Raw genomic sequence first — 63,622 nt, forward strand, 5'->3', positions numbered from 1 at the left:
GAATCAGGGTGGAGAGAGCCTTGTACTGGCAGCTGCTACCGTGCCACACTTCCCAGTCCAAAAGGAAGAATACCCAACTCCTGCTCACTCCACACCACAGCCTGGCACAAGATCAGGGCAAAGATCAGTCTAGCTATGCAGAGACAGACCAGGGCACCTGGGGTGTGATCTGGGTGGAAACACAGAGACCATTGTCAGCACATGCACTGGGGCACCAAGCCTGGCTGGGCAGACATTGTCAGCGCACACACTGGGTGATGCCATGAGAATGCACAAACGCTAAGCACTGACTCTCAGGCAGACTGGCCCTAGGCAGGAGTGCACAGTGGTTTATGTCCTAGCATAAGTGCTCCAACCCCACCCACTCCACACCACAGATTAGCATTAGACACACCACAGATTAGCACTAGATCTGGGGCAGACAGGCCCTTGGAGAAGTCTTCCACAGAGGCAGCCCAGATCTCAGATGAAACACAGCCACTTTGGTTCCTGCGGCCACAATGCCCCAACCCCCAGTCCCAGCCTACTCCACACCACAGCCCTTCACTAAATGTGGGATGAACATAACAGAGAAAGGGATGGAACCTTGGGATGCTTCTGAGTGGAACCATGGACACCTGCATGGGTGACCCATAGGTTAGCTGTGACCACACAGGCCTCACTTACTTCAGCAGTTACAAACTTTGGGGCAGGTGACACACTCGAGGGTAACAGAGCCTGATGAAACACAACCCTCAAGGCTTCTATTCCTACTGGGAAATGGACCCTGCCCCCAGTAGGGCAGTGACAGCCATGAACAAAGAGAAAGAACCACCTCATATCCAGCACAGGCTCTAGGCACTGAAACACCAACCACACCCCCTATCAAGGGGATAACAGCCAGCACACTCAGAGGAAAGACGTGGCTGGTATCCATACCAAAACCAGCCCTTGCACCAAAAATACTGGACACACACAGTCTACACAGGGATGCTCCCACATAAAAATTCCCCTTCAAGATTACAGTAGACAACTGTTTCTCCTAAATTCATAGAGATAAAGTTAAGTAAAATAAAAAGGCAGAGGAATTATTCCCAATTAAAAGAACAAGAGGGGCTTCCCTGGTGGCGCAGTGGTTGAGAGTCCGCCTGCTGATGCAGGGGACGCGGGTTCGTGCCCCGGTCCGGGAGGATACCGCATGCCGCGGAGCAGCTGGGCCCGTGAGCCATGGCTGCTGAGCCTGCACGTCCGGAGCCTGTGCTCTGCAACGGGAGAGGCCACAACAGTGAGAGGCCCGCGTACTGCAAAAAAAAAAAAAGAAGAGAAATCCCCTGAAAGAACAAATAATGAAATAGACCTCAGTTTACTAGAACCCAATTAAAAAGGAGGTATTAAAAATACTAAAGGAATTAAGAAAGATTATCATTAGAAATGCATATCATTGTAACAAGAAACTATAAAAATGAACCAACCAAAATTAGATAATTCAGTTGCTGAGATAAATACCAATCTAGAAGCAATGAATAACATACTAAATGACACAGAAGAACAAATAAGTGATCTGGATGATAGAATAATGGAAATCACTCAGCTAGACCAGCAGACAGAAAGACAAAAGAAAAAAAAAGCAATATATGAGATCTGTGGGATAATACAACACATGTCAACTGACGCATAATACGGGTTCCAGAAGGAGAAGAGAAAGAAGGGAATCAAAAATGTATTTGATGAAATTATGGCTGAAAACTTCCCAAGTGTAAAAAAGAACACGGATATCCAGGGACAGGAAGTACAGAAGATCCCAAACAAGATGAACCCAAACAGACCCACACCAAGACATATCAGAACTAAAATGGCAAAATTTAAAGATAAAAAGAGGATTCTAAAGGCATCAAGAGAAAAACAAAGAGTAGGTCACAAGGGAACGCCTATAACACTATCAGCTGATTTCACTGCAGAAACTTTGCAGGCCAGAAGGGAGTCGAACGATAAATTCAAATTCCTGAAAGGGAAAACCCTACAACTTTGGATACTCTACCCAACAAGATTATCATTTAGAATAGAAGAATAGATAAAGAATTCCTCAGACAAGCAAAAACTAAAAGAATTCAGCAACATTAAACCTAGCCTAAAGAAATATTTAAGGGTTTTCTCCAAATAGAAAAGAAACAAGGGGCTTCCCTGGTGGTACAATGGTTAAGAATCCTCCTGGCAAGGCAGGCGACATGGGTTCGAGCCCTGTACCGGAAGATCCCAAATTCCACAGAGCAACTAAGCCCATGTGCTACAAATACTGAGCCTGCACTCTAGAGCCCGTGAGCCACAACTACTGAGCCTGTGTGCCACAACTAATGAAGCCTGCATGCTTAGAGCCCATGCTCTGCAACGAGAGGCCACCACAATGAGAAACCCATGCACTGCAACAATAGAAAGCCCACACGCAGCAATGAAGGCCCAACATAGCCAAAAATAAATAAATAAATAAATAAATATGTTAAAAAAAGAAAAGAAACAAGAATAGAGGAAAGGGGAAATCACAATAGGTAAGGCAAACATATGAAAGGAGTGAGGATTGCTTAAAAAACAATTAAAAAATCTGCAGAAGTGATGATAACTACAATTAACAGCAAAAGAATAAACATGATAGGACATAAAAATCACAAAATGTGGCAGAGGGGTAAATAAAAAGGTACATCTTTTAGAATGTGTTTGAAGTTGAACAACTATCAGTTTAAAGCAAATATATATAGTATGGGTCAACATACTTGAACTCCATGGTAACCACAAATCAAAACCAGACAATATATTCACAAAAAACAAAAGGAAAGGAACTCAAGTATACTACAAAGGAAAATCAATGAACCACAAAAGGAAAAACAAAAAGAAGAAATGAACAAAAAGAACTACAAAGATGACTGGAAAACAAAGTTTAAAATGGCAATAAGTATATACCAATAAATAATTACTTTAAATGTTGATGGACTAAATGCTCTGATCAAAAGACATAGAGTGGCAGACTGAAAAAAGAAAGACCCTACAATATGCTGCTTACAAGAGACTCACTTCACAGTGAAAGACACACACAGAGTGAAAATAAGGGGATGAGAAAATGTATTTCATGCAAGTGGAAATGACAGGTAACTGGGGATAGAAATACTCATATCAGACAAAATAGACTTTAAAACAAAGTCCATAAGGAAAGACAAAGAAAGACATTATATAATGATAAAGGGAAGAATAGTATGTTACACTCATTAACATATGCACCCAATAGAGGAGCACCTAAATACTAAAACAATAATAACAGAGATAAAGGGACAAATGGACAATAATACAATGATAGTAGGAGACTTTAACAATCTACTGACACCAATGGACAGATCTTCCAGAAATTAAATCAATAATGCAATGGAGGTCCTAAATGACACAATAGACCAGTTGGCCTTAACTGATATCTACAGGACACTACATCCAAATACATATTCTTTTCAAGCACACAAGAAAAATTCTCTAGGACGGACCACATACGAGGTCACAAAACACGCCTCACAAATTCAGGAGGATAGAAATTACAACAAGCATGTTTTCTGACCATAATGATATGAAACTAGAAGTCAACTGCAAAAAGTAGTATGGGGAAATAACAAACATAAGGAAACTAAACAACATACTACTAAAAAATCCAACAGGTCAACAATGAAATCAAAGAGAAATCAGAAAATACCTCAAGACAAATGACAATGAGAATACAACATTACACAATCTATGGGATGCAGAAAAGCAGTTCTGAGAGGGAAGTTCATAGTGATATAGGCCTTCCTCAAGAAACAAGAAAAATCCCAAACACAAAACCTAACCTACCACCTAAAAGAATTAGAAAAAGAAGAATAAACAACACCCAAAGTCAGCAGAAGGAAGGGAATAATAATGATAAGTGTGGAAATAAATAATATATATATATTAAAAACAATAAAAATGATCAATGAAACCAGGACATGGTTTTTTTTCAAAAGGTAAAGTCAACAAACCTCTAGCTAGGTTCACCAAGAAGAAAAGAGAGAGGACCCAAATAAACAAAGTAAGAAATGAAAGAGGAGAAATAACAACATATACCTCAGAAATACAAAAAAAAAATCATAAGAGAATACTATTGACAGTTATATGCCAACAAATTGGACAACCTAGAAGAAATGGACAAGGTTCTAGAAATATATAGCCTGCCAAAACTGAGTCAAGAAAAATCAGGTAATTTAAACAGGCCAATCACTAGAAGTGAAATAGATTCTGTAATAATAATAATAATAATAATAATAATAATAATAACTCCCTACAAACAAAATTCCAGGACTGGACAACTTCTCTGGGGAATTCTACCAAACATACAAAGAATTTAGACCTATCCTGCTCCAACTATTCCAGAAAATTGAAGAGGAGGGAACACTCCCAAATTTATTCTATGAAGCCACCATCACCCTGTTACCAAAACCAGACAAAGACACTAAAAAAACAAAAACAAAATAAAAAAGGAAAAGAAAAGAAAAAGAAAATTATAGGTCAATATCTTGATGATTATAGAGGCAGAAATTCTCAACAAAATATGAGCAAACTGAAGCCAACAAAACAAAAACGATCATACACTACAACCAAGTGGGATTCATCCCAGGTTCACAAGGATGGTTCAACATACACAAATCAATCAATGTGATACATCACATTAACAAAAGGAAAGACAAAAAATATATGATCATCTCAATAGATGCAGAAAAATATTTGACAAAATTCAACATCTATTCATGATTAAAAACTCACCAAAGTGGGTATAGAGGGAACATAATTCAACATAGTAAAATCCATTTATGACAAACCCACAGCCAACATAATACTCGAGTGAAAAACTGAAAGCCTTTCTGCTAAATTCAGGAAAAATACAAGGATGCCCACTCTCACCGCTTCTATTCAACACTTCTATTCAACTTCTACTGGAAGTCCTGGCCACAGAAATCAGACAAGAAAAAGAAATAAAATGAGTACAATTTGGAAGGGAAGAGGTAAAACTGTCACTATTTGCAGAGTACATGATACTCCATATAGAGAACCCTAAAGTGTCCACAGAACTATTATTAGAATAAATGAATTCAGCAAGGTAGAAGAATGCAAGATTAATATGCAGAAATCTGTTGCATTTCTTTACACTAACAATGAAATGTCAGAAAGAGACAGCCAAAAAAAAAAAATCCCACTTAAAATCATGTCCAAAAAAAAAAAATACTTATTACTCATTACTTAACTGCCTTTGGGGACACAATTGTCAATGAGACAGCCAGCCTGGCCCTCGGGGGGCTCACCACCTGGTGGGGGAGGCGGAAGTGGAGATCCAGTCATTGCCAAGGTGGTGAGCGCTGTGGGAAAGGACAGAGCATCACCTCACATGTACCAGTGGGTCCACAGTGGGCAGGGGGTGGCGAGGCCTCTCTGAGGAAGTTACTTCCCTGCCTTAACCAAGGCAGGGAAGTAACTATACACTGAAGAGTCTAAAACATTGATAAAGGAAATGAAGACCATTCGAAGAAATGGAAAGATATCCCATGCTCTTGGATGGGAAGAACTAATATTGTTAAAATGGCCATACTATCCAAAGCAATCTACAGATTTAATGTGATTCCTATCAAAATACCCATGATATTTTTCACAGAAATAGAACAAATAATCCTAAAATTTATTTGGAACAACAAAAGACGCAGAGTTGACAAAGCAATCCTGAGGAAAAAGAATAAAGCCGGAGGCATAATCCTCTGGACTTCAGACTATACTACACAGCTCTAGTAATCAAAGCAGTGTGATATTGGTACAATAAGGGATATATGGATCAATGGAACAGAATAGAGAGCCCAGAGATAAACCCACACACCTATGGTCAATTAATCTGTGACAAAAGAGGCAAGGATATACAACGGAGAAAAGACAGTCCCTTCAACAAGTGGTGTTGGGAAAGCTGGACAGCTACATGTAAATCAATGAAATTAGAACACTCCCTCACAGCATATATAAAAATAAACTCAAAATGGCTTAAAGACCTAAGTACAAGACATGATACCATAAAATTTCTAGAAGAGAATACAGGCATAAAATTCTCGAACATAAATAAATTGTAGCAATATTTTCTTAGATCAGTCTCCCAAGGCAAAAAAATAAAAGCAAAAGTAAACGAACTGGACTACATCAAACTTAAAAGCTTTCACACATCAACTGAATGAAAAGACAACCTACAGAATGGGAGAAATATTTGCAAATGTTGCAACCAACAAGGAGTTAATATGCAAAGTATACAGACAGGGCTTCCCTGGTGGCGCAGTGGTTGAGAGTCCACCTACTGATGCAGGGGACACGGGTTCGTGCCCCGGTCCGGGAAGATCCTACATGCCGCGGAGCGGCTGTGCCCATGAGCCATGGCTGCTGAGCCTGCACGTCCAGAGCCTGTGCTCCGCAACCGGAGAGGCCACAACAGTGAGAGGCCCGTGTACCGCAAAAAAAAAAAAATATATATATGTGTGTGTGTGTGTGTGTGTGTGTGTGTGTGTGTGTGTGTGTATATATATACACATGTGTATATATATATATATATACATACAGACAGCTCATACAACTAAATATCAAAAAAAAAAAAAACCCAAACAGTCCAATGAAAAAAATGGCAGAAGACCTAAATAGACATTTTTCCAAAGAAGACACACAGACGGGCAACATGAAAAGATGCTCATAATCGCTAATTATTAGAGAAATGTAAATCGAAATCACAATGGGTTATCACCTCACTCAGGTCAAAATGGCAATCATCAAAACGTCTACAAATATCAACTCCTGGAGAGCATGTGGAGAAAAGGGAACCCTCCTACACTGTTGGTGGGAATGTAAATTGGTACAGCCACTATGAAGAACAATGGAGGTTCCTTAAAAAACTAAATATAGAGCTACCATATAGCAGCCCCACTCCTGGGTAGATACCCAGAAAAGACAAAAACTCTAATTCAAAAAGATACATGCACCCCATGCCAAGACATGGAAACAACCCAAGTGCCCATCAACAGACAACTGGCTTAAGAAAATGTGATATATATATATATATATAAAATGGAATATTACTCAGCTATAAAGAATAATGAAATATTGCCATTTGTAGCAAAATGGGTGGACCTAGAGAATATTATACTTAGTGAAGTAAGTCAGATAGAAAAAGACAAATATTGTATGCTATCACTTACATGTGGAATATAAAATATAATACAAATGAACCTATATACAAAACAGAAACAGACTCACAGACATAGGAAAACAAACTGACATTTACCAAAGGGGAAGCGGGGAGTGATAAATTAGGAGTATGGGATTAACAGATACAAACTACTCTACATAGAATAGATAAGCAACAAAGATTTATTGTATACCACAGGGTACTATATTCAATATCTTGTAGTAACCTATAATGGAAAATAATCAGAAAAAAAATATAATATCTATATAAATGAATATTATATATATATATAAATGAATCACTTTGCTGTACACCTGAAACTAACACAATACTGTAAATCAAATATGCTTCAATTATATATATGACAATATATTTGAGATTTTCTGGACTCTTTATTCTATTCCATTGTCCTATATGCCAGTACTACACTGTTTTGATCATTGTAGATTTGTAGTTAATTTTCAAATCAGGATGTGTGAGTTCCAACTTTGTACTTTATTTTAAAACGGTTTTGATTATTCAGTGTTCCTTGAGATTCCTTATGAAGTTTAGGATGGATTATTCTATTACTGTAGAAAATGCTTGGAATTTTCATAGGGATTTCATTGAATCTGTAGATTGCTTTGTTAGTACTGACATCTTAATATTAAGATTTCCAATGTGAAAATGGGATGTCTTTCCATTTATATTTTCTTTAATGTTTTTCAATATTGTTTTGCTGTTTTCGGTGTTCACATGTTTTGCCTTTTTGGATAAATTTGTTTCTAAATACTTTTTCTTTTTGATGCTAATATAAACAGAATTGGTTTCTCAATTTCTTTTTAGTTATTACTCATTGTTAGTATATGGAAATGCAGCTGACCTTTTCTTAACCTCTTGATTATGATTGACTTAAAAATGCCGTATATGTCTGATGTATACAACTTGATCAGCTTGGAGATAAGTATACACCTGTGAAATCATCACCACAATCAAGGCCATAAAGTTATGCATCACCTCCTAAAGTTTCCTCTCACTCCATTCATTTATTAATTTTATTATTTATTTATTTGTTTACTTATATATTTATCATACTTTTTTTTTTTTGTGGTACGCAGGCCTCTCACTGCTGTGGCCTCTCCCATTGCAGAGCACAGGCTCTGGATGCGCAGGCTCAGCGGCCATGGCTCATGGGCCCAGCTGGTCCGCGGCATGTGGGATCTTCCCAGACCGGGGCATGAACCCGTGTCCCCTGCATCAGCAGGCGGACTCTCAACCACTGCGCCACCAGGGAAGCCCTGTCATACATATTTTTTTCTTCTGTGGTAAGAGCACTTAACGTAAGATCTACTTTCTTTGCAGATTAAGTATACCATATATTATTGTTAACTTAGGCCTTAAGTTGTGTAGCAGATCTCCAGAACCTACTCATTTTGTGTAACTGAAACTTTGTGCCTTTTCACCAACCAACACCTCTTTATTTTTCCCTCTTATCAGCCCCTGGTAACCAATATTCTATGCTCTGGTTCTGAGTTTGATTATTTTAAATTCCTTATAAAAGTAGGATAATGTAATATTTGTCTTTTTATTTGTTTTTTTTTTTTGGCTGCGTCGTGTTTTAGTTGTGGCACGTGGGATCTTTGTTGTGGCATGCTGGATCTTTCGTCTTGGCACATGGGCTTCTCTCTAGTTGTGGTATGCGGGCTTTAGAGAGCGTGGGCTCAGTAGCTGTGGCACACAGAGTCCAGAGTACACAGGCTCAGTAGTTGCAGTGCGCGGGCCTAGTTGCACCCGTGGCATGTGGGATCTTAGTTCCCTGACCAGGGATCAAACCTGCTTCCCCTGTGTTGGAAGGTGGGTTCTTAACCACTGGACCACCAGGGAAGTCCCAGGATTTGTCTTTCTGTGTCTGGTCATTTCACTTAGCATAATGTCCTCCAGTTACATCCAGGTTGTTCCAAATGGCAGGATTTGCTGCTTTTTAAAGGCTAATATTCTGTATTTATATACCACATTTTCTTTGCCCATTCATCTATTGACAGTCATTTAGGCTGTGTCCATATCCTGATTATTGTGAATAATGTTGTAATGAATATGGGAGTTCAGATATGTCTTTGAGACTCTGACTTCAATACTTTTGGATATATACCCAGAAGTGGGATTACTGGATCATAAGGTATTTCTATGTTTAGCTTTTTGAAGAAACTCCATAGGTTTTCCATAGTGGCTGCAAAAATTTACATACCCAGCCACAGTGTACAAGGCATCCCATTTCTCAACATCCTCACCAACATCCTCACCATCCTTGTTATCTTTTATTTTTAATTTTTTTTGGTAATAGCCATTCTAACAGGTGTGAAGTGATATCTCAGTTTTTAATTTATTTGCATTTCCCTGATGAACACCTTCTCATATGCCTGTTTGTATAACGGAAGACATTTGTTTGTCTTCTGGGAAACATCTATTCAGGTTCTTTGCCCAATTTTTAACAGTTCCTTCTATATTTTGGGTATTAACCTCTTATCAGATATGTCTTTTGCAAATATTTCTTCCATTCCATAGTTTCCCTTTACATTTTGTTATTTCTTTCTTTTGCTGTGCAGTAGCTTTATAGTTTGATATAATTCTGCTTGTCTATTTTTGCTTTTGTTGCCTGAGCTCTTGGTGTCATATCCAATAAATCATAGCAAAGTCCAATATTTTGCTTTTTTCATGTTTTATTCTAAGAGTTTTATGTATAAAGGTTTCATGTTTATGTCTTCAATGCATTTTGAGTTGATTTTTCTATATGGTGTGAGACAATGATCTAACTTCATTCTTTTGCATGTGTATATCCAGTTTTCCCATCACTGTTTATTGAAGAAACTATCCTTTCCCAATTTTGTATTATTTATTTATTTATTTTTTGGCTGCACCACCTGGCTTGTGGGATCTTAGTTCTCCAACCAGGGATTGAACCTTGACCCTCGGCAATGAGAGCACAGAGTCCTGACCACTGGACTGACAGGGAATTCCCAGTATTCTTGATACACTGTAGATGTGTGGACTTATTTCTGAGCTCTCTACTATGTTCCATTGTTTTATTGCCAGTACCATAGCTTTGCAATATATTTTCACATCAGGAAGTGTAATGCCTCCCGCTTTGTTCTTCTTGTGTAAAATTGCTTTGGACATGCAGGGTCTTTTATGGTTCCAAGTGAATTCTAGGATTATTTTTTCTATTTCTGTAAAGAATGCCATTGGGATTTTGATAGGGATTACATTGAAACTATAGATCACTTTGGGTAGTATGGATATTTTAACAATATTCTTTCAATCCATGAACATGGGATGTCCTTCCATTTATTTGTGTCTTTAATTTCTTTCATCAGTGTTTTATAGTTTTTAGTGTGCAAGTCTTTCATCTCCTTGATTAAGCTTATTCCTAAGTATTTTATTCTTTTTGATGCTATCATAGACGAGATTTTTTTTTTTTTACTTTCCTTTTTGGATAGGTTTTTATTTGTGTATTGAAATGCAACTAATTTTTATTTATTATTTTTTTTGTGGTACGTGGGCCTCTCACTGCCGTGGCCTCTCCCATTGCGGAGCACAGGCTCCGGACGCGCAGGCTCAGCGGCCATGGCTCACAGGCACAGCCGCTCTGCGGCATGTGGGATCTTCCCGGACCGGGACACGAACCCGTGTCCCCTGCATTGGCAGGCAGACTCTCATCCACTGCGCCACCAGGGAAGCCCTGCAACTGATTTTTATGTTGACTTTCGTATCCTGCAAATTTACTGAATTCATATATTGGTTCTAACAGTTTTGGGTGGAGTCTTTAGGATGTTCTACATAGAAAATCATGTCATCTTCAAACAGAGATAATTTTACTTCTTCCTTTCTGATTTGGATGCCTTTTTTCCCCTTCTTATTGCTTAATTGCTCTTTCTAGGACTTATAGCACTATGCTGAACAGAAGTGCCAAAAGAGAGCATTCTTTTTTTTGGTTGTTGTTGTTTGTTTCTGATTTTAGGGAAAAACTTTTAGGCTTTCATCATTGTTCTGGGTTTTTCATATATGACCTTTACCATACTGAAGAAGTTTCCTTCTATTCCTAGTTTTAGTATATTATGTTGTGAAAGATTGTCGAATTTTGTCAAATTTTTTTTTCTGCATTAATTCAGATGATCATGTGGTGTTTTTCCCTCATAATATTAATGTGATATATTACATTGATAGATTTTCATGTGTTGAAGCATCCTTGCATTCCAGGAATAAATCCACTTGGTTATGATGTATAATCCTTTTCTATGTTTCTGTGTTCTGTTTGCTAGTATTTTGTTGAGGATTTTTGTATCAATATTCATAAGGGATATTGATCTGTAGTTTTCTTATAGTTTCTTTGTCAGGCTTTAGTATCAGGGTTATATTGACCTCATAAAACCAGAGGTGCTCTTTAACATTTTGGAAGAGTTAGAGAAGTATTTGAGTTAGTTCTTCTTTAAATATTTGGTGAAATACACCAGTGAAGCCACCTGGTCCAGTTTTCTTTGTTGGGAGGTTTCTTGACTACCAACTCAGTGTCATTACTTGTTGTAGATTCATTCAGATTTTTTCTTTCTTCATTATTGAGTTATAGTTGATAGTGTGTTTCCAGGGAATTATTTTTTTTCATTTAGGTTATCCAGTTGCTTGGTGTACACCTGTTCTCTTAAAATTATTTTTGTTTCTGTAAAATCAGGAGTAATGTCCTCACATTTATTTCTGATTTTAGTAATTTGAGTCTTCCCTCCTTTTTTCTTAGTGAGTTGAGCAAAAGATTTGTTAATTTTGCTGATCTTTTCAAAGAATCAACTTTTTACTTCATTGATTTTTCTCTATTGTTTATCCTCTAGTCTATTTTTTCTCTGCTCTAAACTTTAATGTTTCCTTCATTTTGCTAGCTTTGAGTTTGGTTTGCCTTCATTTTGTTGTTGCTGCTGTTGTTCCTTAAGACATAGAGTTAGGTTATTAATTTGAGATCTTTCTTCGTCTTTAACATAGATGTTTACAGGTATAAAATTCTCTCTTAGCCTTGACTTTGCTGCATCACATAAGCTTTGATATATTGTGGTTTTATTTTTAGCAAGGTATATCGTAATTTCCCTTATGATTTATTCTTTAATCCACTGGATTTTTAAGAGTGCTAATTTCCACATATTTGTGAATTTTCCGGTTTTCCTTCTTTTTTGGTATCTAGTTTCATTCCACTGTGATCAGAAAAGTAACTTTGTAGTATCTTTAAAGATCTTTAAAGATGATTTAAGTCTCTTAAAATTTATTAAGACTTGTTTTTTGGCCTAACGTATGGTCTATTCCAAACAAGGTACCATGTGCACTTGAGGAGAATGTGTACTCTACTGTTATTGAGTGGAGTGGTCTGTATATGTCTGTGTGGACTGCCATAACAGTAAACAAAGTATGTTGCAGCCACCAAGCCATCAGCCCCTGCAGCCGTCCCAGACTGTGTACCCCGAGGAAATTCAGGATCGTTAAAAACAGGATACTGGCCTTAGATAGTTAGGGTGCATGTCAAAGGAATGATTTCAATGAGTCCGTAGTTTTGCATCTTGCCATACATAGAAAAGTGCTAAATTCATTAACTTGAGATGTCTGGATTTTCTTTAATTAACAGTAATCTTTTGATGTTCCAACTACCTGGTTTTTGTTGCAAAACTTCTATGAATCCTGGTTCCTCCCTTACCCTTTCAGAGCAGCCCTCAGAGCTATCTGAGAGGCTGTCTTCTGGGCTTAAGTCCTCAGAAAGTCCTAATAAAACATAATTGTCAGCTTTTAGGGTGTGCATTATTTTTCAGTTGACATCTGTTAGGTACAATTGACTTGCAGTATTGTTTAGGTTCTCTATTTTCTTATTGATCTTTTGTCTGGTTCTCCTATCTGCTATTGAAAATGATTATTGAAGTATTCAACTATTTTTGTGGAATGATTTTTCCCTTCAATTCTGTGAATGTTTTCTTCATTATATTTGGGGGCTCTTTTTGGTACATACATGTTTATAATTGTCTTGTTGGATTAACTTTTGTTTAATATATAATATCTTTCTTTATCTCTTGTAAATTTTTTAACTGAAGTCTATTTTGTCTGAATTAGTATAGCCTACCCAGCTTTCTTTTGGTTAATATTTACAGGGAATATGTTTCCATCCTTTCACTTTCAATCTCCTGTCTTTAGAGCTAAAGTGAGTCTCTTATAGACTGTATATATTTGGATCATTTTTCTATTCCATTCTGCCTATCTCTGCCTTTTGATCTGACAGTTTAATCTATTTACATTTAAAGTAACTACACTTAAGGAGGAACTTACTACTGTCACTTTGCTACTTAATAAAAAAGTCTTAACAGTATTTGTCTCTATTACTGCCTTCTTTTGTGTTCAGCTGATTTTTTTTTGTAATGACATGTTTTACTCTACTACTCCTATACATTTCTGTTTCCCCTTCATGTTATTAATATCACAAATTATACCTTTATACATTGTGTGTCCAATAATATAGATTTATAAGTATTTTAATGCATTTGTCCTTTAGGTCCTGTTGGAAATAAAAAAGTGGAGTTGCTACCAAAATTAAAGTAATGTTGCCTTTTATATTGCCCATGTATTTCTTTGTCAGATCTTTCCATCTTCATACTGCTGTGAGTTACTGTCTAGCATCCTTTCCTTTCAAACTGAAGGACTACCTTTACCATTTCTTACAGGTCAGGTAGTATACAAATAAGGTCTGCTCTGCTCCCTTCGGTTCAAGGTGACAGGAATGTGGGGACTGGGAAACAGGATGCTACCTTCTCAAGAACAAGACCACTGCCACACTGGGGACGGAGTGGGGCGATGGCAAGTGAAAATGCCACAAAACTTTGCTGTCATTTTTAGGATGGCTTTTTCTTGCTTGAATGTTTGCTTGGTTGCTGTACACCTTTAACTTTTGTAGAGACACTACAAAATTAGTTCAGACAGCTTCTGGTTGTTTTCTTCATGTTTCAGTGGGAAAAGGTGAGCTTGGAACTTCCTAGTCTGCCACTTTGCCAAAATACTGTTTTTTAACCTATCCAATTTGCAGTGATAAAGAAACTGTGAAATTTATTGAGACTTCTGGCAAACTGGCACTATCATCAGTGTTGGTGACCGTGCTGGGACAGCAGTCTCTATGTGTGTGTATATATACGTGTGTGTATACGTATACATGTATGTATATATGTAAGTATATGTATATATGTATATTAGTATATATGTGTTTGTGTATGTGTGTATAAGTACACAAACACATACAGAGATTATATATGTATCTGAAAAGACTTAAAATACTAGTATCATCTGACTCCTGGGAACTTAGCTTAAAGAAATACTCATGGATGTATATGGGGAGTTTTGGCTATAAGAATATTTACTGTCCACATTCTTTATAATAATGAAACACTGGCAGCAAAATTTTGTCTAATAGTAGGGGTTGGTTAAAACATATGATGGTCCACCATGCAGTGAAATGCTACATACCTAGTAAAACTCATATTGAGGAAGAATAATTTCATTGAATTAACACTATTCATTATTTCAAAACATGTTTCAAAACCAACAGCTTATTTTTAAAAAGTATCTGACCTCCCCCACTCCAATGGCAGTCATTACTGCCTTGAATCAGGCCATTTAGCAGTTGCCCACTCCCCAAACTCTTCCTTAACCCTGGTCCTCTTAGATTTATACCTACTTTGGGTCTCACAAACCCCCGTGGCTTTACTTATCAGTTCACATTTACAGAGCCTTATCTTCTGAACTCAAGGCAGCAATTCTGAGATTCCATTTTACTGAAGGAAAGAAGGATGTGATGGATTAGCGGGAGGTTAAGAGGCCATTTACTAGGCAATGTATTAATCACTCTACAAATATTAACTCATTCAATCCTCAGAAAGAGGAAGGGACCTATTATCCTCATTTTTCAACTGAGGAAACTACAGCCCTGGGAAGCTTCTATCTTGCCTGAGCTTCCAGAGCTGGTAATTGGTAAGAGTTCAGATTTCAACCCAGGTAGTCTGGCTCCAAAGCCAAGGCTTTCAGTCACAGCTTTACTGTCTCTTGTTCTTATTAGTAGTAAAAATAATAGAGATGATTATTAATAATATTTAATATAACACAGAAATGTGATCAACAGTGGTTTTCATTATCCAGAGCTTTTTAAGTGTTTTTACTTACAAGAGCTCACTTATCTCTGAAAACTCATTTTGCCGAGACAGGAACTGAGGCTCAAGTACCCATCGCTGATGCTGTGAAACCCACCGCAGGAATTACAGACTCATTATTATTGGTAAATAATATAATGTAAAGGATAATAAAAAGTGCCTCCACAGTGCTTAGGGCTTCACAGTGTGATTTGACACACCTTTTACAATGTGTAACCGGCTCTGAGAGGCCAGCAACGCGGGCAAGGCAGCACACCAAGTAAGATATAGCAAAGTTATCGTTTTGCTTACTAAATAACACCTCGTCCTCCAGAGCTAAAGAAAAGGCTTTTCTTAAGGAAATCAAACTCATATCGCAGGGAGGTGGTGACTTCACCTGGGTCCTGCAGCTGCTTCGTGGCCCCGGGGCAGTTTCTCGGCTGGTGCGGCACCGAAGGCGCCTCCCGGCGAGTCCTGGCCTGCGGGCACCTGGGCACCTGGGCAGGTGGGCGGGTCCGGGCTGTGGGTCGCGGACCGCTCCCGTCCCCGGTGCCAGCCCCGTGCCGCCCGCGCCCCCGCCGCCCCCAGGCCGCTACAGGCCGACCCCAGGCCCCCTCCCCGAGTCTCCACCGCCCCGCACGCTCGGAGCCGATACCCGGCCTCACTCTCCTCCGGCTCCGGGCCCACTCACACCCGTCTCCGGCTGACCCGGGGCCCTCCCCGCGCCCCCGCCGCCTGGAGCTGCCCGGGCGGGCGGCCGGCGGCCGGTGCGAGGCCCCTCCCCGGCGGAGTCGCTCAGCTCGGAGGAAGCGGAGGCGGCGGCAGCGCCGAGACCTCGCCGCGCTCATGGCGTCGCCCGGGTGAGTGCGGCGCTCGCGGCCGCGCCGGGGCGGGGGGCGGGTTGCGGGGTGGGGGCTGCGGGCCGCCACTGGCAGCCTTCCCCGGCCTGCGGCCCCGGACCCCCGCCCGCTCGCCCGCCCGCCAGGCCCCGCGGCCCTCTCCCGCCGACCTCGGGCAGAGGCGGCCCGGGCGGGGGCGGGCTGGGGGCGCGGGCTGAGGACCTCGGCTCCGGGGGCGGGCTCCGGGGCCCGGGGCGCGGAGGCCGTTGGTGGGGGGCGGGCGGAGCGGAAGGGCGTGCGGGAGCGGCAGCCCCCCACCTCCCAGCGGCGCCCCCGGCCTGGAGCCGCGGCGTCTGGTGCTCGCCCGGCGTCTGCCGCCCTGCCTTCCGCATCTGTTTTTTCCGCTTGCTCGCGTTGGAGTTGATGCTGGGTTCTCACCGCCGTCGGGATGCAGCCTGGATGTCCCCGAACGTCCGGAGCAGGGGCCGGGGCAGACCCTGCCTCGGCCTGGTCCAGGCCTCCAGCTTGGGCTGGGCCGCGGGCCCGGGTACAGTGGCTGCCCCTTTTCTGACATCACCTCCATTCCACTGCCTTGGTGTGAAAATGTTCTTTCTTTCAGGAAATGATGGTGACCCACTGAGTTTGTAATTTTTTAAAAAAATTCTTTTGCAAAATAAAACCTCAGCAATTCATTATGATTACTTTTTGTTTTGGTAATTTAGTCGTGAAAGCTGGGAATGACAAGAGTTAATGCAACAGCTACGCTTCACAGAGGAGGAAAATTAGTCTGAAGGTCATTGCTTTAGTTGGTAACAGGCTTCATTTGACTGCTGTCCACCATTCAGTGTGTCTCAGACCTAGTGGTTATGGTAGCAATTCGCTGTGCATCCTTGCACATCACAGAGGGCTTTTACTGGCGCATGGGGTGGGGTCGGGTGAATGGTGGGCTGAGAGGCAGAGAAGATGGATATCAGGCCCCTTACAGGTGAGGGAAGTTCACTGGAGTGAACTGGCTCAGTGCAGTGGGCCTTGATGGAGCAAGCTGGGTTTTGACTCCAGCCAAGTCATGGGCATTTCCCGTCTACCTGCTGTCTTTCTAGGTTTGGGGAGGAGCAGTCAGAAGTACCCAGTACTTTGAGCTTGTAATTAGAATAAAGAGCTCATCCCTCAGAAGGCCAGGCTGTCACCCAGAGGTTCAAGGTCCCACTGGGTTCCTGGCCTTCGTGTCAGGGAAGGGTGAGGCAGGGCGCACCGGAGGCAGTAGTGGGTGGCTGAGCCTGTGTGGGGCTGCCGTGAAGCCTTTAAAAAGTGATGGTGCATTGGGCATCCCAGCCCACTACATTAAGTCAGAGGCGGACTTAATGCTCGGCTGGTGTGCCCTTCTGTGGGCCAGTAGTCCCTAAACCGTGTCTCTGTGGAAGGTCATGTAAGTGCAGATTTGATATTTGCAGTCCCGACTATTTTTGAGGGATCTCATGAGTCTGCAGTTGGTACTTATTTCTGAGGGCTACCCATTGCAAAGCTGAGGTCACAGCGTTTTTAGTATACTTTATGTTGTTTCATGGAACAAACTGTATACTTATTATGGTATATACAAATTTGGGGACAGTCTACGTCTCCATATGTCTGTAGGCTTTGCTGGTAGACCAGAGTCTAGCCAGGGAGACTTGGTTTCCTAAGCTTCTTTGGCCTCTCCAAGTCAGCAGACATTCAGCCTAGAAGACTAGGTGCTGCAGGAACAAGTCCAGAGATTCAGGGCAGGGATGGGAGGGGAGCCGTGATTTCTGCTGGGCTGTTCACGGAGGAGCCTCCAAATCTGGTGTTCTTTTCTAAGTGACAATTTCCGTAAGAGAGTCGGGAAGGAAAGAAGAAATTCTGACAGTTTTTGAGGAGCTTACCAATGTGCTAGGCCTTATGGAAAAGAAAAGGACAAGAATGAAGGCATCAAAGGAAAAGATATATTTGAGATGACTCACAGCCCAGTGTGTTTGGAATTAAGGAGAGACAAGGCCAGAGATGCAGGCAGGGCCAGACTACAGGACCTGGCCTTTTGTGGGCTTACTGCCCACTGTTCACTGAAGGATATTTGTCATCAGGCTCTTGGGGAATCCATGTGACAGCAGTATGGAAGAGGCGGAGAGGACAGGGGAGATGGAGCTCATCAGCCTGCTACCGTCTACCCTCTTCTGCGGGCCTCCATTCCTTATGGCCCCCATCTCTTCTTTACTCTGCCTGCTTCTTCATTGTTGGGGTTTCCTTGGGTTCCGTAGCCCATCTCTGCTAATTCCTACCTAGCACACGTTCTCTGCATGATTGCATCCATTTCTGCAGCTTTAAATGTCCAAATCAGAGGTTCTTAACCTGAGGTACACGATTGGGTGGGCTTCCAGGGTCCTGCATTCCCTGAGGCCGTATGCAGCATTGGGGTCCGTGTGCATTTTCCGGGGACCAAGGTCTATAGTCTTCATCATCTGCAGCCTGTCTCAAAGGGCCTCCTAGCCATAGCAAGTTTACAGTCATCCATCCATACCCACCTAGAGGGATAGCAAACCTAGTTAACTGTGCAAAATATATATATATTTCAGATTGTTAATGGTAGATAATTTGAAAAACAAAAAAAGTATAAAACAGATAATAAAAATCAAGTGTAGTCTGACTTTCTGTAGACCACTACTTTAAACATTTTGGTGTCTTTTAAATTAGACCATTATTTTTATCAGAGAGACATCCTTACAGATACAACTAGAGTCCCCCCCGCTACCCCCCAACCTCCCTGCCTATCTTAGTTAGGCAGGTATCCCGACAGACATTTTCTATTGCATTTACATGTTATATTTATTCTTTGCTCTGTTTTTCCCCCCAATTTTTAAATTTATTATTTTACACATAACGTAAAATTTGCCACCTTAAACACTTATTTGCTCCTTTTTTACATAAATGGACTCATACTGTTCTGCAGCTTGCTTTATTCACCCAGCAATATGCTTTGAAATGCTTTTCATGTGAGAACAAAGAACAGATCTACCTAAAACTTGACATTTATATAATATTCTGGGTCATGGTTATGTTATTTAGTTAAGAATGTTTTCAGTTTTCTTTGTAAGATAATGCTGCACAATTGGTGTCTCCCTCTGGACACGCACAAGTGGTTTTCTGAAGTAAATACAAAGAATTGTGGTCAGAGGGCCAGCCCATTTTTTTAGCTGATACTACTAAAGTATGCTTATTAATGATTGTACCACCTTCCCCTTCCACCACCACATTTTAAGGGCTCTCTCCACCTCCCAACTTGTGATGACATCGGACTTTAAAAGTTTTGTCTGTCTGGTGGAATTATTGAGTCAAGAAATAGGAAGCTAATGGCATCTTTATTCACCCCATGTTCAAAGATTAGAAACTTCCTCCCTGACTCCTATATTCCTTCAGAAATAGTCAGTCCTCATTTCTTTGATCCGGTTGCGAACATCGAATTCTAACCATCCATATCCTTAAGTAAACTCTTACCTTCAGGTTTTTGTTTCAGAAAATGTGGTCATTGTAGCACTTAAGTAGTCTCCGCACTGGGCCAGGAGTGATGTAATGAGACCTGTCCTGGAGTCAATGTATGGGAGGCAAGGAGCCCCACCAAGCACCTCACCTGCCTTCCTGGCCACTCCCTCAGGATTCGTCTCCCTTGGAACTGAAAGCACTCCCATTAACATCCACTGGACATTTAAAAGTACCCCAGACTTAACTTCAACCTTTCGTCTTCCCTGTCCAGGAAGATTCTCTCCGAACACCAACATTTTGTGGGGAAGGAAAGGATCCTGGGCTTCCCCTTCTGGGAAGGGCTCAGCTTTCCCGCTGAAGCCTAGCCTGGTCCAAATGGGCCATAAGAGCTCCAAGCTCTTCACAGTGGGTGGAGGATGGGTCCTCTAGCCAGGCCAGGGGTGGGGAGGAAGAGGCCCACAGATCACACAGTGGGGAGGAGACACTGAGCAAGTCGGGCAAGGTATGTAACTGCTCCTGGGTGAGGTCCAGCCGGGAGCCCTTGGCCTCTGCTCAGGAGCTGCTGTGGCTTCCAGAGAACACACATGGCTTTGCCAGCGGGATGCAGACTCTGCTCTTCCCCAGTAGATCTGGGGTTGCCCAGTGAGCCAGCAGCCACCCCAGTGTGTCCCCACTGGAGAAAACGAGAGAACTGGGAGGGGTGTTGTAGCTGAACCATCCCTGGCTCTGCAGAGCAGCTCACCAAAACCCACTTACCTCCTTGTAGGTGGCAGATGTGCCCCTGCTTCATCAGACGGAGTGCCGTGTGGCGAACCTGGCCCCCAGCTCAAGGAGAGCCTCTTCTTATCCACAGCCAGGAGCCCCTGGCAGGGGCTTCCAGTCCAAGGGAATGTTCTTTTAAATTTAGATCCTGCCTACTTCCAAAGAGGGTATTGTTAGGCCCTGTTCTAAGTGCTTTTGCTTATAATATGTTACTGAAACTTCGCGACAATGCTATAGTAAGTACTGTTATTATCCGTATTGTATGGATGAGGAAATTGAGGCCCACGCAAGCAGTTTAAGTTAGAACTTGATGCAAAATGACCCCATTATGGATAGTCGGCTTAAATTTGGTTACTGAGGCACAACAAAAATGTTGGACTCAGTACTTTGTTCTGATCACCAAGCACATGCACTGTCTCTCTGGCACGATCGGGATGAAACTGAAGTAAGAATGTATTCACTTGGTTTGTTGTATTCACTTGGTTTGTCTGTATTAGCAGAGTGGTTGTACTTTCAATTATGCTTTTACGAAATATGGCTGAATATGGAATAACTTAGACGCGGTCTTTCTTTTAAAGAAGAATTCCCTCCGGGAGGCTATATATTCTGAGCGAGACCACCTGCATGTAGTTCAGAAGTGGTGGTTCTGTCCTAGATTCTCCGCGTTGTAACTTTTTATAAAATTGTTAGTTGTCTTACTTTTAAAAACAAGTAATATATGCATATGGTAAAAAGTTCAAAAGGTATAAAAGGAACATAAATGAAATCTCAGTCACCTTGCCCCCTGTTCCTGTCCAAGAAACTGGCATCCTCCTTAGAGAAGCATCCTCCCGGGAGGCAGGGCACAGTGTGGATTGGTGTCCTCCTCCTTGTTCTGTTTAAAACCCAGAATGCCTTTTGGAGATGTCTTTTGTTACTTTGTTTCTGTTTAGATTCTTGGTTCCTTCTCATGGATTTGTAGATCTTTGTACATTGAGAAAACTAACTTTCATTGTTTGTGTTACAAATGCTTTTCCTTTGTTATTTACCTTTTGACTGTATGAAGGCTTCCCTGCTCTGAGATCTTTGTTTTAAGTCTTTAATATTTCTTTCAGTGCATTTTTGTTTTCATTTTCTAATTTACTTCTTAGATCCAGGTAGTTTTCATTTTGGTGAAAGGAGTAGTAGGGATTTACCTTTATTTTTTCCATGTTGTTGTAATTGAATAATCACCAGATACTTAGAGCTGCCTGGATCAGGGACAAAATTCCCACCTGTATTTGGGCCTGTTTCTGGGCTCTTCTTTTACTGAACTCTGCCTATTTATGAACCAGTGCTACAGCCTTAACTTACTGTGGCTTGTACTATGTTTTACTGTCTTGCAGGTTTTGTCCGCCTTCATTCCTGTTCTTTTTCAGAATTTTCCTGATTATTATTGCACAAATATTTCTGAATAGAATCAGCTCCTCTGTTTTCAAACCTAAATTCACTTATTGGTTAATTTAGGGAGAATCGACTTTAAAATTATAGTGAAACTTTCTTTCCCCAAAGGATATGGCTTTTCATTTGTCCAAGTCTTTTATATTCTTTAGTATTTAGAAATTCTTTTCATATAGACGTTGCACATTTATATGTGTATTCTTAAAGTTTTTCTTGTTGTTACTCTAAATGGGAGTCTTCCTTTCACATCGCTAAACTTGTTTGTATATAAGAAGGCAATTGGGTTTTTTAAAAAAATGTTTTGTATGTCCCCAGCTTACTGAATTCTCTCATTGCTCACAGCAGTTTTCCAGTTGATCTCTTAGTTTTTCCACATCACCATTTCTTTCTGTTATCATGGATAAATATAGCAAGGTGCTTCTGCCTTTGTTGTGGGCAGACTGTGTGTCTGTAGGAAGGGAGCCAACAGTGGTCTTTTGGATACATTGTGGAGCGCTGCCTTCCCTAAGCGGCCCCAGCCCTTTGTGGCCCCTTTGCTGCTCAGCATCTCCACGGAGGTCGTCCATGGGTCTTGGGCCACAACACGAGCACTAGCTTGCTCAGGGTCCTGTCATGTGCATCCTCAGACTTCCTGTTCGAGACAGTGGCAGCTCTACTGAACCTGAGCGTTTGGAGGTTTCCTGGACTGTCTTTCTCACACACTCTGTCCAGTCCTTCACAGAGACTTTCAGAGCCCAGCCCTGTGTTGTCGCCTCTGGTGCCGCCACCCAGGTCTGATCTTTGTCATCTCTAATCTGTTCTCAACATCAAACAGGCATGTGACTTGCACGCAGCCCATCCTCCAGAATAAAAGCCAGAGTCTTTGCTATGGCCCAGAAAGTTCGGTCTTACCCGGCCTCTTCTACTGCCTGCGTCCCGCTCACTCCATAACAGCTGCACTGGCCTCCCCCCCGATCCCTGAGCCCCTCCAGGCCTGCGTGGCACCTGGGACGCTTTCCCCAGGCGGCCGCGTGGCTTACGCCCTCCTGTCCTACCAAGCCTGCCCTTGCATGTCCCCTTCTCTGGGAGGGCCACCCTGACCTAATTACAGCAGTCTGTGCCCCCATTCACCACATGCCCGGTACCCGGATCCTAGTCTACACTTTCTTTCTTTCTTCCAGAGCACTTAACACCTCCCAGTGTATCTTCTATTTAAAACTTTCAAAAATTGTTTCTTGTCAGTTCTCCCCCCACCTCACTGAACGTAAGCTAAGAGCAGAGACATTTATGTCCTTCGCCGATATGTCCCAAACTCCTAGGGAAGTTCCTAGCAGGAAATAAATGTGTGGATAAATCCAATAGAACACTGCCTTATATAAACTTGCTTCACATGTGTAAATCTCTCTGGGTCCCTATAGCAACCTGATTAGGTGTGCAGGACAGGGGTGGCCAGCTTTGTTTTAAAGATTAACATACCTGTATTTTGTAGAGTTCATGTAATGAGTGTTCATAGTTATCTCTCCAGCCTAACCCTAGTATAAACTCCTGGAGGACTGGGGCAGCATTTTAGAGCTGTTTCCTCTTGTATGGTGAATCTACATGGCACGAACCTGGGACCAAGACCTGTTGCTCATTACACTGATTCTCTCCTTGCAACACTCTTAGGTTGGGGTGTGGCAATGATTATTGCCCCAGGGTCCTGCTGGAGGGGCAGCAGCAGTAGGCAGGACACCTTTGCCTGACATGTGAGGGGTGTGTCCTTTCCCAGTGTGCTGCCTCTCCTGCCTTCAGGAACTTCTAGGTGCATAAAAGCAGGGCTGCAGTGGGTCCCTCTGCCACGCTCCCTGCATGTGCCAGCACATTTCAGGGACTAAACTGCCAGGCTTCACGGTGCTTGTCTATTACCTACGTTATAATAACTGACATCTATTTGTCCTCATGTGCTGTTGGATGGAAACTTTTCATGTATGTTTTCTCAGCCAGTCCCCACTGCTGCACAGTGAGTTTTAAACTTTTCAAAGTGTGTGGTCACCTTGCAGAGGTGGGATGGCCCCTAGTTTTGGCTTCGATATTGTGGATGAATTGTGTTCCCTCCAAAACATATGTTGAAGTCCTAACCCCTAGTACTTGTGAATGTGATCTTTTTTGGAAATAGGTTCTTTGCACATGTGATTACTTAATATGAGGTTGCATTTGCACTGGGTTAGGGTGGGCCCAAATCTAGTGACTGGTGCCCTTAAAAGAGGCAGAGAAGAGACATAAACATGGGACTTCCCTGGTGGTCCAGTGGTGAAGAATCTGCCTTCCAATTCAGGGGACGCAGGCTCGATCCCTGGTCAGGGAACTAAGATCCCACATCCCGCGGGGCAACTAAGCCTGCGTGCCACAACTACTGAGCCCATGTGCCTCAACTAGAGAGCCTGTGTGCTGCAAACTACAGAGCCCACACACTCTGAAGCCCATGCACCAAAACTAGAGAGAAGCTCACGCGCTGCAACAAAGAGCCTGCATGCCACAACAAAAAGATCCTGCATGCTGCAACAAAGATCCCGTGTGCCACAACAAAGACCCAATGCAGCCAAAAAAATAAATAAAAATATTTTCAAAAAGGGTGATATGTGGACACATACTGGGGAGAACCCATGTCAGGAGAGGCAGAAACTAATACAGCTGTCAAGAGCCACATATACATTGTCTTCATTTGGTAGGGATGCTATAACAAAGTACCACAAACTGGGAGTCTTAAAGAAAACAGAAATCTTTTTTTCACAGTTCTGGATGCCAGGTGTGTGAAACTAAGGTGTCAGCAGAGTTGGTTCCTTTTGGGGGCTCTGAGGGAGAGTCTATCCCAAGCCTCTCTCCTACACTTTGGTGGCTGCCAGCAATCCTCAGTGTTCCTTGGATTGTAGATGCATCATTCCAGTCTCCACTTCCATTGTCACATGCTTTTCTCCCTGTGTATCCAAATTTTCCTCTTATAAGAATACCATTCATTGCATTAGGGGCTCACCCTACCCCTGTATGACATGATCTTAATTTAACTAATTAGATCTGCAAAGACCTTATTCCAGATAAGGTCCCATTCATAGTAGGGAGTTAGGACCTGAACATATGTTATGGGGAAACACAGTTCAACCCACCAAGAGGGTTTGAAAAAGTTTATTACTAATTTAGTGAGGCTTTCTGGGTAGAGCAACTGGCCTCAGGTTTTGTTTTGTTTTCTGTTTGGGGTGTTGTAATGGGGTGAGGGTCCCTAGCTAACACCAAAGAAAGGAGCCCTCAGGCTCTCTTGTCTGCTGGCCCAGATGTGGGGCAGTTCAGGAAGTGGAAGATCTTGAAAGCTATTAGCATCAAACAGCAAAAATTGGGTCAAACTATTATCCAAAGTTATTAATAATATACTGTCAATTACATTATGGTAAGCAACTGCCCCATATTTAGTCTCCTTTTATTAAATTTTCTATGCCGTCTTGTTTTATTGGCACCACCCAACGAAGGAGCCAGGTTTGTTGCTAGGAATTAGCCCTGCTCGCAAGTTTTGGACAATTTATTCTTAGCCTTGAGGGGCACTGTCCAAGGAGTGCCCAACTCTGAGGTGGTAGCAGGCATCTCCCTTTCAGAGATGGGTCTCCTGAATCAGAATCTCCAGGTATTAATAGGAAAGCTCCTCAGGTAATTCTATTGTGCAATGGAAAAAGAGAATGAAGGACACAGAAAGTGTGCCTTGCCCTGTCTCCTAGGACTGACAGCCAGTGAGGCGGATGGCCTAGGGCTGTCAGGTTCTTGACTCTGCCTGCCAGACTTGAAGGGAGCCCTGTGCACAAACCAGGATGTCTGCTTCCTAACTTTGTGAGAAACAACTGTTACACACACTTGGCCCTCAGGGTGGCATTCAGATTGCTTCTTGCCCTGGAGAGAAGTCTGTGTGGGGAGGTGCCCCCAAAAGGGAAGTCGAGCTGTGATGCCACGGCACCGAGGCTACAGGCCTGGGCAGCATGGAGACCAGGAGTCCATGCCTGGGCCGGACCTCTGTGCTGGTGGCCCCCAGGCAGGGCCTGTGCTGGGTTCCACTTTTGGCTCTATGCCCTGGGGTCTTGAAAGGACCAACATGGGCCTCAGGAGAAGACCAAAATCTAAATAGCCCTTAATGAGGAAGTAAAACGGGGCGCAGAGAAAGTAGCCCTATATATCGATTAACACAATGAGCTACAGCAACATGAATAGGTCAGAAGTAGGAGGCGGGGTGGGGGAGGATTGGTTAACATATTGAGTAATTGTTCAAAAGAGCAAAGGCATTTTCTTGGTACTTTTCTGTATATTTGTCTTATCTTTGGAATCGGAAAAAGACATTCGCAGTTTTCAAAAACTGCTTTGTAGAAGGCCGCTCTGCTCACGTCTGGGCCCATTGGAAGCACTGCTTGTTTTCACTCCCTTGGTCTTGTCTGCCTGTAGAGGCAAGAGCAGGCTTGGCAAGACTTGGAGTTGGCAGATGGGCTGTTTTTTATGGTGTTTGTAATTACCAGCTATAATTATAAGTTACCTAAAACCTATCTGAGCCTTACAAATAATGAGCCAAAAGGGAACCAGAAGATTCATGTTCGGGTTCTGGCCCTGTGCTTCCTAGCTTGGTGATGCTGGGCCGCTTAGGCTGCCATAACAAAGGACCACAGACTGGGTAACTTAACATTTGTTTCTTGCAGTTCTGGAGGTTGGGAGTCCCAGATCACAGTGCAGGCAGATTCAGTTTCTCCTGAGGTGTCTCTTCCTGGCTTGTAGATGGCCACTGTCTCACTGTGTCCTCACCTGGCCTTTTTCTGTGCACCTGCAGAGAGAGAGCAAGCTCTTGGGGGTCTCCTCCTCTCATAGGACACCAATCGCATCAGATCAGGGCCTTACCTTTGTGACCTCATTCAACCTTAATTACTCCCTTAAAGGCCATATATGCAAAAGGGTTTCAACATAGGAATTTGAGGGGACACAATTCAGGCCATACAGGTATTGAAAGCAGAGTTGTAAATTAAAAAGCATTGCACAAAGGTGACATTCTATTGCTGTTCACTCTTGCAAGACTTGGCTCTGCTTCCAGTTTACAACACAGAGACTCAAATAGGTGTGAACTTTGTTGGCAAGAATCAAGAACAGATTTATATGTATATTTTCAGAAATTAGCACAAACTCAGGGTTGTCCCTGTGATAATTTCACTCTTGTTTTCTACTTTCTTGCATGGAAAATATAGGGTTGGAGTTAAGCTCCTCTCCTGGGAAATTCTGGCGAGTGTGTCCTGAGAGCCTGTGTGCAGTGGGAAGAGGCCGGGCAACGCCCTGGGTGTAACTACCTGTCCTCTGCCCTTGTCTTACCTGGGTCTCAGCACAGGGCTCCATGCCACCACCAGGCCGGGCCTGCTTCTTCCCCACTGGGAAACTATTTTTAACCAGTCATTTTTTCTTTTTTTAAAGTTACCTTTTTTTCTTATTACAAAAGCAATATATGTTCTTTGCAGAAAAATGAAGAGAAGACAATGAAAAGTCCCATTTTTATCAGCATCAGGGTCAAATTAAGTCAGAGAGTTGCCTAGTACTCTGCACTGATAAAGTGGCTAAAACAGCCATGAACACAGTGACCACTGAGGTTACTGGAGCTCCCTTCAGAGAGGGCTGAGGATGAGACCTTCCGGGAACATGCTGGAATAACAACCAAGCGTCCTGAAATCCTTCTTTCCTCTAGGAGGGTGGATTTGATTAACACAATACAGTTCTTTTGCTGATGAATTAAATGGAACTGGACTGCTTGTCTCTGAGGGGACCTGCCACAAACTAAAGTTTAAACCTGTACACTCTTGGAAGAACATTGGTTTGAAGGGGTGCCAGATTACCAAGTTTTCTTGGGGCACACACATATCTGATTCTGGCCCTGACCCAGACTAACAGCATTACTTTAATGGCTCATTTAGTTTTATTAAATCAATACATGCCTCTTCTATTTAAAAAATTCAAATAAGACAAAATAAACGGATATCATACTACCCAGAAATAACTAACCACTATTAATTTTAAAACATTTTATTTGGACATAATTTCTACTTAGAGATAAATTACAAAATTAAAAAGGCCCCTTATACAGAATCTCCTATTCTTAACATTTTAGCTCATTTACCATTCTCATTTATCATTCTTTCTCTCTTGCTGTCTCTCTCTATGCCTATGCATGTGTATACACACACACACATAAATACACACATATATAATTTTGTTCTTAACCATTAGAGAGTAACTTGCATATATCATCACCCTTTATCCCTAAATCCTTCAGTGTCTTATTTCCTAAGAACAGAGATATTCTCTCACATAACCACAGTACAGTTATCAACATCAGTAAACGTGACATTGACAGCACCTATATTTCAATTTAGTCAGTAGACCCCAAAATGTCTCCTTCTAGTCCAGGATCTAGTCTAGGGTTAGGTATTGCATTTTTTCTTGTCTCTTTAGCACCCTTAATCTGGAACATTTCCTCGATCTTTTTTCTTTTGTGACATTCATACTTTGAGATAATATTGTTCTCCCCCTCTAGCATAACATTTCATTTTGGGTTTGTCCTTATGATGAGATCAGGGTTCTACATTCTCAGCCAGAATGCTGTATAGGTGATGATGTGTCCTTCCTCAGGGTACCACAGCTGGGGGCACACATAGCCATCTGTCCCCATGGTCACTGGCTTTGATTACCCAGCCAAGTATAACTGCTAGGTTTTATTTTTCTCCTAGCACCTAATAAGCAATCTGTGAGGAAACATTTTGAGCCTGGGCAAGTATCTTGCTCCTTGTCAACATTTTCCTGCAAGAATTGGCATTCATTGGTGTTGCTAGCTTGAACCATTCTTGATTAGGATGATTCTGAAAGTGATGCTGTGCCAGCTGTAGCACCCTTCACATTAGCATTCTCTTATAAACAAGAGCCCTCATTCCGCCCCCCCCCCGTTTGTTTATCTATTTGTTATGTATACGGGCTCATTAATACCTGTTTTTCAATGGTGTTAAATTGATTACTGTATTTAATTATATTCATGCCCAAATTGACTCACACTTGGTAGTGGGAGCCCCTTCAAGCTGGCTCCTGTGTCCTGTGACATGCCCCGGCATTTTCTTTTTTTGAGCACTTCCTAGTTTTCTGAAATAAGATGCTCAGGCTCATCTTGTTCTTTTGCTGCTCCAGCCCTGGAATCTGTAATTTCTCCAAGAAGACCTGGTATCTGTTAGTATGGAATGATATTAAAGGGTGCTTGGTATGCTCACTAGTACTATAGTGTTTTTGCTTCGTGGCCCTTTCAGTGGACAGGGCTAGGAAATGTATGCACGTTTACACAAATGGATACACATGTATACAACGAGCATGCATATAGAAATCACGAGTACACACCAGTACCTCCAGTTCCAGTGTACCTCTGTGAATTCTTTTTCTAACTAACTCCATTCCTTATTTGTACACCCTTTCTTCAACAATGGAACCCTGACTTCTGATGAAATCAACACATTTACTCATTCCTATGATATACCTAAAATAGTTTATTCTTAAATAGACTGTACTTATCTAGCCTACTTAAATTAATTCAGGGGGCATCCCTGGTGGCGCAGTTGTTGAGAGTCCGCCTGCCGATGTGGGGAACACGGGTTCGTGCCCCGGTCCGGGAAGATCCCACATGCCGCGGAGCGGCTGGGCCCGGGAGCCGTGGCCGCTGAGCCTGCGCGTCCGGAGCCTGTGCTCCGCAACGGGAGAGGCCACGGCAGTGAGAGGCCCTCGTACCGCAAAAAAAAGAAAGAAAATAGTGTGGGCAGGGAGAAATGATCCTGACTTAATTTTGTTGTTGTTTTTTTTTGTTTGTTTTGCGGTACGCGGGCCTCTCACTGCCGTGGCCTCTCCCGTTGCGGAGCACAGGCTCCGGACGCGCAGGCTCAGCGGCCACGGCTCCCGGGCCCAGCCGCTCCGCGGCATGTGGGATCTTCCCGGACCGGGGCACGAACCCGTGTTCCCCACATCGGCAGGCGGACTCTCAACCACTGTGCCACCAGGGAAGCCCAGAAATTATAATACCTTTTTTTTTTCCTCTGCCCACGCTATTAACTTTTGATGAACATCCTTCTAGATCTCCCTCTATACACCTATAGATAAATAGACATAGTTTTATTAAATAGTAATCACACTGTACATACTCTTCTATAACCTGACTTTCCCCCCACTAATGAACATATCATTAACATCATTCCATAACATATCATACAACATCTTTTTGTCCACAAAATGAGATCCATAGAATATTTTTTAATGATTGTAGAATAAGACTGTACCATAATTCCTATTATTGTACTCTGATTTAAAAGGCATCTAGGGGACTTCCCTGGTGGCGCAGTGGTTAAGAACCTGCCTGCCAATGCAGGGGACACGGGTTCAAGCCCTGGTCCGGGAAGATCTCACATTGCCACGAAGCAGCTAAGCCCGTGCGCCACAACTCCTGAGCCTGAGCTCTAGAGCCTGCAAGCCATAACTACTGAGCTCATGTGCCACAACTATTGAAGCCCACGCGCCTAGAGCCCATGCTCCGCAACAAGAGAAGCCACTGCAATGAGAAGCCCGCGCACTGCAACGAAGAGTAGCCCCCGCTCGCTGCAACTGGAGAAAGCCCGTGCACAGCAATGAAGACCCAACACGGCAAAAAAAAAAAAAGCGTCCAGTTTTTCACTATTATATATAAAGTTGTCATCAACATATTTGTAACTAAATTTTAATTATTTCCTTAGGGTAGAAGTGGAATTACTGGTCAAAGGATATGTATAGTTTTATGTTTTTCTGAATGGCTGTTTGCTCTGTCTCACAGTTTTTTAGAGTGCTGGTTTTTCTAGACCAGTGTGGGCACTTTGAAAAGCAGAGATGCCCAGGCCTGGCTTTGAGATTCTAGTTTCGAGGATCTGGAGTGTAAGCAGGATTTGTAGTTTCTAAAGGCTCCTCAAGAGATTTTGATGTGCAGCCAACTTGATAGGTGAAAGTGGTATTTCATTAATTTAATTATAATTTTCTTCTGAAATTGTTTCAGACACTCAGATTTGGGAGAAGTGGCCCCAGAAATAAAAGCACCTGAGAGACGAACAGCTGTGGCCATTGCAGGTAAAGTTGGGCTTGTGTCCACTCGGAAGCAGATCTGTTTCTTCTGGCCCATTGGGATTCTGGATCCCAGCACCACCCTGGGCTGTGGATCATGGACCTCAAAAATAAATAAGCATAAGGTTTTTATTTTTCCTTTTACAAGAAGACCCATTTAAGGGTCTTTTAAGCTTCCCTCATATATTCAAAATAGGATTCACTTTTAAAAAGGTATTTACCACACAGTTTTACCGGGAGCACATTACTCCAATTTCAGCACGTTGCTGTTCCTGCCATTCTGAGCTGTGTTGAGGGCAACTGTCTAGTTTCTAAACTGGGCACACCTGAGAGTGAACAGTATGTTTTGTTGGGACAAGAGGTATGAATTGGGACTGTCCCTAGGAGACTGGGACTTGTAGTCTTCCTGATCATGGTCCTTATAAGCTGGTTTTTCTTTCTTTGGGGATTTGGGGGTGGGGTGGGGCTGTAGCTGCCCCTCATGACTTCATCTTTAAGGTGTGGTGGCCACACTCTAGACATCTTAATTTCTCATTTTGGATCTATCCTTCATTAGTTTGGTGCTTCTCACAATGAATGTGTTCTATTGTATATTAATAGCATTATCCAAAAATAACCCCACAAAAATATGCAAATACGTTTGGGTTAATCCAATTTTATTTTATTCATTCAAACAAATATTTATTGACTATTTACCATGTGCTGGCCTTGTTGTAGGGATTGTGAATATAGGAAACAATAGTGAATTCAAAAGTCCTGGTCTTCATGGAACTTAAATTCTAGAAGGTTGGCACTATGGGAGTTCATGGCCAGTTGGTCAAGGTTCATAGCAAAGTTGGGATCAAGCAGTAATTGCCCAAAGCCCTTCAGTGTCTCAAGATCTTGAGTTGTGCTACTCAATACACTAGCCACTAGGCACACACTTTAAAATTAAACAAAATTAAAAGTTCACTTCCTCATTCACACTAGCCATATTTCAAGTATTCAGTAGCCATACAGTGAGTGGCTGCATGTTTAACAGTGCAGAAGTAGAACATCTGCTCCATCACAAGACGTTCTATTAGAGGGCATTGCTATAGAAAACCAGGAAAGAAAATTTGAGAGTGGGCTGAGGAAAAGAAACGACCTTACTGGCCAACTGTGAGCTAGGTTGCCCTATTACAACAGCTTCATAAGATAGTTATTATTGGTCCTTTGTTTCATTTGAGGAAACTGAGGCTCAGAGACCTTCTGGCCCTTCCCCCAAATTCTATCTTTGTGTGTCTCTCCAGTGAATAAGGCTTGTGTAATTGTTTTTAAAAAATTTCTTCCTGAGGTATGTGAATTCCTCTTCAGTACATATTTTATTTTTAAGACTTAAAGTAAGCTCTTCAACCTATAAGATTAAAAAAAAGCTCTTCAACCTATAAGATTAAAAAATATATACTTGTATTGAAGTATAATATACATATGGAAAAGTGCCCATATTGTAAGTGCATAGCTTGATAAAGTTTCACAAACATGAACTGACCTATGTTAACCAGCATCCAGGAGAAACCAAACAAAAACATCACCTAAGAAGTTCACCTTCTAATCACTTCCTACCTTGCCTCTGCCAGGGGTAACCACTCTCCAGACTTCCAAAAGCATAGATGTAGGGTTAGTTTTGCCTGATTTGTGCTTTATATAATCATCCTATAGAATGTATTTGCCTTATCTCAAGTCTGAAGACTCTAATTACTTCATAACTCATTCTTTAAAAAAATTTATTTTAAATCATTAAAGAGAATTCTGGAAGATGGCACAGCAGGAAGCACCAGGACAACAGTTGTGTTGGCAGAATCTGTCTGATGTAATTATTCTGGAACTCTAGAGTCTGTTGAAGGCTTGCAACTTCCAGGGGAAGAATTAGAGGGTAAATTGCAGTTAATTTTGGTCAGTTTCAGCTCTTAACACAGTAGCAGCTACCCATCTCCCACTCCCAGCCAAGTGCCAGGCAGCTGTGCACATGATCTTAGAGCAGTCTGACATAGCTTGTGGGAATGAGGGTGGGCAAAAAAACCCTGCCCTCCAAATATTAAGTATCTATGCTCTAATTGCTGATTGCTGCTTCTGATCACAGAAGTGAAGACAAAGAGGGGGGCAGCAGTTGTCACACCTCCAAACATTGTTGCAAGCCCCTCCCCCTCCAGCTGAAGAGACTTACAGGGGAATTAAAAGGCCAACACCTTCTCTCCATCATTTTTTGCTTATTCCTCTTTTGTAAGCCACACATTAAAGACTAGAACATTCAAAAACAACTGCATAGGGGCTTCCCTAGTGATGCAGTGGTTAAGAATCTGCCTTCCAATGCAGAGGACACGGGTTCAATCCCTGGTCTGGGAAGATCCCACATGCCATGGAGCAACTAAGCCCATGCGCCACAACTACTGAGCCTGTGCTCTAGAGCCTGCGAACCACAACTACTGAGCCTGCGTGCCACAGCTACTGAAGCCCATGCTCCTAGAGCCTTTGCTACACAACAAGAGAAGCCACTGCAATGAGAAGCCACTGCAATGAGATGCCCCAGTCCGGCAATGAAGAGTAGCCCCTACTCGCCACAACTACAGAAAGCCCACACACAGCAATGAAGACACAACACAGCCAAAAATAAAAATAAATAACTAAAAAAACAAAACAAAACAAAAACCCCAAGAAACAACTGCATATATGGGGAAAATTAGAAAGTGATTTTGCATTCCCAGGAAAATGCTCAGAAAAGACCAGAGAAGACCTTAAGTTTACACCTTAGGCTGATCCTCAGCACAGAGACAGCCAACAACAATCAAAACCAAAAAACAAACACAAAATAACAATAGCAAACCCTGGGTAAGGTGGAAAAATCTGATTTCCAGAGTTACCACATTATTACATTCAGAGGTGTTCAACAAAAACATCAGAAAGCATACAAACAAACAGGAAAGTATAGCCCATTCAAAGGAAAAAAATCTATCAACAAAATCTGTCCCTGAAAAGACTATGGCAGATATATTAGAAAAAGGCTTTAAAACAACAATCCTAAAGATGCTTGAAAGAACTAAAGGAAGATATGGAGAAAGTCAGGAGAATGGTGAGTGAACAAAATGGGAATATCAATAAAGAGATAGAAAACCTAAAAATAAACCAAAACAAAATTCTGGAGCTGAAGAGTACAATAACTGAAATGAAAAATTCACTAGCAAGATTCAAAGGCAGACTTGGCAGGCAGAAGAATGAATCAGTGAACTTGAAGACAGGACAATGGAAATGATCAAGGCTGAGGAACAGAAAGAGAAAAGTTTGAAGAAAAGCACATAGAGCCTACTGGACATCATCAAAAGGACCAAGATACTCATGTGGGAGTCCCAGAAGGAGAAAAGAAAGAGACAGAGAGAATATTTGAAGAAATAATGGCTGAAAACTTCCTGAATCTAAAGAAAGACATACATGTAATCATTCAAGAAGCTCAATGAACTCCAAGTAAGATGAATTCAAAGAGACCTACAACAAGACACATTATCATTACATTTTTAAAAGAAAAAGAAAAAGAAGATATCTTGAAAGCAGCAAGTGAGAAGCAAATCATTACACACAAGTGATCCTCAAAGAGATTATCTGCAGATTTCTCATTAGAAACTTTGGAGGCCAGAAGATAGTAGGCAGATACATTCAAAGTGCTTTTAAAAAAAAACTGTCAACCAAGATTCATGTATCCAGCAAAACTGTCCTTCAAACATGAGGGAGAGGGACTTCCCTGGTAGCGCAGTGGTTAAGATTCTGCCTGCCAATGCCAAAAATAAATTAATTAATTTTAAAAAAATGAGGGAGAAATCAAGACATTCCCAGATGAACAAAAGCTGAGGGAGTTTGTGACCACTAGACTGTCCCTGGAAGAAGTGCTCAAGGGTGTGCTGCAAAGAAGAACATTAGACCGTAACCCTAAGCTGTACGGAGAAATAAAGATATCAGTAAAGGCAAATACATGGGCAATTATAATAGCTAGTATTATTGTAACAATGGTTTGTAGCTGCATTTTTTGTTTTCTAAATGATTTAAGAGACCAATATATTTAAATTAAAAAATCAATGTAATAGCTAGCATTACTGTTGGTTTATAACTCCAAATCTTGTTCTGTGTGTAATTTAGGAGACTAATGCATTTAAAGAGTTATTAGTTTATGTTTGGGGGCATGCATTATATAAAGATGTAATTTTGTGATATCAGAAGCCAAAAGCAGTGGGGACAGCGTGTAAAAGAGCAGAGTGTTTGTATGTTGTTGAGGTTAAACTGCTATAAATTCAAATTAGAATGTTACAGGATTAGGACATTAAATGTAATCCCCATGGCAACCACAAAATAAATTGTTATAGAATATATACAAAAGGGAATCAAGAAGGAATTCAAACATTTCACTACTTAAAAGTCAACTAAACACAAAAGAAGAGAGGAATGCAGGGAATGAGGAACAAAAAGCTATAGGTCTATAGAAAATTTGTTTCTATAGCACAAACACAGAAATAAGTGCCTCCTTATCAGTAATTACTTTAAATGTAAGTGGATTGAACTCTCCCATCAAAAGACAGAGATTGGCAGAATTGATAAAAACACATGGTCCAACTATATGCAGTGTATAAGAGACTCACTTTTGAGATCCAAAGACACAAACTTGTAAAAGTAAAAGGATGGAGAAAGATATTACATGCAAATAATTACCAAAACAGAATGGCAGTGGCTATACTAATTTCAGACAAAATAGGCTTTAAATCAAAAACAGTTATAAGAGACAGAGAAGGACATTACATGTTAACAAATATTTCAAAACAGCAAGAAGATATAATGATTATAAGCATTTATGCACCTAATGTCAGACCACCAAAATATATGAGACAAAAACTGACAGAATTGAAGGGGAAAATACACAGTTCTACAATAATAGTTGTAGATTCCAATACCCCACTCAGAATAATGGATAGAACAACCAGACAGAAGATAAACGAGGAAATAGAGCGCTTCAACAACACAATAAACCAACTAGATCTAATCGACTTATACAGAACAGTCCAGCCAACAACAACAGCATACATATTCTTCTTAAGTGCACATGGGACATTTTCCTGGATAGACCATATGTAGGACCACAGAGTAAATCTCAGTGGTTTTTTAAAAGACAGATATCACACAATGTATCTTCTCTGACCACAGTGGGATGAAATTAGAAATCAATAACATAAACTGGAAAATTCACAAAATTGCAGAGGCTAAACAACGTCCTTTTAAACAACCAGTGGATCAAAGATGAAATCACAAGGAAATCAGAAAATAGTTAAGAAGAGATAGATGAAAATGTAAACACACCATGTTAACGATTATGGGCTGCATCAAAAGTGGTACTGAGGGGGAAATTTATAATTATAAATGCTTACATTAAAAACAAGAAACATCTCATATAAATAAACAGCCTAACTTTACAACTTTAAGTTGTACTAGGACAAGAAGAACAAACTAAATGCAAAGCTGCCGCAAGGAAGGAAGTAATAAAGATTAGAGTGGAGATCAATGAAATAGAGAATAGAGAAAATAGAGAAAATCAGTGACCCAAAAGTTGGTTCTTTGAAAAGATCAACAAAATTGACAAACCTTTAGTTAGGTGGACTAGGAACAAAATAGGGAAGACCCAGATTACTAAAATCAGAAATGAAAGTGGGGACATTTAGAAATAAAAAATAGAGTACTATGAACAATCGTATGCCCCCAAATTCGATAACCCTAGGTGAAATAGACAGTTTCTAGAAACACAAAGTTTACAAAGAAACGGAAAATCTGAATAGACCTAACCTAACAAGACTAAATCACAAAAAAAATAGAAAATCTGAATAGACCTATAACGAGTAAGCAGATTGAATCAGTAACAATAATTAAAAATAAAAAATAAAAAAAAACACCTTGCAACAAAGAAGAGCCCTGCTCCTGATGGCTTCACTGGTGAATTCTACCAAACATTTAAAGAAGAACTAATACCAACCCTTTTCAAACTTTTCCAAAAAATTGAAAAGGAGGGAACATTTTTTAACTCATTCCTAAGGCCAACATAATCCTGACACCAAAGTCGAAATGAAGACACTACAAGAAAAGAAAACTACAGACCAATATCCATTATGAACATTGATGCAAAAATCCTCAACAAAACACTAATATTCAAACAGAATTCAGCAATGTATTAAAAGGATGATACACCATGACCAAGTGGGATTTATTCCTGGATTGCAAGGATGATTTAACAATATGAAAATAGATCTATGTAATATACCACATCAACAAAATGAAGGAGAAAAAAACCCATGTGATCATCTCAACTGATGCAGAAAAATCATTTGACAAAAGTTAATGTCCTTTCATCATAAAAAAAAAAACCCACTCAACAAAGTAGGAAGAGACGGAAACTACTTTCACATAATAAAAGACATATATGAACAACCCACAATAAACATTAATGGTGAAAACAGAAAGCTTTTCCTTTAAGATCAAGAATAAGGGAATGATGCCCGCTTTTACCACTTCTATTCTATCTAGTACTGGAAGTTGTAGCCAGAGCAGTTAGGCAAGAAGAAGGCATCCAAATTGGAAAGGAAGAAGTAAAATTATCTTTGCAGATGATATGACCTTATACATAGAAAATCCTGAAGATCCACAAAGTTATTAGAACTAATAAATGAATTCAGCAAAGTAGCAGGACACAAATCCAACACACAAAAATCAATTGCATTTTTATACTAAAATGAAGAACCTGAAAAGGAAATTACACAAACAATTCCATTTACAATAGTGTCAAAAAGAATAAAATACTTAGGAATTAGCTTAAACAAGGAGGTGAAAGACTTGTACAATAAAATTATAAAACACTTTTCAAAGAAATTAAAGAAGATATAAATATGTGGAAAGAGTTACCAAGTTCATGGACTGGAAGACTAAATATTGTTTGTTTGTTTTATTGAGGTATAGTTGATTTACAGTATTATAAATTTCAGGTGTACAACAGTGCTTCACAATTTTTAAAAGTTATATACACTCCATTTACAGGTATTATAAAATATTGGCTATATTCCCTGTGCTGTACAATATATCCTTGTAGCTTATTTATTTTATACATAGTAGTCTGTATCTCTTAATCCCCTACCCCTATCTTGCCTTTCCCCCCAGAAGACTTAACACTGTTAAAATGTCAATATTACCCAAAGCAATCTACAGATTCAGTGCAATTCCTATCAAATACCCAATGACAGTTTTTGCAAAAATATAAAATTCATTCTAATATTCATATGGAATCTCAAGGGACAGTGAATAGCCAAAACAATCTTGAAGAAGAACAAACGAGAGGCTCACAATTTCTGATTTCAAAACCTACTACAGAGCTACAGTAATCAAAACAATGTGATATTGGCATAAAGACAGATATACAGACCAATGGAACAGAATAGGAAGCTCACAAATAAACCTTTGCATATACAGTCAAATGATGTTTGACAAGGGTGCCAAGGCCATTCAATGGATAAAGGACAGTTTTTTCAACAAACAGTCCTGGAAAAATTGGGTATTCTCTTGCAAAAGATGAAGTTGGACTCTTACCTAAAACTGTATACAAAAATTAACTCATAATGGATGAATGTAATCCTAAAGGTAAGACTGAAAACTAGGTCTTAGAAGAAAACATTGGACAAAAGCTTCATGAATTTGGATATGGCTACAATTTCTTGGACGTAACACCAAAGGCTCCTGCAACAAAAGAAAAAATATACAAATTGGACTTCATGGAAAGTTTAAAAATGTGTGCATCAAAAAGACACTATCCACAGAGTATAAGCAGCACACAGAGTGGGAGAAAATACTTGCAATCGTATATCTGATAAGGGATTAATATCAGAATATATGGAGAACTCCTAAAACTTAACAATAAAAAAAAAAACCTGATTCAAACATGGGCAAAGTCCTTGAATAGACATTTCTCCAAAGAAGATATACAAATAGACAATAAGCACTCTAAAAGATGTTCTACATCTCTAATTATATTAGGGAGATGCAAACTAAAACTACAATGAGATACCACCTCACACCCATTAGGATGGCTACTATAAAAATAACAGAAAAGAACATGGGTTGGCAAAGATGTGGAGAAATTGGAACCCTTGTGCACTGTTGGTGGAAATGTAAAATGGTGAGACCACTGTGGAAAACAGTATGGAGGCTCCTCAAAAAATTAAAACTAGAGCTACCATATGATCCAGCAATTCCACATCTGGGTATATACCCCAAAAAATCAAAAGCAATGTCTCAGAGAGATATTTGTATACCCAGGTTCATAGTATCATTAATCACAATAACTAAAACATGGAAGCAACCTAAGTGTCCATCAGTGAATGAATGGATTACCAAAATGTGGTATATACATACAACGGAATATTATTCAGACTTTAAAAGGAAGGAAATTCTACAGTATGCTACGGCATGGATGAACCTTGAGGACATTATGCTAAGTGAAATAAGCCAGTCACAAAAAGATAAATAATGTATGCGTCCACTTATGTGAGTTAAGTAGTCAAAATCATAAAGTCAGAAAGTATAATATAATGGTGGTTGCCAGGGGCTGGGGAGAGGGGAGATTGAGGAGTTATTGTTTAATAGGTATAGAATTCCATATGTACAAGATGAATAGAGTTATGGGGATGGATGGTGGTGATGGCTGTGCAACAATGTGAATATATTTAATGCCACTGATCTGTACACTTAAAAATGTTTAAGATAGTAAATTTTATATTATGTGTATTTTAGCACAATTTTTAAAAAGGAAAAATATTGGGAAAAAAAGCATTTTACAGCGAATAATCCTATGACATTTAGTACATTCACAAAGTTGTGAAATCACCACTTATCTATTCATTTCCAAAACATTTCCATCACTTGACAGTAAAACTGTGTATCCATTAAGCAGTTTCTCCCATCCCTCCTTCCTCCCAGTCCCTATAGGAACCACCAACCTATGTTAAGCCTTTGTTTATCTATTCTGTATTTTCCTATAAATGGAGTTGTATAATATGGGCCCTTTTTTGTTTAGTTTCTTTCACCCAGCATAGTGTTTTGGGGTTCGTCCATGTTGTTCCTTTTTAAGGTTGAATAATATTCTATTGCATGGATAGACCACATTTTGTTTATCCATTCATCTGTTGACAGACATCTGGGTTGTTTCCACATTTTGGCTATTGTGACAGTGATGCTATGGACATGCATGTATCTGTACTTGTTTGAGTCCTTGTTTTCACTTCTTCTGGGTATACACCTCTGAGTGGAATTATTCAGTCACATGGTAAGTCTGTGTTTAACTTTTTGAGGAACAGCCAAACTGTTTCCCCAGCAGCTGCACCACTTACAGTCCCACCAGAAAGGTACAAGAGTTCCAGTTTTTCCCCATCCTGTCAATACTTGTTATTTTCCATCCTTTTTTAAAAATCACCATCCAGGTAGGTGTGCAGTGGTATCTCACTGTGGTTTTGATTTCATTTCCCTAGTGAGTAATGATGTTAAGCATCATTTTATGTGCTTGTTGGCCATCTGTACATCTTTTGGGAGAAATGTCTATTCAAGTTCTTTGCCCATTTTTTAATTGAGTTTTCTTTGTCTTTTTTGTTATGAAATTGTAAGAGTTGTTTATGTATTCTAGATACTAGATCCAATCACGTATGATTTGCACATATTTTCTCCACTCTGTAGGTTGTCTTTCACTTTCTTGATAACGTTCTTTGATGCATACAGATTTTTACTTTGATGAAGTCCAGTTTCTGTGTTTTTTCTTCTGTGGCCTGTGCTTTTGGTGTCATACCTAAGAATCCATTGCCAAATTCAAGGTTATGAAGATTTACCCTCATGTCTTCCTCTAAGAGTTTTATGGATTTAGCTCATATTTAGGTCACTGATACATTTTGAGTTAATTTTTATATATGGTGTGAGGTAGGAGTTCAACTTCATTCTTTTGCATGTCGGTGTCCATAGCTCATTCTTAACACTAACAGCCCCAAGGTGTCAAATAGTGTCTTAAATGTCCATTTACTGCCCAATAACAAACATTCCAAAATGCGGTGAAAAACTCTACAGCGTGAGTAGTGGCTACTTTAATAACTGAAAAAGACAGTCATTCAATTTGATGGCTGAGATGGTTTTAATTGCCCCACTTAGAGTTCATTTTCAGTGGTAGGTCCTGTCCACATTCTGCCCCTTGTGTTCCATTTGAGCCCAACATCCCCACTGGGTTGGAACCCAAGCCTGTCCCACCCTGACCAGTTCTTGTCCAACAGAAAATATAGTGGAGACCTTGGCCCACAATACCAAGCCCTTGCTGGCCTCCTGTATTTGCTGCTGACTTGTGTCCTTGGCTGAAGCCCTGTGCCTCCTCTTCTGCCTCTTCTGTAGTCTGCTGGTGACCAGTGGTTATCATGGCTTCCAGCGTTCTCTACTCAGAAGCTCTCCCACCCCTCATCAGCGATTTCCTTAGTCTGACAGCGTGACCTTCGGCCACTTTGTGCATCCTTGACTTTATCCACCTGTTATCTCTCTGTTCCAAATCAGAGCTATCTCCTGTTTCTAGCAAAGCAAAGCCCTGTCTTCTCTGGGTCTGAAGTTTATTCCTTGCTTCCAGCTCAAAACTACTATCTCAGAGCCACCTTGATCCCATCTCAGGCTTCTCTAGGTGTTCCGTTCTCGTCTTTAACCATTGTACCTTCTCAGATGGCATTTTAGGCTCCTTGGAAAAATTCTTCTGATGTCTTTTGTCCACTGTGCATAAAATAATCTTTTGACTGCTCAACACTGTGGTTCAACCTATATGAATCATCTGTGTCTTCTCTAGTATGTTCATGCTCATGTTCTCCAAAGCCCCCTTCCTCTTCTCTTGTTTTTCTCTTTCCAGCTCTTCATGTGTATCTCCCAGAGAGATCATCAAAGAAGACTGAATTGTTTATCTATCTGATTATATGGAAATCATGAGAGAATAAATCTGAAACTGTCAGAATTTTTTCCTGATTCATAAGCTTTTAAAAATACAATTTTAATTTTAAAATAGGTGATACTTTTACTTGGATCAAATGTTGAAACAATAAAAATATATACAGAGAAGTCTTGCTCCCATCATTCCCCTTTCGCTGGCAAATCTAGAGTTTTACGGTCTTTTTTCCCAACATAAATATCTGAAGAGCATTAAATTAAATAATTCAGTAATTAAAAGTACTTAGTGTTGATGAATACATTATGCTGTTAGAGACTTTGAACAAGTACATCTACTTGTGAGTTATGGCTATTCCCCACTCTATGCCCTCCCCCCCATATATGTGCATCATTTTAAGTGATAACAGGAACTCCTTATGCTAGAATAAAAATAAAGTTTGTAGGGCTTCCCTGGTGGCGCAGTGGTTGAGAGTCTGCCTGCCGATGCAAGGGACACGGGTTCGTGCCCCAGTCCGGGAAGATCCCACATGCCGTGGAGCGGCTGGGCCCATGAGCCATGGCCACTGAGCCTGTGCGTCCAGAGCCTGTGCTCCGCAGCAGGAGAGGCCACAACAGTGAGAGGCCTGCGTAATGCAAAAAAAAATAAAAAAATAAAAATAATAAAAAATAAAGTTTTTAGGAGGTAATCTTGAAATTAAACCAAAGAACTTATATCAACTTATATTTTAAATAGTTTCTAAAATCAAAGATTAATCTATGTATGTTTCATGAAGTTATTTATATTTTATTTTCACAAAATTTAGTAAATTTTACAAGGAGTATGTCATAGAGCAAATCATTATTTTGTGTGTAGCTATTACAACTTTGTGTCATATTTGGGGTTGTAAACAAATGAAATTTACATAGGAAAAACCGAAGCTAATAATAGTACTCAAAATAAACATTAGCTACCATATCTTCATTTGAACTTTTTGGTAGAAGGGTCCTAACTTGCTGATGAAACTAACTGTGTGTGTATGTTTTTTTCTTCCAGATTTGGAATGGAGAGAAATGGAAGGAGATGATGGTGAGTTTCATTATGGAGGGAGAAACTACAGGATCTGGCACCAGATTGGACTGGGGAAAGAGGCAAAGTGAACAATAACTGGGATTTTAGATTTTGAACAATTGGGAGAAGTTGCTACCTTAGTAAGGAAGAGAGGGGGTTCTGAGTTTAGCTTAAATTAATTTGTGTCAATTCAAGCCACCTGATTTGATTGACACTTCATTTTCCTTTGCTTTTTTTAGATGGTCCGAATGAGGCTCAGGACAGTGACTTTCCAACAGGTATATTTCTTCTCTCTGCTCTTGTTGCCTATCCTATTGAAGGAAGACATCATCTGGGCTGGTAGTTCCAACCCCTGACTGCATCAAAATCACTGCTAGTCCATTAACCCTTTATGTGCCATAAATAATATTGCCAGAGAGACAACTCCCCGGGGACCTGTTACCATACAGAGTTAACACAGAGAGTTTGTATCTTTGGAAGTAAAGCCCAGAAATCTTATTTTTAACAAGTTCCCAAAGTGATTCTAAAGCACATCCAAGTTTGGGGATCTTTGGTCTGATCCAGTGGTTTCAATAATAGATCTGCCAAGGGTCCCAGACTGGGCATGAGAGCATATATCAATAGGTTTGTTTGCTCTGGCTTTTCCCTGTCACACTTAGCTACCGTGCTACGTAAGAACAGTTGTTATCTGTCTGGATAAGAAAAACAGTGTCCCTGGTTTCATGCAGGCAACACTCAGAAACCCGAGTTACTTATATGATGGATTTCTACTACAGTCTCTCTCCCCATAGAGTTCTTTTGTTTCTGCAACAAGTTTGCCAGCTCCTGTACTCTCTGGGGTGGTGGCACAGCCCGTAGAACTGTCTCAGCCCCTGTGGAGGGTGGAGTTTCTGAAGAGAGACATTAGGCAGCAAGTGGACCCCTACAGGGGAATGAGACACCTCTTTTCCAGTGCTTTGAGTCCTGCCGTTCACCAGGCACGGTCCTGAACCCATCCTATGACTTCCTAGGAAACAAGAAGAGAGCTGATCACCTGTGCTTCCTCCTGTGGTTTATATCCACATTTAAGGTAGCATCACAGGCACAGTAGCTTCCTCTTTTGAGAAAAGAATGGAGAGAATCCTGGAGCTCAGCAGGATTTGTATTGATTTATTTTGTAAATAGACTTACCATTTAAAGTTTACTAATTATATGCAGGAAATTATATGCAATGAAAATTGGTAAGATGCCGTGGCCAAGAACGGGGTCAGTGGATGAAACCTTTGCAGGTGGCCTTACTGTTCTGAGCATCTAGTGCTTGTAAGAATTCATACTGTATTGAATGTTATGGTTGAAAATCTGAACAAATAAGTACAGACTTGTGATCATCTCTACCAAGTATTTTTATCAGTGAAAATTTAAAACCATATTATTGGCTTCAGTTTTGCAAAATGTTATTTATCTGTGATTTCTGTTACTCTGTACCCAGTAGTAACTCCCTGTTTCCTTTACACATTTTCCAACTTGTCTGTAAAGAGCAAAGAACATTAACCAGAAAACCAAAGTGAATGAGTGATTGTGTCCCCTGTGGGGAATTCCTGGTGACAGGGTTAGGGAATCCACTGCTGGGCCAGAAGCACAGGAGTATCTTGGAGGGAGCAGAGGCATGGCCAGAGAATGGGGCCTGTGTTCCACATCTAGGGTGCACAGCTGCTTACTCTAGCCAATTAAATTTGGGCTTGGTGTTGCTAAATCTCAGAGGTTTCAAGAGAAACCAGACATTTCCTCCCAATTCTTAACCGTTGCCCCCAGACGTCCTTTTCTCTTCCCTCTCTCGTGTCACATGTTTCCGACCCCACTTGGATCTGGGGTGGGTGATGTTACTTCTGTCTTGTTCTCAGGTGGCCTAGGGGTGCCTGCATTTTACCCTGAAGGAGGCCACCTCCTACACGCGAGGCTGGGCTCTCCCCTCCCCACCTCTAACCTGGGTCCCTGACACGCAGGGTAAGCGCTGATATTTTCATTTCTCTCCACAGTGGAGAGGAGCAGACTACAAGAAATGCTGTCCCTCCTGGGACTAGAGACGTACCAGGCACAGAAACTCAGCCTCCAGGACTCCTTGCAGATCAGTAGTGATAGCATGAAGAACTGGGCTCCACAGGCTCCCAAAGACTTGCCCTGGAATTTCCTCAGGAAGCTGCAGGCCCTCAATGCCGAAGCCAGGAACACCACCATGGTGCTGGACATACCCCCGGACACCAGGCCTGTGGAGAAGGAGAGCCAGGTAGAAGAGGAGATCATCTACTGGGACACGGCCGACGACATCTCTGCGGACATCTATTCCTTCTCCGAGCTGCCAACACCCGATACGCCTGTGAATCCCTTGGACCTTCTCTGTGCCCTTCTGCTTTCCTCGGATAGTTTCCTGCAACAAGAAATTGTGCTAAAAATGTCCCTCTGCCAGTTTGCACTCCCTCTCGTTTTGCCCGACCCAGAAAACCACTACCACACGTTTCTGCTGTGGGCCATGAGGGGGACTGTGCGGACATGGGGGTCACAGCCCCCAAGGGCGGTGGGCAGCTTCAGAGAAGACAGCGTGGTCCTGTCCCGAGCGCCCGCCTTCGCCTTCGTGCGCATGGAGGTCAGCAGCAACTCCAAGTCCCAGCTTCTCAACGCCGTGCTCAGCCCTGGCCACAGGCAGCGGGACTGTTTCTGGCATCGGGATCTGAACCTGGGCACCAACCCTCGGGAGATTGCAGATGGGCTGGTGGAAATTTCCTGGTTTCTTCCCAGTGGCAGGGAGGACTTGGACATTTTCCCGGAGCCCGTGGCCTTTCTGAACCTGAGAGGTGACATCGGCTCTCACTGGCTGCAATTTAAGCTCTTGACGGAAATCTCCTCAGCCGTGTTCATCTTGACTGACAACATCAGTAAGAAGGAATACAAACTGCTGTACTCCATGAAGGGGTCGGCCACGAAATACTATTTCATCCTGAGCCCCTACCGCGGGAAACGGAACACAAACCTGCGGTTTCTGAACAGGTTAATCCCCGTGCTGAAGATGGACCCCTCACACGTCCTGGTGAAGGTCAGCAGCACGGACAGTGCGGGCTTCGTGCGGCGGGTCCGCGCCATCGTGGCGCACGTGACCCGGGCCCCCTGTAGGAGGGTATCCGTGGAGGACATGGCGCATGCGGCCCGCAAGCTGGGGCTGAAGGTCGACGAGGACTGCGACGAGTGCCAGCGGGCGAAGGACCGGATGGAGCAGATCACCAGGAAGATCAAGGACTCGGACGCCTACCGCCGGGCCGAGCTGCGGCTGCAGGGGGACCCTTGGAGAAAGGCGGCCCCGGTGGAGAGGGAGCTCTGCCAGGCCCAGTGGGCTGGGGACCCTCCCGAGAGGTGCAGGGCTGAGCTGAGGCATCGGCTGCTGGAACTTCGAACGCAGCAGAATGGCCACGACCCTGCCTGGGGGCTTCAGGAGTTCATCTCTGGCATCAGCAGCCCCTCTCTGGGCGAGAAGCAGTACTTTCTGAGGTGGATGGAGTGGGGACTGGCCCGGGCGGCCCAGCCACGGTCGAGGGCGTCTCCGGAGACGATGCTTACCCTGAGAGCAAAGCACCGTGGGGCCGCAGACTTCAGCGAGCCCCTCTGGCCGGAGCCCCTGGGGGTGGAACACTTCCTGCGGGAGATGGGGCAGTTCTACGAGGCCGAAAGCTGTCTCGTGGAGGCCGGGAAGCTGCCGGCGGGGCAGAGGCGGTTCGCGCACTTCCCGGGCTTGGCCTTGGAACTGCTGCTGAAGGGGCTCCCCCTGGAGCTGATCGATGGGAACACCCTGAGCACCCCCCTGCGCTGGGTCACGGGGCTCCTGAAGGAGCTGCACGTCCGCCTGGAGAGGAGGTCGCGCCTGGTCGTCCTGTCAGTGCTCGGTGTGCCGGGCACAGGCAAGTCCACCCTCCTCAACACCATGTTTGGGCTGCGGTTTGCCACGGGAAGGGGCCGTGGTCCTCGAGGGGCCTTCATGCAGCTCCTGACGGTGGCCGAGAGCTTCAGCCAGGACCTGGGCTGTGACCACATCCTGGTAATCCACTCCGGGGGCTTGATAGGTGGAGTCCTGACCGAGGCAGGGGAGAGGTTTGAGCAAGAGGCTTCCCTGGCCACGTTGATTATGGGGCTGAGCAACGTCACTGTGGTCAGTTTAGCTGAAACGAGGGACATTCCGCCGGCTATTCTGCATGCGTTCCTGAGGCTGGAGAAAACAGGGCACATGCCCAACTATCAGTTTGTGTACCAGAGCCTGCAGGATGCGTCTGCCCCCGGCTCCAAGCCAAGAGAGAGGAAGCAGCTCCTGGACGAGCCCAGGGATGCGAGCAGAGCCACGGTGCAAATGGAGCATCAGGGTGGCGGGATCCGGATGCTGGCTGGCCTGGCCTTTTGTGACCCTGAGAAGCAGCACGTTTGGCACATCCCTGGCCTGTGGCATGGAGTGCCCCCCATGGCCGCTGTGAGCTTGGGGTACAGTGAGGCCATTTTTGAACTGAAGAGATGCCTGCTGGAAAACATCCGGAATGGCCTGTCCAACCAAAACAAGAACATTCAGCAGCTCATTGAGTTGGTACGACGGCTGTGAAGCATCGAAAGAAAAGGAGTCCAGCTGCCAGACGCCCGCTGCGAGCAGCCTGTTCTGATGGGGGTGTCCACGTGGGGCTGTGCCCAGCTCCTGAGAGGGAAGCAAAGTGACGGACGGGGCCCAGGTCTGGAGTTGCCTACGCAGTGTCGGAAGGATGTAACCTCACAGATCAGCTCAGAGATGCTCTCGGGAGTATAAAAACCCTGGGGCAGGAGGGGTAGACACAAGCAGTAACTTGTCCTTTGTCTCTGAACTTCGAGGGCCCTGGTGGCTTGGCCTTTCGTACAGCTTCTCCCCGTTCTCTGCCTCTGGAGTGGAGAGTGGCTCCTGAGCACTGCAGCCCAGGCAGCTGTTACCGGGGACAGGGTTGGGGCGTTGCCCTGAGGAGGCAGAGGTAGGCCTTCCCTCCAGCGAGCCTCAGCATCGGCCTCGGTGACCTGGTCCTGCCCACTGAGGAAAGGGCCTGCTGTGGGCAAGGGCTACCGTGATACTCTGTGTGTTGACCGACCCTGCCTCAGGAGGGGTTCCTGTTGGCTCTCGTGCGCCCACAGCGCTCCATTCACACCTCTGCCACAACACTCAACACGCGCAGCGTGACTTACCTGTGCACGTGTCTGCCTCTCCCCTAGACTTGTGAGCTCCTTGAGAGCAGGGGCTGTACACTACCCAACTTTGTACCCCCAGGGCCTGGCGCACTGCAGGCACTTAATAAATGTGTGTTGAATGAATGAAACTAGTGAATGCACAAATGATAGTAATGGGCGGTTTCCCCTCTGTGCCTTAATTTTTGTTTCCTCCAAGAGGATCACAGTGTCTGTCTGAGGATGTTGCTTACTAGAACATCTGGAATAGTGGACACCTGAGAGAGGTGTCTTTAAAAATGCCACCACATCCCCTCTCTTTAAGCAGAGATCCATTCTTCATTGTTACTGGAAAACCGAACTAAGTATCTTCACAGGGGCTCCAAAATAGCTCCATCGTTACCCCATTTTAGAGACGAGGCAAGGAGGCCTAGAGCAGTTAAGCAGCTTGCCCAGCCCACAGACCTGCATCGGCAGAGCGGAGCTGATGGGGACGCCGGTGCCCTCAGCTCTGCACCTCTGCTTCCCGGCCGTTCATCTTCCCCAAACTTCCACAGCTTCCGGGCTCACCCCCAGCCTTGCCCCTGGGTGTCAGCCCTTCATCTCACTTCTGTGCCTCCAGGGCCAGGCCTCCTCCCTGGCATCATCCGTGGCCACTTGACACCATGAGCCAGAACATGGAGCTCCTCCTCTACTGAGTCTCCAGCTGCAACCTTTGCCTGTGCTGGCCCTTACCAAGGGCCAGGGTCACCTCTCTGTGCCTCACACCCCAATCCCAGCTGTGTCACTAGTTCTGGGAATCTCTGCTTGGGCCCTAGGGCCTCCTCCCCTATGTATTTTGTGATACCAGGAAAATCAGGCCCCCGGGTGGTAACCAGGAGCTTCTCTCTATTCCTTGAACTCCTCCTCCCAGACTCGGAAAGGGAGCCCTCTGGACTGGAACCCTTTTTTGGGTTCCAAGGCTCTCAGCCCCTTCTCTGGCCCCAAGATGCTCCAACTACTGCTCCCCTGATGTTCAGAAAGTTGCCCCTGTGTTCCGGGAACCTGGCTCTGATGTGTGAAACGGAGGCTGGAAGAAGTGCTGGAACTCAGGAAACCTAATCTTTTTTTGTTTTGCGGTACGCGGGCCTCTCACTGCTGTGGCCTCTCCCGTTGCGGAGCACAGGCTCCGGACGCGCAGGCTCAGCGGCCATGGCTCACGGGCCCAGCCGCTCCGCGGCATGTGGGATCTTCCTGGACCGGGGCACGAACCCACGTCCCCTGCATCGGCAGGCGGACTCTCAACCACTGCGCCACCAGGGAAGCCCAAAACCTAATCTTTTGCTAATAAATTCACTTTAAACCTTTTCACTTCTGAAACTCAAAAAGAGTGTCTAATCCTCAGGCACTACAAATTCATTTCTTCGTGGATCATTAAATAACACAAATATTAAGATGTTGGTTCACCTGGAAATACCAATACCTCTTCTTACTTTTTCCCCCTAGAGCCATGAAAACTACCCAGTTGCCTCTCTAGCACTGTAGGAATTTCACCCAGGATATTCCTGGGCCCCAAGTTCAGGCACTGGAAATCTCTCTTACAATTGTTGACTATCAACCAGTTCCTTTAAAAATTGATTCAAGGGCTTCCCTGGTGGCGCAGTGGTTGAGAGTCCGCCTGCCGATGCAGGTGACATGGGTTCGTGCCCCGGTCCGGGAAGATCCCACATGCCGCGGAGCGGCTGGGCCCGTGAGACATGGCCACTGAGCCTGCGCATCCGGAGCCCGTGCTCCGCAACGGGAGAGGCCACAGCAGTGAGAAGTCCGCGTACCGCAAAAAAAAAACAACCAAAAAACCATAGGCTTACAAAATGTGAAGTGTCAGCAGTTCCGAATCAGAATAAGTCCGTCTCGTGAGCACCAACATGAGAGGGGTTGTCTCCGCTAATCCCACAGCCAACAGGAAGGCAGATGTCTCTGCGTGGGGCAGCGCTCCCTGAAGCTGGATTCTGGTGAGTTCCAGGAAACAAACTCTATGTTATAGGCCGGACCGTGCTCTGCAAGTCCAGGTAGGCCCAGAGTCTCCCTCTCACAGTGTCACCCCACAGCCTGGCCAGTGTTCTGTCCTTTGATACAGGTGAGCCCTCGGGACAGTCCGTCTTCAAAATACTCCAGACCACACAGCAGCCCCCTATGTGTCTTGTGGCCCAGTCCCCTCAGAGTTAAGAGCTGTGATGGCCTCGCAGGACTGGTGGTAGGAAAGGGCTGAAAAGACCATCCAGTATCCCTCTCCTGCAAAGGGGCCTCTATGGATCAGGTTCTGGGGGTCTCCCACATAAACCTGTAGTTCAGGACACTGGTTCCCAACCTTGGCTGTATATTGGTATCATCTAAGGAGCACTGAAAAAGTACTGGTGCCGCGCCTCTGTCCAGTACTGTCCTTGTGGTGTGGGACCCGATGGGCTCTAACGTGCAGCCGGCGTGGAAAATCGCTGCTCTGAGAGCATAAGCGGGAGTCTGGACCCTCCTGGCTATCATGAGGAGAGCACGGGCTCATGTGTGAGAATAAACAGCTGGACATCCCTGTCTCCTCAAGGCTCTGGTCTGGAGCCCCCAGCAGGGGAGTAGGCAGCCTCTTCATGTGAGTCCCTTGCTCCTAGATGTGGCTTCTCCACGCCCAGGAAGTCCCCCCAGGGCCAGTCCTGAGTGGTCTGTGTCCAACCACAGACACACAGCCCATTCCTCCATCCTGCACGGTTCTGAACACTCACCCCCACCCAGTGGTGCAGTGGAACCTCAGATGTGGAACGAGCACATGCTTTGGAACAAGAAGGCTGCTACCCTTGGCTAGTTCTGTAACCCCAGGGGAGTCTCGGAGCCTCCATCTTCTGATCTGCCAAACCTGGACAATATTGCCTCCTTTACAGGATTGATGGGAAAAGCAGAAAGTGCATAAAAACACTGTTAGTGTTTTGTTAAACAGAAATAAATATCCTACTAAAATTTTTCTATTGGTGATTTAAAACAATGTAACAGTTCATACTAATGCATTAAAATGCACTTTTAAGTTATTTAAATCATGCAAACACATTCATGTGACCCCCTTCTCCCATTCCGCACCACCCCCCTTCAAGGAACCAGGTGAAACCCTTCTTGCAACAAGGCATAGTATAAAACAAAGATAATAAACAAAAGGCCAATGAAAGATCGAGATCAGTTTGGAATTCCTGGGAGACTCTTCAGGCCTAAGGAAGAGTGGCAAAACTTGAACCCCAAGCACAACAACCCCTGCTCAGCTGGACAGCACCGCCTGCTGCTGCTCCGATAGAAGTCCATGCCATTGTCACCTGCATGGAAAACCAGCCTCTTCTCCTTTCCTCTGGTGGTGTTCCAGTGAGTTCTCACGGACCCTCAATGGCTGGTTCACCTCCCTAAGGGGAGGCAGATAGCAGGGACTCTATCCTTTTTTTAAAAAAACATTCATTAGCTGCTCACTCCATCAGGCATTTTACAGTGTGGTTTTCACAACAATCATCATGTCCCCATTTTACAGATGAGAGAAGCTGAGGCTCAGGAAGGTCAAGTCACTTGCTGAAATTGCAAAGCCAGGAAGCTGTATTTCAGACACCAGATCCCATGTTCCTCACCACTTTGGAGCACATCCACAAAATTTTATCAAATTATAAAATTATCAAACTTTATGGAAACTTTAAAAAGAAAAAATAACTACCAGCTTAAAAGGGTCCTTCAGGGGGCTTCCCTGGCGGCGCAGTGGTTAAGAATCCGCAGGGGACACCGGTTCGAGCCCTGGTCCAGGAAAATCCCACATGCCGCAGAGCAACTCAGCCCATGCGCCACAACTACTGAGCCTGTGCTCCAGAGCCCGTGCTCTGCAACAAGAGAAGCCACCGCGATGAGAAGCCCACGCACTGCAATGAAGAGTATCCCCTGCTCTCTGTAACTAGAGAAAAGCCCGCGCGCAGCAACGAAGACCCAATGCAGCCAAAAATAAATAAATTAATAAAATTTAAAAAAAGGGTCCTTCAGTTAAAGTTGAAAGTTCTTACATTTGGATATTATTGTGATTGGAGAACATCTTATTCCTGTTTTGTCCCCTTATCCAATATGCAGAGCAGCTGGAGGCCACAGTTTAAATTTTAGAAATAAAATATTCCTAGTAGAGTGGACATGAAAGACGCTGTCCCTTTTTGGAGAAACCAGCTCCAAATGGTCAGAGGAATCTTGACCGTGGAAAATGTACTGCACTGAAGCCAAGAGTCCCTCTTGGACCTTCCCCAGTGTGATCTGAGGCGGCTCACTGTCTGCCTTTGCCTCCATTTCCCTTCCACACAGATGACAGCAGTATGTAAGCAGCATTAGGGTGGATGATTAAGTCAAAATGGCCAAACGTTGGCAATTTCACATGATTCAACCTAACAGAACTAATAACAGCTCTGTGAGTGGTATTATTAACAAAACCCATTATACAGATTATGGAACTGAGGCTCAATTGCACAAAGATTGTTACACCTGAGCCTGAATCCAGAGTCCACGTTTTTTCCATTACTATGTGCTAGTTCTGAACTAGGATATCCAGTGTTGCTATTTTTCCCTCTGACAATAATCACTGGATACAAATTACAGTGGCAATGCTTTAGTTTGAGTACAGCAGGCTCTGTAACATCTCCAGGAATTCAGCGACCATCAGCCCTTTCTCCCTTAAAATTTTCCTTCCCCAAGGGCCAGACACTAGGGTATGGTCAGATGTGAAACCCTACCCACTGCATAACCCATCCTTGAAGAACTGGCTGATTTTTAAAGTACAGTGAGTTTACAATATTATATTCGTTTATAATATTATGTTAGGTGTACGATACAGTAATTCAATGTTTTTATAGATTATACTTCACTTACTATAAAATTAAAAAATTTTCTATATTCCCTGCGTTGCACAGTATTTTCTTGTAGCCTCTTTCTGTTTACATTGCAGGCTGTGTTCCTTAATCCCCTACCCCTCTTGCCCCTCCCAAGAACTAGGTAAAGTTTTAACCAAAACATATTTCCTCTCTATTTGTGGATAAAAGTCAGGGTGTTTCTTTTCTTCTGTTTTTTAAAGGGTATTATTTGGAGACAGAACTCAGCAGCCTAATTTCTAGGACGTGATGAAACGCTCCGCACCCCCGACGTCCCCGCCGGCCGGGCGGGGTGGGGCAGTAGGCGCCCCCTTCCCCCGGCCCGCCCCCCCGCCCCCAAGACACTCTTGGCCCGGCCGCTGCGAGCTCTCGGACCGCGAAACCTCACGCTCCGCATCATCCAGTTTCCGGATCTGAAACACGACGCAAAACACGACTAGGGCAGGACGGAGGGGTGCTAGACGTGTCCAGGGCTGCGGGGGGAGGCGCAGAGTCCAGCTCCCGCCACCTCCCGGCCCCACACGGCCCGCCTCTCAAGCCCGGAGCCTGGGCCCCGGCCTCCGCCCACAGCAGGTCGGCGCGGACTGCATGCGGCCCCGCCCGGCCGAGAGGTTCGCACCCCCGCGCCGGCTCGCGTGTGGTCTCGCCCGTGCGTCCGCCTCCCGCGCCTGACCTTTACCCCGACGCCGCCCCGCCCCTCCCCGCCCTCCCCTCAGCCCGAGATGGCGGCGCCCGTTTGCGGTCTGTGGCTCCGGCCGCTGGTGAGTGGGCGGCACAGGCGGGGCCGGCGGTTGGAGTGGGGGCGCGGGGAGCCCTACTTTTGGTCTCATGCCCCACTCTCCTTACAGGTGCTGTTCTGGAACTGGGAGCTGCCGTGCGTCTGGCGCGCCCTGCACACCTCCGCGGCCTGCGCCAAGGTAAGTGCGGCGTGGAGGCCTGGGGTCTGGGCGCCCGCGGCCTCGGAGGGTGGGACCTGCGGGCGAGGGTGTAATCTAGGTCGGTAGTCGCGGAGAGTCACGGGCCCTCTTTCTTTCCAGAATCGGGCGGCCCGAGTCCGAGTGGGCAAGGGGGACAAACCAGTGACCTACGAGGAGGCCCACGCGCCGCACTACATCGCCCATCGTAAGGGCTGGCTGTCGCTGCACACAGGTGAGGGGATGATGCCTCTCGCGGTGGCGGGAGGGGGCGAGGACGTGCTGTGGGCCGACCCCTGGCCCCAGGGAAGGCGTTCTCAGTTGTGACTGTCACATAAACACGATGTGAACATGTGTCAGAGATTTTGTTTTAACTCGGTACTCAACGCGAGACTCAGAAATCAGACGCTTTCAAAAGAGGAATAAAATAGTCATGTGTGGTCAGGATCGTTGAAATGTATTTGAAAGGGGTGCAAAACGCTTTTTCCATGCGGGTCAAGGGTTCAAGGGTTCGGTTGAACTTCCACAGAAATTGTTTGCATGCCTAAATACAGTTGTTTTGCATCGCTGCCCGTTATGTGTAATTTACGGATGTAAAATAGCCCAGAGGCAGTGAAAAGAGTGAAACCCCTTGGAATTCGATGACCCGGAAGACTGTTGTGAATAGTGAAGCACAAATCTTTCACTGCCGGTATGTACAGTTTGCCCAGGTTATTTGCAGATTCCGTGTTTGTGAATTTGCGTACTCTAGGTGCTTTCACATTCATTCTCGGACGTGGGCAGAGCAAGCACCCCACATGCACCTTCCCAGCTGCGGTTGATCAAGGCCCTGCCTTCTAGTTTCAGCTCGTATGCTGTAAACAAGTATTCTTTTCGAGATCTATGAGTGCCATGTTTTCAAGTTTTGTACTTTTTGTTGGTGATTCCACTGCCTTAAGGTAGCCTGTAATGCTGAAGTGCTGTCTCCTATTCCTAATTTCAAGAAGACTGATGTACCTTACATGGCATGATTGTTAGAAAAGCTTCCTTCAGGCATGAGTTACAGAGCTGTTGGGAGAGAGTGCAGTGTTAATCAGTCATTTGTAGGTGTCTTTAAACAGAAAAAGAAAATAAGGCTACACATCACGTTGTTGATAAAAATGTTGTAACCAAAGGCTTGCAGAAACCTAACTGTATTTCCACCAGGAGCAGTGGTTTAGCATTTGCTAATTCGTTGTTCATGGTGATTTTATAGAACATAACGAGTGACGTTACAGAACATAACTACTGTGAGTTGATGAGGGTCAGCAGTGTTTTGTTCACTATGAGGGTTCTCAGCTTGAATGTTTGAGATATACCTGTCTAGAGAACTACCTTAAAATATGGATTTCTGTCCCCCACCCTTTTCAAGTTCTAGATCTAAGGTCTGGGTGTGTGTGTGGAGACTCTTAACAGATACTGTAAGAGGTGCAAAGGTTCTGTGGTCCACAGTGAGAATCCACTGGTTGAGGCCGTGGCTCTAGGCAGTGAGAGAGCTCACATCCCTCGTGTCAGAAGTAGCTGGTAGGGCTTCCCTGGTAGCGCAGTGGTTGAGAATCCGCCTGCCGATGCAGGGGACACGGGGTTGAGCCCTGGTCTGGGAGGATCCCTCATGCCTCGGAGCAACTAGGCCCGTGAGCCACAGCTACAGAGCCTGCGGGTCTGGAGCCTGGGCTCCGCAACCAGAGAGGCCACAACAGTGAGAGGCCCACGTATCACAAAAAAAAAAACACGGGTTTGAGCCCTGGTCTGGGAGGATCCCACGTGCTGTGGAGCGGCTGGGCCCGTGTGCCACAGCTACTGAGCCTGCGCTCTGGAGCCCGCAAGCCACAACTACTGAGGCCTGCACGCCTGGAGCCTGTGCTCCGCAGCAAGAGAAGCCCCTGCGGTGGGAAGCCCGGGCACCACAACGAAGAGCTGCAACTGGAGAAAGCCCGCGAGCAGCAACGGAGACCCAACTCAGCCAAAAATAAATTAATTAATTAAAAAAAAAAAAAAAAGAAGTAGTTGGTGGCCTCATCTCTGTGGTCCGTGGGATGACCAGTGCTTCTATAAGGCAGTCAAGAAAGGAGAGGGGCACTCTGTGTCTACATAGAAAAATCATGTGTGTGTTTTGCCCTGTCTAAGGCCTCATTCTTCTCTTTCGTGAAACAAGGATAATGATAACATGTACTTCACAGGATTTGTTTGGGGATTATTGGAATAATGTTCTTTGAACTTTAGAGCGTCATTCCACTTACAGAAGGAAGGAGAAGATGCTGGAATGGGGTGTGGAACTGAGTGCCCAGTACTCTTGGATGTTGACCTCTGGAGTTTTGGCCAACTCACCATGGTGCCCTTCTCTCTTCAGGTAACCTGGATGGGGAGGACCATGCTGCAGAGAGAGTAGTGGAAGATGTTTTCCTTCGTAAATTTATGCTGGGCACCTTCCCAGGCTGCCTGGCCGACCAGCTTGTTCTAAAGCGCCGGGCTAACCAGGTGGAGATCTGTGCCCTGGTCCTGAGGCAGCTACCTGCACATAAGTTCTACTTCCTTGTGGGTTACAGTGAGACTCTGCTGTCCCACTTTTACAAGTGTCCTGTGCATCTGCACCTCCAGACTGTGCCCTCAAAGGTTGTGTATAAGTATATCTAGGACAACCAACCTGTTTGCATCAAACTGTAGCCTGCAAAGGACAGAAACTTGTGGAAAAGGACTAAGTAGAAACGCGAAATGCATCCCCTCAGATTGCTGAGGCTTTGTCTTCAAAGTTGGCTGTTGAATAAATAGACTCTCCATGTTGTCTTGCTTCTTGGTCTGCCTAGAGAACTAGAATAAGGTTTCTTTGAGGATGCTCCAGGGTTCCCAGGAAGGCTGCCAGTTCCTGAGGTTTAGGTAATAGCTGTGGTTCAGCCCATCACTGTGTCAGGAACTTTACCTGAAGTTCTTTGTTTTCTCTTAAAATGGAAAGAGCCATTTTTGGAGATTATAAAACAATATGGACATGTATTAAATCAGCCATGAAGCTTACTTGTAATTCTACCCCAGAGAAAGCTACTGTGTACAGTTTGTTGTAATTTCAGATGTACTTTTATTCCCCCAGAAATAATGTAGCACACAGTCATCTATTAAACAAGCTTAACTGCACCTAGTCTGTGCCAGACACTCTTCTGAGTAGCTTGGAACCCATCAATGACCAAAACATTCCATTCCAAGATCCTTGCCTTCGTAATACTTGTATCCCAGTGGAGGGGGACAGGGAGGGTTGGGCCGCATTGAAGACTGCAAGCAGGTGAGGAATATAGATAACGCAGGTAAATGGAGGAAGAACATTTCAGAAAGTGGCATCTGCAAAAGCCGCACATGGTGCTGGAAAATGGGACAGAGATTGCTCACCTTCAACTTCACCCTGACACTGATGACCTTCACCTTGACCGTGATCCTGGTACCCTTAACTTGACCCTGAACTTTAACACACCCACTCTAATCTTAACCCTTGATCGTCCCTGATCCTACCCACAACTTGACCTTTACCCTCAGTCTCACTCTTACCTGAGGGTGCTAACCAGGCCCCACCCCACCCCCATCCTGTCTCCAGTGCTAGCTGACTGACTCACCATGACCCTGACCCTGTGTCCCTCTCATTTATGTAACCCTGACTCTCAGTCAGGAACTTGACTCAAGACTTCATCCTAACACTGTCTCGACCCTTAGGGTGACCCTAACTCATCCTAACTGGTAACGCTGATGCTCGCTTTGACAGATTATGTGCCTCATCCAAACTCTTATGACCGTGACTATGACCTTGACCTTGAAACTCAGCCATCACCCAGACCCTGTCCCTCACACAGGTCTGACCCTACTCTTGGTCCTGACCATGACCCTGTTCTTAGACTCAACAGTCCTGAAGTTGTCATTCAGACCCTGAGACTCACCCTGATACCCTGATGACAAACCTCAACCTGAACCTGACTTTGACCCTCACCCTGACCCTTCTGACCTTCACTCTCACTGACCCTCACACTCAGTCTGATCCTGGACCTGGCTTTTCATCTGACTTTGATCCTCACCCTGTTCCACATTTGCATCATAATACTGACTCTGACCAGGAGGTGTTCTGACCCTCACCCTTAAACTGACTGTGACCTTGACTGAACCTCAGCTGGACTCGATTATGTCCCTGACCTTCATGACCCAGATCCACCCACGTACTGAATCTTATTCAAGTCCTCAACCTGACATTGGCCCAATCCTATACCTCACTGACCCTTAGGCTCACCTTTGCCTTGATATTGACTCGTCCAGACCTTGACCCTGGTCCTTTTTAATTTAATCGAAATACATTGGACAGGTAAAGTTATATAGTTCAAGGTGTACAACATGTTAATTTAAGGACATTGTTATATTTTAATGTGATTGTAGCAATAATTAGCACCTCTATCTCATTACAAAATTATCCTTTCTTTTTAGTAGTTGGAAAAATTGTTATAGTCTCTTAGCAAGTTTGATGATTATATTTTTGTCCATATTGTACGGTACTAAGCATTATATCTCTAGGGCTTATTTACTACTTGTAAATGTGTACTCTTAACATCTGTCCCCCCACCCCCTCATCCCCTGCTGATCACTTTTATTCTGTTTTTAAAAATTTAGCTTTCTTAAATTGTACATGTAAGTGATGTCATACTGTCTTTCTATGTGTGCAAGTCCATCCATGTTGTCGTAAATGGCAGAATGTCCTCCTTCCTCGAGGCTGAATAATATTACATTGTGTGTGTGTGTGTGTGTGTGTGTGTGAGAGAGAGAGAGAGAGAGAGAGAGAGAGAGAGAGAGAGAGAGGTAGGTCTTTATCCATTTGATGAGTACTTATATTGTTTCCATGTCTTGGCTATTGTGAATAATCCTGCAATAAAAATAGGAGTGCAGATGTCTGTTTGAAATTCTGTTTTCATTTCCTTTAGCTATATACCCAGAAGTGGAATTGCTGAATCATATGGTTGGTCTATTTTTAATTTTTTTGAGGAAGGTTCATGTTATTTTCCATTGTGGTTGAACCAATTTACATTCCCACCAACAGTGCGTAAGTGTCCTCTTTTCTCCACATCCTTGCCTGCACTTGTTACCTGTTCTCTTCTTGATGATAGCCATCCTAACAGGTGTGAGTGTTGCCTCACTGTGGTTTTGATTTGCATTTTGTCTGATGATTAGTGATGTTGAGCATCTTTTCATTTACCTGTTGCCCATTTGAATGTCTTCTATGGAAAGAGGTCTTTATTTCTTCTGCCCATTTTTAAATCAGGTTGTTCCTTTTTTTGATTTTGAGCTGTGAGTTCTTTATATATTTTGGATAGTAATAACCCCTTATCTAATATATGGTTTGCAAACATTTTGTCCTGTACAAGTTGCCTTTTCATTTTTAATTGTTTCTTTTGTTGTGCAGAAGCTTTAAAGTTTAATGTTGTCCCATTGGTTGATTCTTGCTTTTGTTGTTTGTGCTTTTGGTGTCGTATTTTAAAAATCATTGTCAAGACAAATGTCAAGGAGCTTTTCCTCTACGTTTTCTTAGAGGAGTTATAGTATCAGGTATTAAGTCTGATCTATTTTGAGTGAGTTTTTGTGAGTGTTGTAAGATAGGTGTCCAGCTTCATTGCTTTACATGTGTTTCTCCGGTTTTCCCAATATCATTTGTTGAGGAGACTATCCTTTCCCCACTGGGTGCTCTTGGCTCCTTGTTGAATATTAGTTTACCATATAGGTAGCAGTTTAATTCTGGGCTTTATATTCTGTTTCAATGGTCTATGTGTCTATTTTTTTGCCAGTACCATACTGTACTTTTTATTATTACTGTACGTTTGTAGTATAGTTTGAAATCAGGAAATTTGATACCTCTAGCTTTGTTCTTTTTCCTCAGGATTGCTTTGGCTATTTGGCGTCTTTTATGATTCCCTACAAATTTTAGGATTGTTTTTTCTGTTTCTGGGGAAAATACCATTGGTATTTTGATGGGGATTGCATTACATCTATAGGTGGCTTTGGGTAATATGGACATTTTAACAATATTACTTTCTCCAAGTCATAAGCATAGGATGTCTTCTGAATTGTTTGTGAGTTTGATTTCTTTCAGGAAAGCCTTGGAGTTTTCATCATACAGATCTTTCACTTTCTTTGTTAAATTTGTTCCTAAGTATTTTGTTGTTTTTGATGCTGTTGTGAAGAGAATCGTTTTATTTCTTTTTCAGGTATTTCATCCTTAGTGTGTGAGATGCAACTGATTTCTGTATGTTGATTTTGTATCCTGCAACTTTACTGAAATTGTTGATTAGTTCCAATGGTTTTTTGGTTGAGTTTCGGAGATTATTTTATATACAGAGTCCTATGACCTGCAAATAGCAACAGTTTTACTTCTTCCTTCCCAATTTGTATGCTTTTGTTTTGTCTTGATTAATTGCTCTAGTTAGGACTTCTAATGCTATATTGAATAAGAATGGTGAAAGTAGCCATTCTTGTTCTGTTCCTGATCTCAGAGCAAAAGCTTTCAGTTTTTTTGGTGAAAGTAGTCGTTCTTATTCTGTTCCTGATCTCAGAGCAAACGCTTTCTGTTTTTCTCCATTGAGTATAATGTTCTCTGTGGGTTTATCATATATGACCTTTATTATGTTAGGTATGTTCCTTCTATACCCAATCTACTGAGGGGTGTTTGTTTTTTTTTTATCATGAAAGAATGTTGTATTTTGTCAAATGCTTTTTCTGCATCTATTGAAATGATCATGTGATTTTTTCTTTCATTTTATTAATGTGATCTATTATGTTTACTGATTTGCATATGTTGAACCATCCTTGCATTCCAGGGATAAATCCTACTTAACCATGGTGTATAATCCTTTTTATGTGTTATTGAATTCTGTTTGCTAATATTTTGTTTAGAATTTTTGCATCTATATTCATCAGGGATATTGGTCTATAGTTTTCTCATTGTATCCTTATCTGGCTTTGTTATTAGGGTAATGCTGACCTCCTAGAATGAGTTTGGAAGTATTCCCTCCTCCTCAGTTTTTTGGAAGAGTTTGAGAAGGATTCGTCTTAATTCTTCTTTGAATGCTTGGTAGAATTTGTCATTGAAGCCTTCTGGTCCTGGGGTTTTCTGTTGGGAGGTTTTTGGTTACTGATTCAATGTCTTTACTTGTTATTGGTCTGTTCAGGTTTTCTATTTCTTCCTGATTCAGTCTTGATAGGTTGTGTGTTTCTAGAAGTTTATCGATGTCTTCTAGGTTATCTAATTTTTCATCTTATAATTGTTCATAATAATTTCTTATGATCCTATATATTTCTGCCTTATCAGTTGTAATGTCTCCATTTTCTTTTTTTTCCCATTTTCATTTCTAATTTAATTTATTTAAGTCTTCTCTTTTTTTCTTAGTCTAGGTAAAGGTTTTGTCAATTTTATCGTTTGGAGGGACCACCTCTTAGTTTTGTGGATCCTTTCTATTGTTTTTCTGGTCTCCATTTCATTCGTTTCCCACTCTGATCTTTATTATTTCCTTCTTTCTACTAACTTTGGGCATAATTTGTTCTTCTTTTACTAGTACCACGAATTATGACATTTGTTTTTTGACATCTTTCTAATTTCCTATTATATGCATTTATTGCTGTAAAATTTCAGGACAGCTTTTACAGCACCCCATAAGTTTTGATATGTTGTGTTTTTGTTTTCAATTGTTTGAGATTTTTTATTTCCCTTTGACCCATTGGTTGTTCAGAAGTGTGCTGTTTAGTTTCTACATATTTGTAGATTTTCAAGCTTTCCTCTTGTTGATTTCTAGTTTTATACCATTGTTGTCAGAAAAGATAGTTGGTATGATTTCAGTCTTAAGTTTGCTAAGATTTGTTTTCTGTCCTTTCAAACTATCTATCCTGGAGAATATTCCATGTGCACTTTGGAAGAATGTGTATTCTTCTGCTGTTGAATGGAATTTTTTTATCCGTCTGTTAATTCCATTTGTTCTAGAGTGTAATTCAGTTCCACTGTTTCCTTACTTGATTTTCTGTCTGGATGATCTATCCATTGCTGACAATTGGATATTGAAGTCCCCTACTATTAATATATTGCCTCTTTCTCTCTTTAGATGTGTTATTATTTGTTTAATATATTTTGGTGCTCCAGTATTGGGTGTGCATATATTTACAATTGTTATATCTTCCTGATGTATTGACCCTTTTATCAATATATAATGACTGTCTTTGTCTCTTGTTATCATTTTTGGGTTAAAGCCTGTTTTGTCTGATATATGTATGGCTATGCATACTTTCTTTTGGATTCCTCTTGCATGGAATATCCTCTTTATTATTTTCAGTTTAAACCTGTGTGTCTTTGAGGCTGAAATGAGTCTCCTGTAGGCAGCATATAGTTGGGTCTTGTTTTTTAATCAGTCCAGCCATTTTTGTGTCTTTTGTTTGATGAATTCAATCCATTTATATTTAGAGTGATTACTGATGTGTAAGGACTTACTGCTGCCATCTTATTTATTGTTTGCCTTCTGATTATTCTGTATCTCGTTTCTTTTCCCTCTGTTTCTGTATACCTCTGTAAAGTGGTGGTTTTCCATGGTAATTTTCCCAGTCTCCCTTTTTTTGTGTGTGTTTTGTGACTCCACTATAGATTTTTCCTTTGTGGTTACCATGTGGCTTACATAAAACATCTCACAGATAAAATAGTCATTTTTATGCCTATAGCATCTTAACTTTATCCACTTATAAAGTTTCCACCATTTTATTCCTTTTTTAAAATACTTTTGATGTTACAATTTACCTCTTTTTATGAAAACTGAATTTTTTGAGAAATTATAATATCAATAGCTATAGTTATTTTTAATGTACTTTTAGCCTTTATATTAAGTGGGTAATGCACCACTGCATTAATATGTAGAGTTACAGTTTTTAAATTCTGACTGTTTATTTTTCACCTTTGTTAGAGTATTGTGTACTTTCATTTGCTTTTATGTCACTAATTAGTCTTTTCATTTCAGCTTGAAGAGCTCCTTTCAGCCTTTCTTGCAAGGCAGATCTAGTGGTGGTGAACTTCCTTAGCTTTGTTTGTCTGAGAAAGCGTTTAATTTTCCTTCTAATCTGATGGATAACTGCCAGATAAAGTATTATTGGCTGGCAGTTTTTGTCTTTTAACACTTTGAGTGTGTCATTCCACTTTCTCCTGGCCCGTAGAGTTTCTTCTGAGAACTATGCTGATAGCCTAATGGGTGATCCTTCGTGGATTACTTTCTTTTTTCCTACAGGCTCCCTTTAAGATTCTTTGTCATTGACTTTTTTTTTTTTTTTTAGAATGTAATGATGGCTTTATTAAGAAGAGCTGTTTCAATATGAAATCATGAAAACTTTCCCATGTGCCAGGCCCTACAGTACAGATTAAGAATATAAAGGTTTACAAGAAGTTGGCCTTATACTCATAAGGCCCACATCTATTTCAATGCCAGTGTGGTGAGGGTAAAGTCTCAATTTCTTTTTTAATCTTTTTTTTTTTACTGAAGTATAGTTAATTTACAATGTTGTATT

General features: G+C 42.8%; 1 protein-coding gene across 2 annotated transcripts; it reads left to right on the top strand.

The window, feature by feature from the left end:
- The first annotated feature begins 30,976 nt into the window (after window positions 1-30,976).
- Window positions 30,977-56,860, top strand: URGCP (upregulator of cell proliferation). 2 transcript variants are annotated; one of them, XM_007463689.1, is made up of 4 exons: window positions 30,977-31,040; window positions 43,051-43,099; window positions 43,303-43,343; window positions 45,081-47,674. In XM_007463689.1, the coding sequence occupies exons 2-4, from the start codon at window positions 43,068-43,070 to the stop codon at window positions 47,672-47,674; spliced, it is 2,667 nt and encodes an 888-aa protein (XP_007463751.1). In that variant the 5' UTR covers window positions 30,977-31,040; window positions 43,051-43,067. The 2 variants fall into 2 exon arrangements, with proteins under 2 accessions (XP_007463751.1, XP_007463752.1); XM_007463690.1 differs by lacking the exons at window positions 30,977-31,040; window positions 43,051-43,099; window positions 43,303-43,343 and adding exons at window positions 53,996-54,064; window positions 54,185-54,296; window positions 56,430-56,860 and having other exon boundaries at window positions 46,229-46,261.
- The last annotated feature ends 6,762 nt before the right edge of the window (window positions 56,861-63,622 follow it).

This window comes from Lipotes vexillifer, unplaced genomic scaffold (assembly GCF_000442215.2).
Source record: "Lipotes vexillifer unplaced genomic scaffold, Lipotes_vexillifer_v1.1 scaffold759, whole genome shotgun sequence".
NCBI classification, from domain to species: Eukaryota; Metazoa; Chordata; class Mammalia; order Artiodactyla; family Lipotidae; genus Lipotes; species Lipotes vexillifer.

Excerpts from the sequence above, each read along its gene's own strand:
- URGCP (XM_007463689.1), top strand. The coding sequence starts at position 43,068 with ATGGAAGGAGATGATGGTGAGTTTCATTATGG. Across the intron at positions 43,100-43,302 it reads GATGGTGAGTTTCATTATGG|AGATGGTCCGAATGAGGCTC; the intron begins AGGGAGAAACTA and ends TTTGCTTTTTTT. Across the intron at positions 43,344-45,080 it reads GGACAGTGACTTTCCAACAG|TGGAGAGGAGCAGACTACAA; the intron begins GTATATTTCTTC and ends TTCTCTCCACAG.